Below are 70918 nucleotides of genomic sequence, written 5' to 3'. Positions count from 1 at the left end.
CCCGGGCCCCTGAGTATCACTGGTGCAGAGAATTCTGATAGATGCAACTTGGCATATAGTGGAGGGAAAAGCGACACCTGCTAGTCCCGCCTCTGCAGCCCACCCAATGACACAATAACCGATCGTTTCCTGCATCTGGTCGTCCCATTTCCAGAACCGTAAGCAGACATTTGTGAGGTGAACGGGTGGAAAGAAGAGGACTCAGTACACAACTCAGATACACACCGCCTGATGTATTTTGTGGTATTTTCCAACCTTCTCCAGCTAAGGCCATCAAGTCACAGTTGACTTATAGTGACCTCGTAGGGTTTTCAAGGCAAGATACGTTCTCGGGTGGTTGCCATTGCCTGCCTCTGCAATAGCAACTCTGCTGTTCCTTGGTGGTCTGCCATCCAAATACTAACCAGAGCCAAAAGTGCTTAGCTGAGGAAGTCAAGCTAGCCTGGACAATCCAGGTCAAGGCACCAGCTGCCTAGTGATATTTTATTCCACTGTTTCTGCATTCGCTGGAAAACAGTAGCAAATGTACATATTAACTATAGCAAGGTAGAATACAGATTGCAGCCTTTCCTTTATAATTATGCAAGTGAAGGGACTAGGAACTGTGGTTTAAAATGGAAGCTTAACATTCAGGGAAGGAATCTAGATTACTGGGTGGGGAGGGGGGGCACTCGGCCATAACTATATTGCTACAGACCAGTGATGGCGAACCTTTCCGAGACTGAGTGCCCAAATTGCAACCCAAAACCCACTTATTTATCACAAAGTGCCAACACGGCAATTTAACCTGAATACTGAGGTTTTCGTTTAGAAAAAACGGTTGACTCCGAGGCATGCGTTACTCGAGAGTAAGCTTGGTGGTAGTCGTTGGCTTTGCTTTGAAGCAACCATGCAACTCTTCGAATGGGTCAATCACGACCCTAGGAGGGTTTACTCAGAAGCAAGCCCCATTGCCAGCAACCGAACTTACTCCCAGGTAAAGGATTGTGCTTTAGTTCTTCACATGAAAATCAGTGGGGTTTAACAGCGCTTAACAGGGTTATCTACACTGCTTCCCCAAAACTAGGTCGTAGGTTTAATGCTAATAATTGAGCCCAGTGGCCCAGGCCAGCCTAGATGTGTGTGTGTGTGTGGGGGGGGGGGAGTAACTTTGTTTGCACGTACCCACAGAGAGGGCTCTGAGTGCCGCCTCCGGCACCTGTGCCATAGGTTCGCCACCACTGCTACAGACACTGTTTGAAGATAAGCAAAAACTGTTTTGAGGGTACATTCAGACTGCTACAGGGGAATGACTAAAACTATGGTTTGGGGCCAGTCGTACTAACCTTTATAGTTTCCATTTGCTCTGTGGTGGCTGCAAGCAGAGAATCAGCCAGTGGGAAGTATGTATAGATCGACAAATAATGTAGAATACAAGACTAGGATTTCCTGTTAGAAGCATCTGTTTTTCTTTTTTATGTTGTTGCTATTCCGTTTGCAAAAGCACAAGATATTAGATTGTTACGTTGAGATGATGGTGAAGTGCAAGAATTTTCTGGGCTTCAAGGTTTAACGTGCGCACACAGTTAAGGCGGGGGACACATGTGACATCAACCGCAAGACTAATAGGCTCCCTTCGTCCGTGCGGAATAATGCACTTTCAATCCACTTTCAATGCACTTTGCAGCTGTGTGGAATACCAACTTGCAAACAATGGTGAAAGTGGATTGAAAGTGCATTATTCTGCCTGTGTGGAAGGGGCCTCAGAATCTCACTGAGAATTGGGATGGGGGTGTGTGTTGATTTTTTCCCCCCACCAGGGACTCTCCAATGCCTTGTGTAACCAGTGGAAATCCAACAGGGACAGCTCCGCTCACCAGAGCAGGGGAAGCTTCACCGGGCGGACATTCTGCTTCAGGCAGCTGTTAAAAGCCCCATCAGTGTAAAAAGCTTTGGCCAAAACAAGGAGCAGCTGCCCTTCCAAACACCCTCCACTCCCTTCTTCCTCCCACCCGTGTGAGGCTCTGGTCAGTCGCTGAGCCAGACTCTGGGTGAGGCGGCTTTTCCCAGTAAAGTGAACAAAAGAGCTAATGCTGGATGCTGTGAGGGGGGCATGTGTGTGCGAGAGAGAGCGAGAGACTTCTCAATGCCCCTTTTGTGTGGCCAGGCTGGCTTGCCAAGGAGTAAGACTCACAGGCTCGACAAACAGCACACACACACCGCCCGGCTCCCTTTTCCTTTTCAGTTGAGACTTGGCCCTAAGGACTCAGCTACTGGGATTGGGCAGTGTCAAGAGCCGCCTCGGGAAGGCCTCTTGAGGGGATCCTTCCAGAAGGGACGGCCCAGTGAGGATTGAGGAGAGGGAATCCCACAGTGAACCAGGCCCGAGGTTCTGTGGGGTGGTTTCCAAGGCGATATGGGGAAGGGGGGGGGGGGACATAGATCCAGAAGGAGCTGGCGTCGAGCCTGGAAACGTGTAGGCCCCGAATGGCAGGAAGCCATGAGCAGCAGGCCAGGGCCGGATCTCTTCTGCCCTCTGGCACCCCCCAGGATCAAAGCTGAAGGGGAAAAGCCCCATGATTGCCCCCCACAGAGCCAGCTAGTTGAGCTGACTTGGGATGAAACCGTCCCGGTTCTTAACTCCCGCAGCAGTGGCGTAGGAGATTAAGAGCTCGTGTATCTAATCTGGAGGAACCGGGTTTGATTCCCCACTCTGCCGCCTGAGCTGTGGAGGCTTATCTGGGGAATTCAAATTAGCCTGTACACTCCCACACGTGCCAGCTGGGTGACCTTGGGCTAGTCACAGCTTCTCAGAGCTCTCTCCGCCCCACCCACCTCACAGGGTGTTTGTTGTGAGGGGGGAAGGGCAAGGAGATTGTAAGCCCCTTTGAGTCTCCTGCAGGAGAGAAAGGGGGGATATAAATCCAAACTCCTCCTCCTCCTCCTCCTCCTCCTCCTCCTCTTCTTCTTCTTCTTCTTCTTCTTCTTCTTCTTCTTCTTCTTCTTCTTCTTCTTCTTCTTCTTCTTCTTCTTCTTCTTCTTCTTCTTCTCCTCCTCCTCCTCCTCCTCCTCCTCCTCCTCCTCCTCTCTAGATAGCTCCCTCCTGAGCCTGCAAGCTTCAAAGCATTTGCCAGAGGTGGACACACACACAAAAATCCTCGCTTACTGGAAGCATCCGGTTTTGCTCAAGTGAGGAATTAAGTCCTGCCTGCTGCTGCCACCACCCAATTCTAGGTCATTGAGTCAGCCACTGTTAAGCCAGAGGGCCCAAACTGTCCCTGTTTCATAAGCTCTCCTCTTCCTTCTATCTGTTCCAGCCATACCGCTGCAAACATTCTATCACAGTCTTTTTTTTCCCTTTGTGGCAGCTCAACACATCAAACAGAGCTATTGACACAGGAGGCCAGGATCCCTAAGAGCTGGTAAAGCCAAGATCCAGCTTAGCTTTCGGTTTCACAGGCAAAAGGGAACTCCAGAAGGCATGATTCAACCTCTTTGCTTTGTGGCGCAGGTTGGTTAGAAGTCAAGAGGCATCTATGGTGAATTTCTGACTCTGTTCCACCACAGCAGAGAGGTGAAGGGGCAGCCAGGTTCTTACTTACCCAACCAGCAAAGACACAGCCTCTGCTTAATGGAGAAATCAACTGGGTGTTAAGAAGAAGAAGAAGAAGAAGAAGAGTTGGATTTATATCCCCCCTTTCTCTCCTGTAGGAGACTCAAAGGGGCTTACAATCTCCTTGCCCTTCCCCCCTCAGCCTAAACACCCTGTGAGGTAGGTGGGGCTGAGAGAGCTCTGAGAAGCTGTGACTAGCCCAAGGTCACCCAGCTGGCGTGTGTGGGAGTGTACAGGCTCATCTGAATTCCCCAGATAAGCCTCCACAGCTCAGGCGGCAGAGCTGGGAATCAAACCCGGTTCCTCCAGATTAGATACACGAGCTCTTAACCTCCTACGCCACTGCTGCTCCAAGTTAACTTGCTGGAGAAATGCCCCTTTAACAGGTGTTACCATAATGTAAGATATGGACCAATCCAGAGGGCGCGGTGGCCAGGGACAGTGCCGCTTCTGTGCCGCCGCTGCAAAGGGATTTCAGGCAACATGGGAAAGCCGAAAACCAGAACGAAACAAAAATCCCCAGCCATCTGAGAAACCTCATTGCTCAAAATGGCTTACGCCACACTTTCTGGTGGCATAAGTCTACGGCCAGTGGAAGCTGACTGAAGTTTTCTCCACCCTTGAGAATGACTCCAGCCTGTCCCCCCCTCCCCAATGAGCTGGCATGGCTTTGCATGTCGACTGAGCCGTGGGGCGGTGGGCTCCTCCAGATTTGGTTGCCACGGAGCCACACAGCACCTGGCCACCTGAGTGTTTTCCCTCTTCGATGGTGTGTTTGTCCCTTTTGTTCATGGAGAAGGGACCCACATCGGTGCCAGTCCATACCACTTCCAAGATTCCATCACCCCACCCCCCCACCCCGGATTTGGCTGATAATGTAATGGTTTGAAGGTCACCATCCTCTCCAAGACCAGCAAATCACTCTCAGATGAAGAGGTGGAGTCAAAACTTAGTCCCCTTCACAAACAACCTGGGTGAAAAAAAAAAGGATAAACAGGCAATTAAAAGTCCCCAATAGTGTTAGATGTAAATGGTTGAGCGGATAGCTCTAGGGAAAAAGATCTGAAAGGGATAATGAATTATGAGGTCAGCATTCTACACTGGGGTGGTTGGAGGATCAGAATTAGATCTGGAAGAACTAGGTTGGGATCCCTACGCTGTCTGGGAAGTTCAGATGGTAATTTTGGGACAGCCATTCTCTTTCAGCCTCAGCTGTTTCACTGGGTTGTGGGTGAGGCTGTTTCAAGCCCCTATTGGGGAGAAGAATGGGGTGAAAATAAATATAAATAAAAAGAAAGAAAAGGCACCGATGTGCAGCGATTAGTGGGCTTGCTAGACAATGGGCCGCATGCCCGTTATCATTTTTTAAAATGGTGTATAACTTGCTCTGGCAACCTGCCTGGCTGTGTAGTGATAACATCAGGGTTGTGTACAGTGTAAACAAGCCAAGCGTAGTGTCCCAACATATTAGTCCCCAAACATTTTGCTCAGCTCACCTGCCCATGTGTGAATGCTACTTGCTTTCGGCACATTCATGGCCCCAAAAGAGAATCAATTTACATAGACTTCCTTGCCTGGTAACCTGAAGGCAAAAATTCCCAGTCCCCCTAGATGACTTGGCAAGTGGCTGTGTAGAAGCTTGAATCAGAAGAAAGCAAGTTTGGATTATATCATGCTTTTTCTCAACAGCAAGGTGTCTCAAAGCAGCTTGCAAACCCCTTCCCTTCCTCTCCCCGCAACAAACACCTTATGAGATAGGTGGGGCTGAGAGAGTTCTGAAGAACTGTGACTAGCCCAAGGTCACCCAGCTGGCATGTGTTGGAGTCAAGGTGACCAGACGTCCCGCTTTTGGCGGGACAGTCCCGCCTTAAACCAATTTGTCCCGCGTCCCGCGGGTTTTTTTTTTTTTTCTAAGTCCCGGATCTTTGGAAGGCTTTCGCCGTGACTGCCTTCTTGGGCGCTCCAACACTTTTCAGGGCGTGGGGGGAACAGGGGAGTGCCCCAGAAGGCAGTGCTTGGCAGCCTCCTGTTACATGGCCGCAGGATTAATGCCTTTTAGGCTCCCGTTTCCCACCCTGTCACAAGGCGGGAAACGGGGGAGGCCTCTAAAGCGAAAAGCGCTTCCTGCGGCGTGCGCGCCACCCCGGTCCCGGTTTTAAAAGGTGACAATCTGGTCACCTTAGTTGGAGTGCACAAACTAATCTGGTTCACCAGATAAGCCTCCACAGCTCAAGTGGCAGAGGGGAGGAAAATCAAACCCGATTCTCCGGATTAGCACCTGCTCTTAACCAGCAGGCTTCGTGTGTAGAAGTGGGGAAACAACGCTGGTTCACCAGATTAGAGTCCACTGCGAAAGTGGAGGAGTGGGGAATCAAACCCAGTTCTCCAGATTAGAGTCCACCTCTCTTAACCACCACACCATGCTAACTCTCCAGCCCTACTGGAAGTGAGTCATGCGACATATAAAGTTAAGTTAAAACAGAATGAAATCGGTACCTGTTAACAACTTTAAGAATGGACTTCTTGATACTGGGAATCTCCAAGCAAGACATGAGCAATGCTGTCAACGATAGGACATTTTGGAGGTCATGAATTCATAGGGCTGCCATAAGTCTGGAGCAACCTGATGGCACTTAACAGACTCCCAAGCCGGGACATCATGCCAAGATTTTATCATCGCATTTTTTAAAATGACAGAAGTAAAGTGGGGAGAAGTTTAACGAGGGGTGTAAGAGCTTTGGCATGGGCGACATAGAACAACACCAGCCGTGACAAAACAAAAGGCCTAAAGAAAATTGGGATATTGAGCACAGAGGAAAAGATAACAAAGAAGAGGGACAATGTGTTGGTTTCTAAGTCTCTAAAAGCAGGTTGTCTCACTTTCCATGCCAAGAGAGGGAAAACGACGCGCCAAGAAAAATTAAGCAGGAAAACCACATGCTGCAAATGAAGGCCCAGTCTTACAAGTATAAGCCACTTCCCCTTAACCCTGCATATTTAGGTAGAGCTTTCAAACTAGTCAAAAAGTAAGCTTGCCAACAGAAAAACAGAAAAACACACCCGCCTCCTGGCTGTTGTCGGCTGTGTGGCCGTGGTCTGGTAGTTTTAGCTCCTAATCTGTCACCCACTTCTATGGCTGACATCTTCAGAGTTGGGTGCTGTGTGGTTTCCGGGCTGTATGGCCGTGTTCTAGCAGCATTCTCTCCTGACGTTTCGCCTGCATCTGTGGCTGGCATCTTCAGAGGATCCTCTGAAGATGCCAGCCACAGATGCAGGCGAAACGTCAGGAGAGAATGCTGCTAGAACACGGCCATACAGCCCGGAAACCACGTAACACCCAAGTGATTCCGGCCATGAAAGCCTTCGACAATACATCTTCAGAGTTGTGTCATGCATTGTAAGGTATGTTTCTCTCCTGCTTCCTAATTGAGCTTTCCTGTGCAAAACTGGGTCCATCGAGCTTTTGGCTGGAAGTAAATAGCATCATCTGGTAAATAACAACCCCTTAAGTCTGTGTTTTTTTCTTCAAGCGCAACTCTAGTCATGAGGAGATGTGTGTTTGGAATTAAAGTACAGTATTACTAGTCTCGTCAGCTTTTAAACAGGTCTTTTAAGCTATTCTTTCAGTGTCAGTGTGATTTACTACTTACTTCCATATTATGAAAAACTTCAGCTGCCCATTGCTGTGTAGACACAGCAGAAGGCTTGACAAATTCCAATTCTTTAGCCTGGCAGGATGAGGGTAGGTTAGTTAGTAAGGGTGGGTAGTAACAGAGGCAAAAAACAGTGGGGAAAAAAACCCTACAGCACAGGTGTCAAACTCGCAGCCCTCCAGATGTTATGGACAACAGTTCCCATCATCCCTTGCCAGCATGATGGTTGCAGGGGGTGATGGGAACTGTAGTCCATAATATCTGGAGGGTCGTGAGTTTGACACCTAGAAAGCAGCTGTGTGTGACCGCTACTCTTGAAAGAGGGGGGCAAGGTTTGGGGGGTGGGAGCCCAGGCCAGTCCAACCAAGGAGCGATTGCCAGGAGCCAGCCCCCTCCTTGTGCTTTTCAGAAAAGTGGGGGAGACTCTATGGGGAAGAGGGGACCAGAAATGACGTCTTGCACATCTGCCAGCCCCTGAGCTGGAGCTTCCCAGTGCTCCTGGGAGAGGGGGTCTGACCCCTGTGCAGAGTGGATGCCAACAGCCCGGGACAGCGCCACTCTGACCGCCGCCTTCACACGGGACCTCATGTGCAGGTTGTGGGGGCCCCGCTAACTTTCTAAGGCTCTTTGGCCAAGGGGCTCCTGTACAAAAGGGATGCCAGCAGCCCGGGACGACGCTTCTCAGGGCGCCGCCTTCGCACGAGACCGCAGGTGGAGGTTGTGGGTGACTCTGCTAACGTTCCAAGCCTCTTGGAGCTGGAAGGCCCTTTGGACAATGGAGCCAAGAGCCTAGGGCAGTGATGGCGAACCTTTTCAAGACCGAGTGCCCAAATTGCAACCCAAAACCCACTTATTTATTGCAAAGTGCCAACACAGCAATTTAACCTGAATACTGAGGTTTTAGTTTAGAAAAAACGGTTGGCTTCGAGGCGTGCGTTACTCGGGAGTAAGCTTGATGGTAGTCAGTGGCTTTTCTTTGAAGCAACCATGCAACTCTCCCAACAGGTGAATCATGACCCTAAAAGGGTTTACTCAGACGCAAGCCCCATTGCCAGCAACTGAGCTTACTCCCAGGTAAAGGATCACACTTTAGTTCTTCACATGAAAATTAGTGGGGTTTAATAGCGCTTAACAGGGTTACCTACACTGCTTCCCCAAAACTAGGTCTTAGGTTTAATGCTAATAATCGAGCCCAGCAGCCCAGGTCAGCCTAGATGTGGGGGGTGGGGGAGCGACTCTGTTTGCACGTGCCCACAGAGAGGGCTCTGAGTGCCACTTCTGGCACCCGTGCCATAGGTTCGCCACCACTGGCCTAGGGCAGGGGTGGGCAATTATTTTTTTCTGTGGGGCTGCATAAGAAACAGAAAATATTGTGGAGGGCCGGGCCAAAAGGCAGGGGGGCGAGGCGCTTGTGGTAGCTTTCTCGCAGAAGCCGTTGGCAACCGGGTTTCAGTGCTGCTTTAAAAGGCGCCTCGCTCCCCAGCACGGCAGGGGGGCCAGTCAGGGTCATCCGGCGGGCCGGATGTGGCCCCCAGGCCGTATAATGCCCAGGTCTGGCCTAGGGCGATCTTTCTCACCTACCTCACAGGGTATTTGTTGTGAGGGGGGAAGGGAAAGGAGATTGTAAGCCCCTTTGAGTCTCCTACAGGAGAGAAAGGGGGGATATAAATCCAAACTCCTCCTCCTCCTCCTCCTCCTCCTCCTCCTCCTCTTCTTCTTCTTCTTCTTCTTCTTCTTCTTCTTCTTCTTCTTCTTCTTCTTCTTCTTCTTCTTCTTCTTCTTCTTCTTCTTCTTCTCAGGCGCCGCCGCCTTCGCACGAGGCCGCACGTCTAGGTTGCATAGTGTTGGAGACTCTTTGGAGCAAAAACCCCTTTGCAGAGTGGCGCCCAGAGTCTGAGATGCGCTTGTAGTTCATGCCTTTGGCCACCGGAGGGCAGCAGCAGCGTCCCCAGCGGTTCCTCTGCCCAAAGAGGCTCGGACACTCCGTCGTAACGATAGCAATGACCGTTATAACGTGTACTCCGGTGGCCAAAGTCGTAAACTACAAGCGCTTATCCCCGTGTTTGCAGAGGGGAGATGTGAATGACTCCCGTTTGTGGCTTTTCTGGGCTTCTTCCGCTCAGGACTCGACCTCCCAATTCTCCACACCCCCCCTCCAAATGTGAATGTGTTTATCTCCGTGTTTGCAGAGGGGAGATGTGAATGACCTAATATAACCCATAGTGAATGTTATTGGGGGGGGGGATTTTGCTGACTTCCCGAGCCTCTTTGACCTGGCAGCCCAGTTGGAAAATGGAGCCGAGAGCCTAGGACGGCCTTTCCCAGGCGCCGCCTTCGCACGAGGCCGCACGTCGAGTTTGTGGAGTTTCCGAGCCTCTTTGGGCAGGGGAGCCGCTGGGGACGCTGCTGCTGCCCTCCGGTGGCCAAAGGCATGAACTACAAGCGCATCTCAGACTCTGGGCGTCACTCTGCAAAGGGGCTTTTGCTCCAAAGAGGCTCCGACACTATGCAACCTCGACGTGCGGCCTCGTGCGAAGGCGGCGCCTGAGAAAGGTCGCCCTAGGCTAGGCTCTTGGCTCCATTGTCCAAAGGGCCTTCCAGCTCCAAGAGGCTTGGAACGTTAGCAGAGTCGCCCACAACCTCCACCTGCGGTCTCGTGCTAAGGCGGCGTCCTGAGAAGCGTCGTCCCGGGCTGCTGGCATCTCTTTTGTACAGGAGCCCCTTGGCCAAAGAGCCTCAGAAAGTTAGCGGGCCCCCCACAACCTGTACATGAGGTCCCGTGCGAAGGCGGCGGTCAGAGTGGCGCTGTCCCGGGCTGTTGGCATCCACTCTGCACAGGGGTCGGACCCCCTCTCCCAGGAGCGCTGGGAAGCTGGGGCTGGCAGATGTGCAAGACATCATGTCTGGTCCCCTCTTCCCCATAGTCTCCCCCACTTTTCTGAAAAGCACAAGGGGGGGCTGGCTCCTGGCAACCACTCCTTGGTTGGACTTTCCTGGGCTTCCCCCCCAACCCTGCCCCCCTCTTTCAAGAATGGAGGTCACACACAGCTGCTTTCTAGGTATCAAACTCGTGCCTTCCAGATGTTATGGACTACAGTTCCTATCATCCCCTGCCAGCAGGATGGTTGCAGGGGATGATGGGAACTGTCGTCCATAACATCTGGAGGGCCGCGAGTTTGACACCTGTGCCCTACAGGAATACCTTTCTATAATTCTCAAACATGGACAGGGATTTCAATGTTCTGTGTGTGCCGAGCGCCACCCTGTGGTCACCAACAAAAGGCGCACGCAAGCAATGTATGTTTCTATTAACATTCACCTTTTCGTGGTGATTCGCCCTCTCCCGTTTGTGGTTCTGCCTTACCAAATGCACACATTATATGGATCCGTAGTTGGGACTTGTAAAACAAACATTTCAACATATCAAGGGAATGAATCGGAAAAGCGCCAGAAAGCAAAGCCCTGAAATAGCAAGGGAACATTGATGGGGGGTTGGTAAAGGCAGAGGAATTAGGGGCAGAATTCCAGACTTACTGGAACGGGATGGGAGGAGCCAAAATAATAAATATGGAGAGAGTAATGGTATGGAACATGCGCTACCCGAACCCAATGCCCTCTCATCTTTTTCTGGGAGTTCAGAAGAGTTGTATGTGTATATATACATTTCTGAAGTTCTTTTCGTGGACTGCTCATGTGTTACTTGGTCCACCAGCTGGGCTGGAAAGAAGGCAACGGTACCCCGCTTCACAGTTCTCCATACCTTCAGGTTCACATGCTTGAAGGACTGCTTCCTCTGCATTGTTGCGCTGTTCTTGTGCATCGGATTCATTCTTCCCAGCTGAGTCTGCCAGTATTCTTCCCCCACATCCAGACCAATAGTCAGAGGTCAAACTATTTCAGTGGTCACCCCATGCCTCTCTAAAAGCCTTCTACCCTCCTACCCTTCTGAACCACCTTGGGGGATGAGATGCTTTAGGGAAAAGCAGGCATATATGTGTGTGTGTGTGTGTGTGTTTTGTTCCATGTAGCTGGCCTCCCTCTTCCCCTTTCTTTATTTTTGAGCAGTATACCATAGGGAACTTATCTCTGTTTTAATTGTTAGCGTTTTAATGCCATCTGAATGTATTGTTACAGATATTATAAGTTGTGTTGGTATTTATTGTTATTATTCCATGTTGGCAGCCGCCCTGAGCCCACAAGGGCACGTGTGGCCTGTCTTAGGCCGTTTCTGCACGGCGACGGAAGGGGTCGGGTCGGCATAGATGACGCCGACCCGACCCCTCTGGGACCGTTCGCATGAACGATCCCAGAACCTCCCAGGACGACGGTGCAGAGCTGAGCCGTCAGGTCGACCTACCTGTCCTGCGGCCCTCTGGTTGTTGTTGAGGTTGTAGGGACACGCTTCCGTTCCCTGCTTAATCGCTTCCTGGAGTTGCAGGGCAGAGGGGGCATGTCCCCAGGCCTTGGTGATGCGCCGGAGGGCCGCAGGACAGATAGGTCGTCCGGACATGAGGGGAGGGAAGGCGCCTTGGAGCCGCTGCCGTTCGCACGGCAGCGGCTCCAAGCTGCTGTTTTCCATAAACCTCGCTGGGGAAGCGAGGTTGGAAAGCAGTGGCTTTGCGTCGCTCGTGCCAAGGCGGCTTTTCGTGCTGCACCCCCTGTGTGATTGATTCCCTGGGGACGGCAAGTGCTTGCCGCCCTCAGGGCGCTGTGTATTCCATTCCTATGCGGAAAGGGCCATAGAGTTGGAAGAGACCCCAAGGGCCATCAAGTCCAACCACCTGCAATGCAGGAACACACAATCAAAGCACTTCTGACATATGTTCATCCAGCCTCTATTTCAAAACCTCCAACCTTCTTTAGAAACAAACAGAAATAAACAGAGAAATAAAAAAAAAACAGACGTAAATAAAGAAATAAACAGACTGAATTTTCCTTTTATTTTTCCTTGGGATGAATTTTTTTCCTTTGGTTTGTAGAAGAAACTGCCCATCACACAACGTATTTATTGCTTCCAGCCTCTTAGCAGAAATATAACTCACTTCCGATTTATTCTCCGTATAAAACTAATGCTAAATTTTAATCACCAGAGGGCATATAAAGTGCAGAGTTTGATTACTGAGCCTGCCACATAGCACAAGCTGGGAAAAGACAATTTGGGACCATAAGGCACCTCACGGCTGGGGAAAGAGCTTTCAAGTACAAGATAGTCCAATACACTGGAAGAGAAGACACTCATGCACCAGAATGAAGGACTGGCAAGGAAATCCAGTCAAGTTATCATAGATGCAGCTGGTTACACTTGGGCAGGCTAAGAAAAAGGATCAAAGCACGAATTGCAGTTTTAAGGCACAAGGGATTAGAGAGCTCAGAGACCAAATGTCTGAGGGCTCACGCTGCTGCCCAGCACTGCATTGCCAGTCTTCACACACTCTGCTAGCCGAGACCCTGCAACAGACAGAGAAAGCATTAAGAGTCTTTCACCGCAAGCACAATGAACTCAAACCACATTTTAGCACATCTCCGGGATGAAAAGGGAACTAGATTCCCTTCCAGGTTGAATGTTCTAGTGTGTGTTGGAGATCTTGTTTCTGGACTCTTATTTAAGAATGTGGAGATTTTTTGCTTTAGTACAGGAGAGAGGCAGCAACTCCTTCAGACATTAAAAAAAGGAAAAAAACTAATTAGGATTTCTATGCCGGGAAATTTTTCTCTGAGTGATTCTTGAATTTGATATAGATTCATTTTAGTCTAAGGGAAATTTTTGTGGGCTCCGATGGGGCCTTTAAAAAAAGATAAATTCACAACAAAGCTCTCCTTAGTTGAACCCCCTAAGTTGGGTAAATGGCCTCCATTTTCCCTTCATTTGGGGGTCCGTCAAATTAGACCCCAACCCAGTCTTTACTAAACTTGTGTGTTGTTGCAAGGACAGTCTCCAGCAGCTATGCAGCAAATCTGGTGCCTCTACTTCAAGAAAAGTCCCCCTCCAGAGCTCTACAACCATAGACTAAAGTGGATCTATGCCAGACTTGAGAATCACAGAGAAAAAAATTCTCAGCATAGGAAGCCTACACAGAATATTTTCTGGGTTCTTTGAAGAGGGGAGTGTTTTTCAAGGTAAAGGGACCAAATTTGCAGCATGGCTGCTAGTAACTCCCCTTATGAATCCCTGGCACAACACCTCACCTGCACTTGCTTGAAGCCAGTTGAGTGCTTTCGCTTCCAAGAGCTCCCATTCATCCCTCTGCTCTGCTGCTCTGGAGTGGAGCCACAGGATGGCCAGCACGGTTGCCCATGCACTGGGGGGCACCTGGTGGGGGAGGGGAGAAAGAAGAGAGACACTGAGTTCTGCCCACTCACAGGCTCTGAACCAGCCCTACACTTAACCATGTTCAAGCAACAATTCTGAAGTTAGGTTTTTGGTTGGGGTACAAATAAGCATGTGAAACTGGTTTCCATTAACAATGATTGAATGTTATTGTTTTCACTGAGCAGACCATGGTGAAATCAGTTCACCTCCCTTTCCTCTTTTCTTTTCCTGGAACTGAAATCTGACTTCTCTGTAGGTTTGGAATAAAACTACAGCTCCCAAAGGCACCTGATGGGCCACTGCGAGTAGCAGAGAGCTGGACTAGATGGACTCTGGTCTGATCCAGCTGGCTTGTTCTTATGTTCTTATGTTCTCACAGGCAATAAAAATGGGCTAGGCCAGTGATGGCGAACCTTTTCGAGACCGAGTGCCCAAATTGCAACCCCAAACCCACGTATTGATCGCAAAGTGCCAACATGGCAATTTAACCTGAATACTGAGGTTTTAGTTTAGAAAAAACGGTTGGCTCCAAGGCGTGCGTTACTCAGGAGTAAGCTTGGTAGTAGTCGGTGGCTTTGCTTTGAAGCAACCATGCAACTCTTCCAACGGGTGAATCACAACTCTAGGAGGGTTTACTCAGAAGCAAGCCCCATTGCCAGCATCCGAGCTTACTCCCAGGTAAAGGATCGTGCTTAATTCTTCAAAATGAAAATCAGTGGGGTTTAACAGCGCTTAACAGGGTTACCTACACTGCTTCCACAAAACTAGGTCTTAGGTTTAATGCTAATAATAGAGTCCAGCAATCCAGGTTAACCTAGATGTGTGTGGGGGGGGCACTCTGTTTGCGCGTGCCCACAGAGAGGACTCTGAGTGCCACCTCTGGCACCCGTGCCATAGGTTTGCCACCACTGGGCTAGGCTTAACTTAAATGTCTGCTCATCACTCTCAAGCCAGGCAAATGGATCCTTAAGAGTGCCGTTTCTCACTCAACTGCCTGGTTCTGGCCTTGCCACAGAACTTACCTGCTCAGGTGTTTTGCTCATAATGTCAGCCTCTTTCAAACCCAGCACACTGGCCAGGTTGGAATCGAGGACCCAGGAGCCATCTGCATTCTGCAGGGAGACCAGCTTCAAGAGAGGGGATTCCTCTTCCTCGTCTTCCAATTCTAGGGCTGGAAAGAGCAGTCACAAGAATTATGAAACAATATGCACCCAAATACATCTCTTTGGTTATAGGATTTTGATCTCAGTGTTGCAATGCCTTTTATTCCAGAACAGAAATCCAGATTTCACTGTGTGTTCAGAATCAGAGCTGAAGGCAATAAACTAGGTTAGACTTAACATGATGTCTGTCCTTCAACTCTTATTGCTTGCTTGGGGAGATTTCCTTCTTAATGGAAACAACTCCTATCGGGAAAAGTACTTTCTACGTAACATGAGGCTCCAGCCACAAAGCTCTGGCTGTAACACAATGGCCATTTGCGCCCTTGCATTCTGCCTCACAGCGAGCTTACCTTCCCTTTGCCGTAGACTTTCATTCATGCATTTTTCTTCATCTCTCTAAAAGGCACTGGGCTGCAGATCAGAGAAGCTGTGTGCTTGTCAAATGCTGGCAATACACCACCTTTCCTACAGCTTCTCTTTCCCTGCGAAGCTCATCAGCCAGTAACTCTCCTTCTGGGTTTTGCAACCTCTTAGGAAACAACAGGTAGGCAAAAATGCCAATCAAAGAGGTCGAAACCTCACAGCAGCAGTCTCTTTTTAAAACGAAGAACCATGGGGGAAACTCCACAGTGAAGCACTCAGCCACATTGCAGACTTAAGTGCACAAATGGCCATTGTTAATGCACGGAACGTACTGGTGCAAGTTTTTATAATGGCCACTACAGAAGTTGGCGGCATTGACCAGCTATGGCTACAGTCTTAGTAAACGAAAGTTCTATTCAGTGGTGGGATCCAAAAATTTTAGTAACAGGTTCCCACGGTGGTAGGATTCAAACAGTGGCGTAGTGCCAATGTGGCTGGGCGGGGCACAACAGGGGCGTGGCCGGGCATTCCAGGGGCGGGGCATTAATAATTTCTCTGTTACTGTAAAAAACTCTTTCTGTAAAAAAAGTTCCTAATTTCCAGCTGGTATCAATCTTTCTTCCATAATTTAAACTCATTATAGCAAGTCCTATCGTCTACTGCCAACAGAAACAACTACTTCTCCTCTAATTGACTGCCTGTCAAATACTTAATACTTTCAAATACTTAATTTTGTTTCTAGAAATCAAAAGAAGGAGACTTTCCTTAAACAAGGAACTTTACCATATTTCTAAAACATGTTTTTAAAACAGCCCAGCAGGGAGAATTATCCCATTTTCTACCTTCGCTAACCAGCCACACAGGAAACAACAGGACTTTATGATTTTTGGACCTAATGGAATTTCTAACGGAAAAGCAGACCCAATTAGTAACCCCCTCTCAGCACACACAAATAATTAGTAACCCACTCTCGGGAACTGGTGAGAACCTGCTGGATCCCACCTCTGGTTCTATTCAAACATCCCTCCTCTCCTTGTATAGACATCCTTGTACTTATTATGGTTCTCACTTATGACTCTTGGACTCCCTGATGGATTAAGTTTAATGGCACTGCACAAGTAATATCTGATTTTCTCTTAAACAACTCTAAGTCATAAATAGTGATATGAGATGGCTTTGGTTGTCCAGCAATTCCTCAGTTCTCTCTATCCCCCTCCATGTGTCAGAAATCCTTTTGAGCCCTTCGGGATAAGGCGGCCTATAAGTTTAATAAAATAAAATAATAATAATAATAATACATTACCGGGCTCGTCATCTTCATATCCCAGCGTTGCTGTGAAAATGGAAAGAATAGATTCAAATTTCTAGAATTGTTCTGGCTTTCTCTGAAAGTTCCCTTGAAGCTGATGTCTCTCCTTGCTTTCTGCAACTGGTTTTCTAATTCAAGGAAAGAAGCACCCTGCATTACCTCTACCCTGACTGGGCTTCTTCTTGTATGGGGTCAGCTACCTGAAACAGACCCTAGTTTGTTGCCTGAGAGTGTTTTCAAAGCTCCGTTTTGATGATCAGGCTTCTAGACCTCACAAATCCTAAGATTTATAAAAGAAAACTAAGGAATGCTAAACACGGGCCTTCCCTTGCGTTTGATCCGGAAACTGAAGCTGGTCCAGCATGCGGCGTACTGGCTTGCTCACATAGGGCTTTTCTTACTGTGATCACATCCAACCTGTGCTGTGCAGCCTGCACTGGCTCCCAGTTGAGTTCCGAATCATCTTCAAGGTGTGGGTGTTAACCTTTAAGGCCTTACGCGGCCTGGGACCCTCGTGATCTTCGGGACCAGACAATACCCCATATAAATTTTACTCGGCCTCTGCGTTCAGCAGAGGCCAACTTACTGGTGGTTCCTGGCCCCTCATCGACGCGGGTCATTTCCACTTCGGGCCATTGTGGTTTTTCAGCCTTGGCCCCTGCCTGGTGGAACACTCTCCCTCCAGCTGTCCGGGCCCTGCGGGATCTTGGTGAATTCCGCAGGGCCTGTAAGACTGAGTTGTTCCACCGGGCTTTTGGAGTTCAGCCGCTGATTAATAGGTGCCCCTTCTCATTCTATTCCTCCGCCGGAGTCCTCCTGTCATCTAGGGGACCCACCTCTGTTACTGTCTTGTTCCCTCTTTTTTGGGAGTGGTTCAATCTAGTATTGCTGACGCCATTTTACTGAACCACTGCTGCATTTTAAATATTTAAACTTTTAAACTTACTTTTAATTTAATGGGGTTTTGTTTATATATTGTATGTGGAACCCATGCTGTACACCGCCCAGAGCCCTTTGGGGATTGGGCGGTATAGAAATCCCATAAATAAATAAATAAATAAGTAAGTAAGTAAGTAAGTAAGTAAGTAAGTAAATAAATAAATAAATAATAAAAAAGCTGAGTGGGTGACATCTGCCAGATACTTAGAAAAGAGATGGGGGGGCAGTTCACTCGGCTCTGATTCCAGCCACTCGAGACATTGGATGTGCAAGTCTTTTGGGCACCTTCCAAATGACAGGCTGCATATTAAAGTGAACAGCAGAATTGCACAGAGGAAGAACTGCCCGCTCTGCAGTTCCAGTCACCACAAAGGCTTTCCTGGGAATCCTCCTTCTCTCAGTGTTTCTAACTCCAGGTTCATCTTTGGAGTGTGAAACATGCAGGGCCCAAGACACCAACTTGTCTGGAAGGAAACAGGCCTGTGTTTCTGGCCAAGATGCTTTCCTCCGTGTTCTGACTCAAGTCACAGTCGGTTTGTCAAAAGTGATCAGCAGAGTGAAACCCTGTTATTCAACGGCTGCCTGTAAGGAGTCAAAGGCCGTTTCCGCCTGGCCAAGATATCCCAGGGTGAGTGAGCAAAATACCCCTGTGCAGCTGTGAACTCTGCACGGCTCCCCGAGCTAACGTGAGCCTGCTCCGGTGCTGCTTCGCAATATTTCCCTTATCCCAGGATATTCAAAGATCGCCAAATTGGCGATTCTTTTGAAATATCCCTGGGTGACCCCGTGTGCCATGGAAACACCACTGGAGCAGGCCCGGTATGTTTTTCCCGCCTCCCCACTTCCTCCCACTCCCTCTGACTCCCTGTCACCAATCGGCAACCAAGGACGTTTGACCCACCGGGGTGTGTGTGGTGGTAGAGAAGGCACGTTCTGAACCAGCCACACAAAAGCCTGGAAATGCCTCCTGAACAAAGCAGCCAGCATTGTTCATTGGCACACACCCCCCATACAAAAACACAGGGGACTCTAGTGGACCAACTCTAACCCTAACTCTAACCCTAACCCTAACCTCAAAGCAAGGAAGCAGCAAACCTGCAAGACCACTGTGTGTGGGGGGTGGGGGGAAATGTGAGGGAAAATCAGCAGCACAAGCCAACCTCCATAAGCACCAGGCTACATTAGGAAGAACTTCCTGAATGTCAAGGCTGTTCGACAGTGGAATCCACTGCCTCAGAGAGTTGTGGAGTCTCCTTCTTTGGAGGTTTTTTTAACAGAGGGTGGATGAACATATGGCGGGAGTGCTTTGATTGCATGTTTCTGCATTGCAGGGGGTTGGACTTGATGGCCCTTGGGGTCTCTTCCAACTCTATAATTCTATGATTCCCTAGGTACGCCTCTGTCAGCAACTGATAGAGTCCAAATCCAGTTTGAAATACTTCCTTCTGTACACTATCTGATTAGATCAGGGGTAGGGAACCTGCGGCTCGAGAGCCGCATGCGGCTCTTCTGCCCTTGCACTGCGGCTCCATGAGCTGAGCCGCTGGCCCCATCCTTGCCGCCCTGCAGGCAGCAGGGTGGGTGCACCAACTGCTTGCAGCTGGCTGGGCCGCGCCGCGGGCTTCCCCTCTCTCTCGTCCTGCTGGAGTCGGGTTGGCGCTTTCCTGATCGGACGGCGTAGGTTGAGCCGCTGGTCTCTTATCCTTGTTTCCTGCAGGCAGCAAGGCGGACACATCCATGCGCTTCTCAGAATGAGCGGAGTAAAAGGTAAAAAACCCCCAATATATACAGTGTTATCTTTATTTTAAATGTCAAAAATTATTTGCGGCTCCAAGTGTTTTCTTTTCCCATGGAAAACGGGTCCAAATGGCTCTTTAAGTGTTAAAGGTTCCCTACCCCTGGATTAGATAAAAGGAAGGAGGGGAATCTCGGGAAATCTTGCAGAGAAGGTAAAAGAGAGGAGCTTCCAAGTGTGAGAGAGATGCATTTAGGGGATAGTCTTGGATCTATCAAAGATTTGCGGGACACCAGGCATGCTCAGATCTGCTCGCCGCTGCCACTAAAAAACAACAGCAAATAAAAATGTGGGACACCGGGCATGCTCAAATCCGTCCTGTAGTCATGTGGAACAAAATGGAATATTACCTCCCGGTCCTGCTGCAGCTCCTGGAAAGAAGTGGGGAGCTGTGCGGAGGCAGAAACTGGGATAAAATAGCCCCGATATGTACGATCCCGGTTCTACCCTGATGTAACTGTGCCATGCGGAAACAGCCAACAACTGGGAGCTCAGTGAACTTTGGAGGGGTTGGGGCCATTCTTAAAAGTGTGGAGTGCAGCAAAGCCCTAGTTACTTCAGAATCCTTCTTTGCTCTCTCTAGCCTCCTGTTTTTGAAGTTGCTCTGGTAAGAGTTCCCTCTGCCAGCGACAGTCCTGAAAAATGCTTCCTCCGTATTTTCCTTAGGATCCTGCTATCCAGTCCTCCACAGAGATTTGCATCCCCTCCCCTTTTTATGTGCAAGTTATATGATACAAAATTCTGTTTCTACACATAAAGTTTAAAGTTGATTAAGTATCAGGTTAACTACAGCCTTGCATTTGAACGAAAAAACTATGGAAAGAAAGAAAACAATAAACCTTAAATCTGAAAGCACACAAACAACTGTAAACATCAGTTTCACTCTATTTGTTTTCAAAAGTCAATACAGGTTAATTAAAAAAATAAAGGAGATTGGGGAAGGAGAATAAAGGGATTGTGGTTCTTTTGACACCAACTCTAGTCCTCTGTCTATGAGACACACCATATGAGACACAGGATGGGCAATAGAAGAAGAAGAAGAGTTTGGATTTATATATTTTTGAAGGGACAGCCTTATTTGTCATGAGGTGCAGTAGAAGAAGAAGAAGAGAAGAGTTTGGATTTTTATCCCCCCTTTCTCTCCTGCAGGAGACTCAAAGGGGCTTACAATCTCCTTGGCCTTCCCCCCCTCACAACAAACACCCTGTGAGGTAGGTGGGGCTGAGAGAGCTCTGAGAAGCTGTGACTAGCCCAAGGTCACCCAGCTGGCATGTGTGGGAGTGTACAGGCTAATCTGAATTCCCCAGATAAGTCTCCACAGCTCAGGTGGCAGAGCGGAGAATCAAACCCGGTTCCTCCAGATTAGATACATGAGCTCTTAACCTATGACGCCACTGCTGCTCCTCACTTTACTCCTCACTTCAAACATGTTCTCTCAAAACACCAGATTTTTCCAACCGGTCCATTACAGAAATTCCATCACTGGAGAGACAGTCCAGTTCAAGGTAACCGCTGTCTGTCCTGATATATGTAATTTCTCTTTCACCCCATCACACAGGGATGGTCACACACAATTTTTTAAAGAAAGTTTAGAGCTTTGATGTTTCCAGAATACAAATGGGATAGCTGGAGCTTGCACTGCTTCTGTTACCTGAAACCCGACTCAGTACGGGCTTAGCGGCACGTGAAAAAGCAACTGGGGCTGCACGGGCACATCGCTTCTTCATAACTGGCATTGCAGCATAGCGGCCTAGATTGAGTAAGAAAAGACGAATGGGATCTTCTGTTACCTTCAGCATATTGGTCCATTACGGGCATAGCGGCACATAAACATAAAGCACCTGGGACTCTATAGGCATATTGAGCTGGCATTGAAGCACAGGGGCCTAGATGGAAGAAGAAAAGACAAAATGGATCTCTAGTGGTTGCATTGCTTCTGTTACCTATAGCACATTCCCCCGACACCTATCACGTGCATGGCGGCATATGGAACAAAATCACCCTGGGGCTCAAATTGAACATCACTCTATAACAGTGATGGTGAACCTTTTCGAGACCGAGTGCCCAAATTGCAACCCAAAACCCACATATTTATCTCAAAGGGCCAACACAGCCATTTAACCTGAATAGCGAGATTTTAGTTTAGAAAAAAAACGGTTGGCTCCGAGGCGTGCGTTACTCAGGAGTAAGCTTTGTGGTAGTCGGTGGCTCTGCTTTGAAGCAACTGTGCAACTCTACCAACGGGTGAATCATGACCCTAGGAGGGGTTACTCAGAAGCAAGCCCCATTGCCAGCAACCGAGCTTACTCCCAGGTAAAGGATCGCGCTTTACTTCTTTGCATGAAAATCAGTGGGGTTTAACAGCGCTTATCAGGGTTATCTACACTGCTTCCCCAAAACTAGGTCTTAGGTTGAATGCTAATAATCGAGCCCAGCGGCCCAGTCCAGCCTAGATATGGGGTGGGGGGACTCTGTGCGTGCCCACAGAAAGGGCTCTGTGTGCCACCTCTGGCACCCGTGCCATAGGTTCGCCACCACTGCTCTATAACTTGTTCACATGGCTTCATAAGAGCACAGCAGCCAAAGCTGAGAGGGAAAAGACAGGCTGGGGGCAATCAGGCAATTTTCTTTATTTTTTCACATTATTCCCTGCTGTTTTCCCCCCCACTGAGTTGAAAGCTGAATAGACCCTGGCAGCTGACACAGGTTCAGCAATTCCACTTGTATGCATCTACCATGAGATGTATGCTTCCCCTGTACATGGAGGTTCCATTTAGCTAGCGTGGCTAAACCTCTCCAACCTCTCTACAGATTCCCCTGTGCAAGTGGCCACCTTCTTCCGGTGCTGGCAGGGCAGTCGCTCCCACAGTTTATGTCAAATCCGCGTGGGAACTTGCTTTACATGTTAGAGCATCATACAGCAGCCGCTTGAGCCAGCTTCCCTTTGGTCCTCATGGAGACATTCAAGGCAGCTGACCATTAAAGCTGTAACACACCATCAAAGATGCCATTTCTTGATCATACGCGGCATCACATAAAACAGCACTGGCCAGGTGTCCAATAACATGCTAGAGGGGGAGAAGTACCAGAAAAGGTGTCTGTGTGACTCCCCACCAGCTGCTTAAGGTTGGTCTAATGCAGGGGTCTTCAAACTATGGCCCTCCAGATGTTCACAGACTACAATTCCCATGAGTCCTACCACTTGGCCATGCTGGCAGGGGCTGATGGGAATTGTAGTCCATGAGCATCTGGAGGGCCATAGTTTGAAGACCCCTGGTCTAATGCATATAAACAATATATGAGACAGGCAGAAACACAAGCATGGAACCCACTCCAGATTTTAGGGGGCGTATCCAATTTTAGTAACAGGTTCCCATGGTGGTGGGATTCAAACAATGGCATGGCGCCATTGAGGCTGGGCAGGGCACGACGGGGCGTGGCCGGGCATTCCAGGGGCGGGGAATTAATAATTTCTCTGTTACTGTCAAAAACTGTTACTGTAAAAAAAAGTTCCTAATTTCCAGCTGGTATCTTTCTGTCCATAATTATATGGCAATTATAGCAAGTCCTATCGCCATGGTGGCGAACCTTTGGCACTCCAGATGTTATGGACTACAATTCCCATCAGCCCTTGCCAGAATGGCCAATTGGCCATGCTGGAAGGGGCTGGTGGGAATTGTAGTCCATAACATCTGGAGTGCCAAAGGTTCGCCACCACTGTCCTATCGTCTACTGCCAACAGAAACAACTACTTCTCCTCTAATTGACTGCCTGTTAAATACTTAATACTTTCAAATACTTAATTTTGTTTCTAGAAATCAAAAGAAGGACACTTTCCTTAAACCAGGAACTTTACCATATTTCTAAAGCATGTTTTTAAAACAGCCCAACAGGGAGAATTGTCCCATCTTCTACCTTCGCTAACCAGCCACATACAGGACTTTATGATTTTTGGACTTAATGGAATTTCTAACGGAAAAGCAGACCCAATTAGTAATCCCCTCTTGGCACACACAAATAATTAGTAACCCACTCTCGGGAACTGCTGGATCCCACCTCTGGGCATATCATGTTGACTGGTTGAAGCAGCACCTCTACTGCATGTTCAACATGCAGGGTGAAAGAACTATCAATAAAAACTAGGAGGAGAGGACTGTCCATAAAAACTAGATCTTCCAAACACATTACTAAATAAAAACTGTCCTAAATAAGAAGAGTTTGGATTTATACTACACTGTTCTCAACCATAAAGAGTCTCAAAGCGGCTTACAAGCTTCTTCGCTTCTCCTCTCAACAGCAGACACCTTCTGAGGTTGGTGGGGCAGAGAGAGTTCTGAGAGAACTGGCCAAGGTCACCCAGCAGCCTTCATGTGGAGGAGTGGGGAAACAAACCCAGTTCTCCAGATTAGAATCTGCCACTCTTAACCACTACACCACATTGGATGCAACTGCCTCTTGGCTGAAGGGACAGGTGCACCTCCATTGGGGAGGTTGTTCTATTACTGTGGGACTGCCTCTAAAAAGGATCTTTTTCGTACACTCACAATCATCTTTGATTGGTGGCACAGCCCGGAGGGCCTCTCTCTGCAGTCTTAATTCCTAGGCAGGAACATTCGGTAGAAGACAGTCCTTCAGATATGCTGGTCCCAAGCCAAGAAGGGCTTTAAAGCTCAAAACCAGCACTTCAAATTGGGCTCCTGAGCAGATCGGTAGCCGGTGTAATTGCTGAGGAGCTAGGGACATGTGATCTTGGGTTGTTGGTCATGACCAGCAGCCTAGTCACACCATTCTGCTCTAGCTGAAGCTTCTGAACACTCTTCAAGGGTAATCCTAGGCAGGCTACGATGCGGTAGTCCAGTCTATATGTAACAAAGCCATAGATCACTGCGGTTGGATCTGACTGAAACAGGAGTGAGCTCAGCTGACGCAACAGCCAAAACAGGACAAACATACTTCGAGCATCAGCAGCTGTCTTGCTTTCTCAGGTGACCACAGCAACCCTGGCTTTTCAAGGGAAGTCTAACCTTATCCAGGACAGAAGAGAGGTGAAACCCCTGGCCTGCCATTCTACTGACCCACAAAACCTCTGTCTTCTCAGTGCCAATTCCCTGGGCTCAGTTCATGAGCCCTTCTGCGATGAAGTCCAGTTCTTTAACTTACGTGCGTGCGGGACGCCTCGGAAGACAAGGGGCCCCTGCACTGGCTGACCCAGTTCCTTGTTCACTCCCACGTAGGCCGTCTGGGAACAAACCACCCCGGAGCTCAAGCTCGTCTCCAGAGCCAGGCGCTGTTTTTTTTTATCCTTCTCTCCAGTACCCTCCAGATCCTGTAGGAGGGCTCGGGCCGCCAGTCGATGAACAGGGAGCCTGCAGAGAGAGCAGAAGGCAAATTGAACGTCTGGCACCGTGTATATTAAGTCCACTGATAAGTATAATAAGTATTAAGTATATAAGTATATTAAGAAAATGGGACCCCCTCAGCTACACAAGCATATTTAGCTCATGCTTGGGAAAATCTGGCCTGCGAGTTGGTTGCTGAGACTGAACTGGCAAGGGAATGGAAGCCATCACTCATACCTGGTTGGTTTGTACAGAGACCCACTGGCAAAACTCACGTGGTGTCTGTTCCAAATGCAACTTTCTGAACTCTGTCTTAGACCCGCACACAGTACGCAATTTTAGGTTGTCTCTAGGGAACCTGCTGCACATAAGCAGTTTGGGAAAGTCACCCCAAAGGTTCTCAGAATGAGACCCAGTACCCATCCTGGCCCTATTTTCTCAGCCTCAAAGGACATAAAATGGCAGCACTCTGGTGCAAAACTTAGCATGATGAATATACGGAAGTATCAGATAAAGATTGGTTCAGAAAACAATCGGGGATGTTAACATTGAGGAAACATTTTCCACTCTAGTTTTTACGTCAGAAGCAAATGCGATTTCTCAGTGCACCATGGAGTGCTTGGAAAACACTTTGCTCATCAGAACAGAAAAAATACTTCAGAGGAGGTTTTTGTTTTCAGTGCTTCCTAAAAACTGTGGACATACCCATCAGAACTACTGTTAATTAAAACAAAATAAAATAAGAAGAGGGGTAGTAGTTTGGATTTCTCTCCTGTAAGGAGACTCAAGGTGGTTTACAAGCTCCTTTCCCTCCTCTTCCCACAACAGACACCTTGTGAGGTAGGTGTGGCTGAGAGAGTTCTGAAGAACTGTGACTAGCCCAAGGTCACCCAGCAGGAATGTAGGATTGTGGAAACGCATCTGGTTCACCAGATAAGCCTCCGCCACTCAGGTGGAGGAGTGGGGAATCAAGCCCGGTTCTCCAGATTAAAATCCACCTGCTCTTAACCACTACATCACGCTGGCTCTCTAGAAACTAGAAAAAATCCTGGTGGGGGAAATAGAACACTTTCTCAATTACTGTATTTTCTTCTTCAGGCCTTCACATCTTCAGGCCTGTATTTTCTTCTTCAGGCCTCCACATCTTCAGGCCTTCTTCAGGCCTACCCAATTACACTGGCCAATGGCAAGGAGCATATGCAGGAGAGTATCCTACCTGTCACTTTCCTGAGCTTGGAGAGGGAACTTCACCGTGTCTTTAAAAGACTGGTCTTGGAAGTTGTACTGAAGCACAGCAGACCCCTCCAGGGCACTTGAGGACTGCGGAGGAAAAGAAATTGGCAAAGCTGAAAGAATGGAAAGGAGTAATACTTGCTCGGAATATCAATGAGAACAGAATGAAGGCCTCAAAACGCCCTAGCTCTGTCAGCCAAAAAAGGTGGATAGAGATGGAGGGTGAGTCTTTGGGGTCTTGGTGCTGGCTGCTTGCCTTTTGCTTTCCACGGATCTGGGCAAAGACAAGGCTGTGCTGCCCTTCAAAGATGACCTGAGGGCCGGACCCCACCAGCTCAGCTTTAAAACCGGAAGGCAAGTCCCAACGGAGAGAGATCCCAGTTACCACTGGCTGTAGGGCCTTCTTCAAAGATTGCAGGGCCTGAAAGAAGAAAAAAGGTGAAAAGAGGTGTATGGTAGAGAGCAAGGCTCCGTGGCCAAATAAGAAAGACAAAATTGGTGTTATGCGTGCCTCTTGAAGATAGAACCATGGCTGAACAAGACTTGTGACTTTTACTACATTGGCATGATTTTCACTTAAAAATGGTATGGTACTTTCTTCTAAAGGAAAAGAAAGCATGCAACATCTCCCAGTAGTGTCTGTATTAAATGTCACCTACACAAAAAACATTAGATCTAAATCCTTTGGATGTTATTAGCTGTTGAAGTTAGGAAAAACCAGTCCAGTGGAACAAGAGAAGAAGACGAAGCCACAATATCAATTCAAGGATGCATTTATTCCTTCCTTCCTTCCTTCCTTCCTTCCTTCCTTCCTTCCTTCCTTCCTTCCTTCCTTCCTTCCTTCCTTCCTTCCTTCCTTCCTTCCTTCCTTCCTTCCTTCCTTCCTCTTCCTTCCTTCCTTCCTTCCTTCCTTCCTTCCTTCCTTCCTTCCTTCCTTCCTTCCTTCCTTCCTTCCTTCCTTCCTTCCTTCCTTTCCTCTTCCTTCCTTCCTCTTCCTTCTTCCTTTTCCTTCCTTCCTTCCTTCCTTCCTCTCCCTCCTCCTCCTCCTCCCTCCCTCCTCCTCCTCCTCCCTCCCCACTCCCTCCCTTCCTCCCTCCCTCCTTCCTTCCTTCCTTCCTTCCTTCCTTCACCGCCCGGTCCCCAAAGGGCTCTGGGCGGTGAACAACACAATTCCAACGTCAAGCAGGAGCAGATCATATACAAAATATAAATACATAGGCTCCATCCCATAATCAATAAAATAACCTAAAAACTCATATAAAACAGCGAATAACAGTTAATACATAAATAGACAAGAGGCGTCCAAAACCCCAATTTAAAACCTACCCCCAAAAGGGGGGATGGCGGGCCCCTCAATATGAGGGGACCCTGATGTAAGCACCAAGGCAAGAGCAGTAAGGGGGCACCATATCAGCGGCTGGACACTCCAAAGGCCCGATGGAACAGCACAGTCTTACAGGCCCTGTGGAACTCGCCAAGGTCCCGCAGGGCCCGGACAGCTGGAGGAAGGGTGTTCCACCAGGCCGGGGCCAGTGCTGTAAAGGTCCTGGCAAGTGTGGAGGCCAGCCGCATCATTGAGCGGCCGGGGACCACCAGCAGATTGGCCTCTGCTGAACGCAGAGGCCGAGTAGGGACATATGGGGTAATGCGGTCCCAAAGGTACGAGGGTCCCAGGCCGCGCAATGCCTTGAAGGTCAAAACCCACACCTTGAAGATGATTCGGAATTCAACCGGTAGCATTCAAAGCAGGCTCTGAGGAAAGACTGAAAGACTGAGTGAATCGTATTGTCAAAGGCTTTCATGGCCAGAATCAATTGGCTGTTGTGGGTTTTCCTGTACAGCTGTGGTCTGGTAGCTTTCACTCTTAACATTTTGCCCACATCTGCTGCTGGCATAACTCCTTTGGGCATTTACTAGACATTGCCAGCCACAGATGCAGGCAAAACATTAGGAGCTAAAGCTAGCAGACCACAGCCATACAGCCTGGAAAACCTACAACAGTCAAGCGAGTCTGTGTGTTTTTTTAAAGGACGGTGAGCTGGAAACGCTAGCTTTTCATTGCTGTTTAGCACAGTTTCACAAGCTATCTAGACCTCAGGGGGAAATAAAAGGAGACCGGCCTGTGATGAAGGAGAGAGCCAGTCTCCCAGATACTCACCTTGGCCTGCATGCGCTCCTTGCCTGTGATGAATTCAGCACTGCCTCCGGCTGCCCGAGCGATGCCTTTGATGAGGGCCGTGGAGGCCCCTTCGCCAATGCCAAAGGAGAAGCATCTATAAGGAAGTGTGCAAAAATGGGGTTATAATTTTTTTTGTAATCAGTCACCCAGAACAGTGTGAAAATTCTTGAGTTCCCCAGAACCCTTCAACAAGCTGAATGATAGAAATATATGTGGATATATATGGGTGTGTGTGGCATAGGAGGTTAAGAGCTCGTGTATCTAATCTGGAGGAACCGGGTTTGATTCCCAGCTCTGCCGCCTGAGCTGTGGAGGCTTATCTGGGGAATTCAGACTAGCCTGTGCACTCCCACGCATGCCAGCTGGGTGACCTTGGGCTAGTCACAGCTTCTTGGAGCTCTCTCAGCCCCGTCCACCTCACTGGGTGTTTGTTGTGAGGGGGGAAGGGCAAGGAGATTGTAAGCCCCTTTGAGTCTCCTGCAGGAGAGAAAGGGGGGATATAAATCCAAACTCTTTTTCTTCTTCTTCTTCTGTATATGTATATATATATATATGTGTGTGTTTGTGTATACACATATAAACACACACAAACACATATATATATAGGGAGGAGGAGCTTCCTTCTGTATATATTTATATATACAAGCAATACACACACACACACACACACACACGGCCATAGGGAGGAGGAGCTTCCTTCTGTATATATTTATATATACAAGCAATACACACACACGGCCATGACTCCATCTTCTGTCACAGTGCCTGCCTGCAAATGGCAGAGAACAGCAAAACATTTGCCTATGTCCCTGCAGATGTGTTTCCTGGTTTGTGGAAAATACAAATTGACTTTCTGCCTCAAACCTGATCCCTCCAATTCCACAGCCAGGCTTGCTGTCAACGGAAGCAAGCAAAATGCTTGCCTCTGCAAATGGCAGGTACTGCACCAGATAACGGGTTAGCTCAGCCAACAGGCCTCACTCTTTTACAGAATCCTACTCAAACGACTTCCTTGGGAAGTCAAGGTATTTCCCGAACCAGGCAGATCGTACAAGGACTGACGTTTGACGTGCAGTGTTTTTGCCAAGCAAGACAATCCTTTTCGCTGGGAATTTCCAGTAAATCTTCAGGTTGGAGAGGCCCCTGTCACACAAACCATCTAATCCTCACACGGTGCCTCTATCACTACCGACAGGATTGAAAATAGACAACGAAATGCCGAAACAGACTCACAAATCTGAGGATCCTCAAATATCCCTAACTGTTATTAATGGTAAATTATGCGACAATGAACTATGTGTGCGTGCAAAGTTTTTCAAGGCAAGAGAGTAATGGAGGTGGTTTGTCGTTGGCTTCCTGTGCATAGTGATCCTGGTATTCCTTGGAGGTCGCCCACCCAAAGACTAATCAGGGCTACCCCTGCTTAGCTTCTGAGATTTGATGAAATCAGGCTAGCCTCTGCCATCCAGGACAGTGCAACAGAGAAATATACCCTATATACAGAGGTGGGATCCAGCAGGTTATCACAGGTTCCCGAGAGTAGGTTACTAATTATTCGTGTGTGCCGAGAGGGGGTTACTAATGGGTGATTTTGCCACGTGATTTTTGCCTTACGCCCCTCCTCTCCGCAGTAGCGCGCAGAACTTGAAGCAGTCTAGCAGGAGGTGCACTGGCGTGCGTGGCAGCCTGCGCCTGCGTGCATTCGTTTCCCTGCCAAGGGCGGCCTTGCGGCTCCCGTCCTTGCCACAGCCCTGCTCAGGAATGCCCCGCCCCTGGAATGCGCGGCCACGCCCCCATTGTGTCCCGCCCAGCCCCATTGGCGCTACGCCACAGTTTGAATCCCACCACCATGGGAACCTGTTACTAAAATTTTTGGATCCCACCACTGCCTATATAATGTTAACTTGATCATAGAATAAACATGTTTTGGGGAACATCTAACTACCTATTATATGAGAAATTGGTTAGGGGAGGAGAAATGAGAGTAGGACAGAGAATGTGCTATAAAGAAGGATACAGAGAGATAGGAACGCTTGATATCTTATTCCTAGTAACAACCTACAACAACAACCATCTTTATTAGGCATATAAGCTAGTGACAACCTGTGGGAGCCGCTGTGACGTCGAACTTCTGCAATGACTTCTTCGGTGTTAAATACTTCTCCATCTGTAAACACAAATAGCTGAAAGAGAAAGAGAGGGATGTGAAACTGGAGGCTAAACACTCATCTGTGGAAACACCCCTAGCACAAAGGTGGCTTTATCTATTCTCTCTGGCCTTTTCTGCACATGCAGAATAAAGCACTTTCAATCCACTTTCAGTGCACTTTGCAGCTGTGCGGAATAGCAAAATCCACTTGCAAGCAATTGTGAAAGTGGATTGACGGTGTATTATTCTGCATGTGCGGAAGGTGCCTCTGTGTCAACTTCAGCATCCTAAATAGCAGAGGGTTGCCAGTGCCTGAAGCAATACTTTTCAAATTGGAGAATATGTAAAGATACTCAAGGGGAACAAAAAAGTTCTGTTTTGGCAACATGGCGCCAGAGACCAGCCTGTGGAATGAACATTACTACCACCAGCTCTTTCCTTTAGCAGCACCACAGCAGAGACAGTTCCGACTCCACAGCAGAGTGGTTTTGGGCTCAAAAGACAGTTTGAAGAGCTGTTGGGTATTTGCTTGTATGGTGGTAATGTCAGAGATAATAAGGGTAACGGAGACCTGGTTACTGTCTGGAGATAAATCTTGTCAGATCTTACATGCTAAGCATGATCACCACTGGTCAGCATTTGGATGGTAGACCACCAATTAATATCAGAGCATTGCCGAAGGCTTTGGAATCAATGGCTGTTGTAAGTTTCCTGGGCCGTGTGGCCATGGTCTGGAAGTTTTAGCTCCTAACACTTTGCCTGCATCTATTATATAAAGCAGTGGTGCGACCGCACTTGGAGTACTGTGTTCAGTTCTGGTCGCCACATCTCAAAAAGGATATCGAAGAGATAGAAAAAGTGCAGAGAAGGGCAACGAGGATGATTGAAGGATTGGAGCACCTTCCTTATGAGGAGAGGCTGCAGCGTTTGGGACTCTTTAGTTTGGAGAGGAGACGTCTGAGGGGGGAAATGATTGAAGTCTATAAAATTATGCATGGGGTAGAAAATGTTGACAGAGAGAAATTTTTCTCTCTTTCTCACAATACTAGAACCAGGGGGCATACATTGAAAATGCTGGGGGGAAGAATTAGGACTGATAAAAGGAAACACTTCTTCACGCAACGTGTGATTGGCGTTTGGAATATGCTGCCACAGGAGGTGATGATGGCCACTAACCTGGATAGCTTTAAAAAGGGCTTGGACAGATTTATGGAGGAGAAGTCAATCTATGGCTATCAATCTTGATCCTCCTTGATCTCAGATTGCAAATGCCTTAGCAGACCAGGTGCTCGGGAGCAGCAGCAGCAGCAGGCCATTGCTTTCACCTCCTGCATGTGAGCTCCCAAAGGCACTTGGTGGGCCACTGCGAGTAGCAGAATGCTGGACTAGATGGACTCTGGTCTGATCCAGCAGGCTAGTTCTTATGTTCTTATGTTCTTATGGTTGGCATCTCCAGAGGCATGTCATGGTAAGATGTGTAGAAAAACACATCATACCACGACATGCCTCTGAAGATGCCAGCCATAGACACAGGTGAAACATTAGGAGCTAAAACTACCAGACCATGGCCATATAGCCCAGAAAACCCACAGCAACCAGAATACCAGGGACACCACTCACAGGCTGGCCCTATCACCCTCCAAAAGTCTCATGCCTTGAAAACATTATGGGGTGACAATAACTCAGCTGCAACTTGAAGATAAAAACAATAAAATGATCATCTATAATGCACCTGGTGGAGTTCTCAGTACCTGACGAGGATGTCCTTCTTGGCATGGCTGGCTGTAAATGGCCTTCAGTGGTTGCAGAATCTCTGTGCCCCCTAAGTCAGCACGTAGGTCCTGCACACGCTTCAGAGAGTCCGACATGGTTTTCTGGGTGTACTCCACACTCTTCCTGAAGAGGTTACAATTCCAGAAAGTCAAGAATGTGAATGATTTATTTCTGAAGGCTTTTCAGCACATTATCTATTCCCTGAACAGTCCCAACCTTGTAGAAACTGACTCAAGCTATCCTTTAATTCTCAAGCACTCTAGTCGAGAAAAACCCTCACTTACTCAAATTCAAGCCACTAGTTATTGCCAATAAAAAGGTACTAAGTCTACCGAATGGTGATCAAGAAAGCCATGCTAGAAATGCAAACATGGGAAAAGAAGAAGAAGAAGAAGAAGAGGAAGAAGAAGAGGAGGAAGAAGAGGAGGAAGAAGAGGAGGAAGAAGAAGAGGAGGAAGAAGAAGAGGAGGAAGAAGAAGAAGAGGAAGAAGAAGAGGAAGAAGAAGAAGAAGAAGAAGAAGAAGAAGAAGAAGAAGAAGAAGAAGAAGAAGAAGAAGAAGAAGAAGAAGAAGAAGAAAGGAGAAAGAAGCTTGGATATATACCCACGTTCCTCTCCTGTAAGGAGACTCAAGGCGGCTTACAAATTCCTTTTCCCTTTCTCTCCCCACGGCAGATACGTTGTGAGGTGAGTGGGGTTGAGAGAGTTCAGAACAAATTGTGACTAGCCCTAGGTCACCCAGCAGGAATGTAGGAGTGGGGAAACAAATCTGGTTTACCAAATCCTCTGCTCATGTGGCGGAGTAAGGAAGCAAACCCGGTTCTCCAGAGTCCACCTGCTCTTGACTACTACACCCCCATGAAAGACTAACAGCAGCAGCTAAAGGTCAAGACAGTTTCTGTGGTTCAAGGTATGCCTTCCGGGAGAAGGTGTGAAGACAAGAATGGAAAGTCGTGGTTTGTGCAAAGCCCTGTCTTCTCTTTCATTTCCAACCCATTGGGTGACATTTTGGAGTGGTTTTCAACCTTCCCTTTGCCAAAACCATTATTAATAATTTTATTTATTTAAAACGTTTCTATGCTGCCTTTCCACCTGAGTAGGGTCAGACTCCTAAGGTAGCAAACATCAAAACAGTTCAATGTTACAACATTACAAAGTATTTTAACAGTTCAACAAAACATACATGAACTCACGTAACACAACCAATAACAGTTAGTGGGAAAACACCAACCAATAACAGTTAGTGGGAAAACACCAAACCAATAACAGTTAGTGGGAAAACACCAAACCAATAACAGTTAGTGGGAAAACACCAAACCAATAACAGTTAGTGGGAAAACACCAACCAATAACAGTTAGTGGGAAAACACCAAACCAATAACAGTTAGTGGGAAAACACCAAACCAATAACAGTTAGTGGGAAAACACCAAACCAATAACAGTTAGTGGGAAAACACCAAACCAATAACAGTTAGTGGGAAAACACCAAACCAATAACAGTTAGTGGGAAAACACCAAACCAATAACAGTGAGTGGGAAAACACCAAACCAATAACAGCTAGTGGGAAAACACCAAATTAGAGAAGGAAGTCTTCATCTGCCAATGAAAGACAGCAATAGAGGAAATGCCAACGTTTTGGTGCCCCTACTGAAAAGGCCCTGTCTCAGGTGGCCACACGTCTAGCTTCAAGTGGCAGGGGCACCCAAAGCAAGGACTGCAAAGAAGACTGAAATGGGCAGGTACCACTACTTTGCTTTTTTTGTTCACCTTGGCACATCAAGAGTAGCAGCCAGTGAGCCAGCACCTCCTTTCTACTCCCTTTCCCTTGGACACAGAGAGGCAAGATGGAACAAAGGGAGAGAGGGGTAGGAACAAGGAATGAAGGGGGCTGACAAGCATACAGCGTTCTAACACTCACGGGTAAAACGAGTCATAGGTGGATCCAAAGCCGTAGATGTTGAAGAAGCATCCCAGCGGGAGACTCTTCAGCAGAAGAATCAAGGTCTCCTGAGGTGGGGGGAGAAAAAAGGTAGTGTCGCCCCACACGTCCCTCCTGAATTTGGTTCAGCATTTATGTTCATGCTTCCAGAGCCCTTTCTGACTCTTTGCCTACTTTATTCCCCGCCCCGCCCCGCCCCGCCCCATACAACTAATTTCCAACATTCTTCTTAGTTTGCTTCCCCATCTCTACATGGCCTCCACTTTCCAGACTCTTGCTCATTCCTGACTCTATTTCCTTCCTCGTTTATCAGCCTCCACACCACCTCCTGTCTTTCAGTTGCTTTTGCGTCTGATCGGTTCATATGTACCTTGGCGCTCTGAATACGGAGTGGTGCATTAGGAGTGTTGTAATCAGTGACGCAATCCATGCTGCCAGAGCGATCCAGCAGGAAGAGGAATTCCCCCGTGGCGCTCAGGCCTGGCTTGGAGACACAGCGTAAGCTGGGGTACAGGGTAACCAGAAGCGCCGGGTCCCCCATCAGGGAGCCTGTTTTGCAAAGGAAGAAAGGTGATTTAACAGGCATTTCGATCCCACGCCCCTCATCAAGTGTCATGGCTCCATCCAGTCCAAGCCATTTCCCAGAATCCCTTGCACATGGCTTGCCCACCTGATGCAGCGCCAGGCTTCCCAGCCTCAAAGATTGCACTGGGCTTGTGAACTTCCTCGTAATAAATCAGCAGCTCCACATCCCGGTCAAATTGGTGCCCATCAGCCAAGGAGACCTTTGGGAGAGAAAAGAAAAGCAAGAAACAGAATGAAGCAGTGGAGGCTGGGAAAAATACTGGAACGTCTATCATCCACTTTTGTATGTTTATTTTTTAGAAAATTGCCAGAAGGTAATATTGGATATTCCCATACTCTTTGCCTGGCAAAACAGCTAGTGTACCTCAAGAAATTAACTAAATTAATCATGTTTTGAAGCTGCTATGAGCCCAAAAAGTGCTATTCCAGAGGAGGCTGCCCACTGTGCCTCTGTGTGAGTCACTGCTCTAGCGTTACTCTTTGTAGTAAGCTTTCATTCTATCTCTTTCTCTGGGTTGGGTTGAATTGATAATTGCATGACACCCATTAAAATATATATAACAAAACCATCTGCTGTGAGAGGAGCCCACCTTTGCATTTCTGCACGAGTCACCGTTATGAGTTTCCCTCCTTTCAGTGAGAAGGCATGCCAACATTAGAAACTCCCGCAGAAACCCAGAGGTTAGAACAACTGGAGAATGGATAAGGTTTACACCTATGCCAAGGATGTCAAATAAAAGGACAAGACAAATGACGCATAACACCCCACCACACACAGACAGAGACTACTGACCTACGTGCAGATTTAAGAATCTGTGCTTAGTTATGGCATTATGGCGACTTCTCATTAATGCCTGAACATCAGCTTCTTCCCATTACTATTTAAGTAAGCAGAGGCAATGGGAAACAGCCTTGGAAAATTCTCTTTAACATTATTTTCCACGAATATAAAGGAAAACTAGGAAGATTCAGAGAAGGCTGTTCAAAGTTCTCATTCGCCACTCAATCACATTCTTTTGTTGATGTTTATGTGACGTCACCCAGCTTTGTTATAATACTTCTTGCCTAAGCATATAGCCACCCTAAGCCCTATGCATTTTTGGTGCTTTGTGGCATCGTCATTGGGATATGCTTAAAAAGATGCGCGTGAATTGATGAGGAGTATTTATCCAGGTAGTCACAAAACTGAGCAAGATTATATTCAGGCCATCACACACTGTTTCTTGCAAACTCACTTGTCCCTGGCTGTTGTGGGTTTTCTCTCCAGAGAAACACATCTTACCCAGGGGTGGGATCCAGCAGGCTCTCACAGGTTCCCAAGAGTAGGTTACTAATTATTTGTGTGTGCCGAGAGGGGGTTACTAATTGGTGATTTTGCCATGTGATTTTTGCCTTAGTTACGCCCCTCCTCTCAGCAGTAGCGCGCAGAACTTGAAGCAGTCTAGTAGGAGGTGCACCGGCGTGCATGGCAGCCTGCGCCTGCGTGCATTCGTTTCCCGCCCAAGGACCGGCGCAGCAGCTGCGTCCTTGTCACAGCCCCGCCCAGGAATGCCCCGCCCCTGGAATGCCCGGCCATGCCCCCGTCGTGCCCCGCCCAGCCCCATTGGCGCTACATCACAGTTTGAATCCCACCACCATGGGAACCTGTTACTAAAAGTTTTGGATCCCACTACTGATCTTACCACGACATGTCTCTGAAGATGCCAGTCAGAGGTGCAGGTGAAACGTTAGGAGTAAAAACTACCAGATCACGGGCACACAGCCTGGAAAACCCACAACATCCAGTTGATTCCGGCTGTGAAAACCTTCAACAATACATCCCTTGTTCCTGCTATCAATAGGAATATAAACTTCTTATGATTCACATCTAATCATTAAGCATCTAGACTACAGCTGTTTGTGGCATATCCCTATGAATTGCTGAGCTTAAATCTAAGCCTAAGGTAAAATTTGGGGCAGGGCTTACATACATTTTCTGAAGAGGAAAAAATCCCTCCTTCAGAAACAACCCAAGACACAAATGGTTCAGTTCCTCAGTAGTCCCACCTGGGCAGCGGTATGGTCTTCTGCTGTATAGCGAAGGGGCTCCAGATTGCATTTGGATTCCACCCGGTTGATGCGTTGGGAAGATTCCAGGGTTGCACTGAGGCTGAGTGTATATGGAAGCTTTCCTCTAGGCACTCGTGGTATGCTCTTGGTGACTGTGTCCCCTTCTGACCCTACAGAGAAATACAGGCAAGGCCACTATTATATGTCAGATTGGGAGACCCTTGTCTTGATTCACCTACAATACCCTGCAGTATTAGAGGGAGAAGAAACGGCATAGTCAGACAGAACTGCATAGAATGAGGAATAGCTGGATTCTAGAAGGATTCCCTCAGTCTCGTCAACACATGCAGAATGGTGTCTGCCACTTGAGAAAATGTTTGCCAATTGGCCATGATGCCAATTGGCCATGATGGCAGGGGCTGATAGGAATTGTAGTTCATGAACATCTGGAGAGCTGCAGGTTGCAGACCCCTGGCCTAGACTTTGGACTTCTGTGCTGGACCCTCACCTAGACTACAGACTGGTTTGATTCATTTTGATTACTGTTAATACTTTTTCTAGTACATATTTCCACAAACAAAAATTGCCCTCCAGAATGGCATATTTCCACAAACAAAAATTGCCCTCCAGCAGCAGTGGCGTAGGAGGTTTAAGAGCTCATTCTGGAGGAACCGGGTTTGATTCCCAGCTCTGCCGCCTGAGCTGTGGAGGCTTATCTGGGGAATTCAGATTAGCCTGTACACTCCCACACACACCAGCTGGGTGACCTTGGGCTAGTCACAGCTTCTCGGAGCTCTCTCAGCCCCACCTACCTCACAGGGTGTTTGTTATGAGGGGGGAAGGGCAAGGAGATTGTAAGCCCCTTTGAGTCTCCTACAGGAGAGAAAGGGGGGATATAAATCCAAACTCTTCTTCTTCTTCTCCCACAGAGAACAATGCAGAGAAGGGTAGCTAGGAGCATCTTCTTCAGGAGTTCATAGAATCAGACCTCCCTGAAACTTGGGGCTGGGGGAGTCTTTACTTAGGATGGAGGAAGAGGTTTCCCTGGCAGGACTTTCTGCAAACTTTCCAGATGTTTATTAAAACAATAACCTTCCTATCTTTCCCAGAAAGAATTAAATGGTGTTTTTTTTCGAAGTGCGCACACATACCCTGGGGTACATAGCGTGGATTCAACACGGCGGGCAGGACAAAGCGGACAGCCCCATCGGGTTCTGGAGCCAATGCCTGGACGTAGCGCAGTTTCAGTGTGGCCTCCCCATCAGGAGGAAGGTTACCCAGGGTGCAGGTGAAAATGTCACTGGTGTTTGCCTCCCTCTCCAGCAGGAAGGTTTGCCGTCCTTCGCTCAGGGCGTCCTGGTATTCCTGCTGTGCCTGGGTTGGAACAGGGAGAGCAGAGAGCATTATGGGTGCATGCAGCATACTACGAATGGCTTTCCACAGAAACCAAACAAACTATGCTATTATATTAATATGTTGCTTATAGGAAATGCTTCGAAAGCAGTTTCATTCTCCTTGTGAGAAGATGTTCCATAGGGCTCTTGCAAGGAACGTAGACTTTTACAGCTAAAAGCATAAATTATAGTGCTAGATCAGCACTAGGTTAAATGTCCTAACTTTTTAACTTAACCTTCACAGGTATGCAGTGATGGGATCCAAAACTTTTAGTAACAGGTTCCCATGGTAGTGGGATTCAAACTGTGGCGTAGCGCCAATGGGGCTGGGTGGGGCACGACAGGGGCGTGGCTGGGCATTCCAGGGGCAGGGCATTCCTGGGCACAGCTGTGGCAAGGACGCAGCCGCTGCGCCGGTCCTTGGGTGGGAAACAAACGCACGCAGGCACAGGCTGCCACGCACGCCGGTGCACCTCCTGCTAGACTGCTTCAAGTTCTGCGTGCTACTGCTGAGAGGAGGGGCGTAACTAAGGCAAAAATCACATGGCAAAATCACCAATTAGTAACCCCCTCTCGGCACACACAAATAATTAGTAACCCATTCTCAGGAACCTGTGAGAACCTGCTGGATCCCACCTCTGCAGGTATGGCTACACCATGAGTCATTCACGTTTCACCTTTTCCTCCTTCAGTTGGCACAGTGTCTGGGCTGGGAAATTGAGCTCAGCTAAGAAACGTTTCTGGTTCCCCTCTGAAACTAACCCCCCACAAATTGAAAGACTTCCCACATTTCCCTGAGCCTCCTTCACCTTCTCCTTCTCTCGGATCTGAGCCTCAATCCGGGATCCACCGATCAGGCCCTCAAAAGCATAAACTGCAGCTTCATCGTCCAGGGGGAAAACAAAAGTAACTTCCACCGGGTTCTTTTCTTCGTTCTTGTACCGAAGCTCGGACACCACGTCAGCAACAAAGCCATGGACGACCACATCCACAGAGATGCTTTGCAAGGGCACTGGCACAAGGAAACAATGAAGAAGTCAAGTTAGCAGCATCAATGCAAAACAACTCTGGACCAGGACAGGAAACCCTGAACTCAAAGCTCGAAACTAAGCAGTATGGTTTCCCAGAAGGGGGAAAAGGGTACGGCTGGGCAGAATGAATCATAGAATGGAATGTGGCCAGGGCACTGTTTGGCATTGGGTTGAAATTTTTGTTGGTTCAATTGTGCAGAAGGCCAGAGAAACAGTGGAGGAAATCAGAGTCGGATTTAGGAGTGCACCACTCTCATAAAATGCCATTGAAAGAGTTAAAAGATACGGCAAGCCTCTTAAAAGCAGCTACAGGCTCCCAACCACAATTTGGTGAACCGCTCCCAGCAGCCAACAAAGGCAGCTCTGCTTCCTGCAGTTCTAAGCTTCATAAAATCATCAGTCGTACAAACACAGAGAGCTGAATAACCACATGTGCATGATTTACCTGGCTCCTGAGAGTTCTTGAGAAGGCCACAGACTGTCATGTTTAAGCGAGGATCTCTGAAGGTGAGGATCTCTGAAGATTTTGTTGCAGGCAGCACCAAAGCCTAGCAAAACGAAACAAAATCTGCAAAACAAAACACGATTCTTTATCTTTATTTCTGATGACAGGGGTAGAAAGCGTCTAAAAGCCTGAATCTAATACAAACTTCTTGCAATTCTGCTGAACTGCTAAATCCTAGTACAGCTTTGTGTTTACATTTCACCATGGCTCAAATGGGATCTGCTTCAAATTCTAAAGTCTGCCCCGCCAGTATAATCTGTTAAAAGATTAAACGGATGCTTAAAAGTGCAGATTCATCTGGAATAGCTCTGGCTGCTGATGGTTTTCATTAGTATGGATTAGAAGTCACCCTGTGAGAAACTGAAAAATGGAAACCAAGGATGCTTATGACCCAATCGTGAACTCAGAATTACACCAGGCTGCAACCATTATGTCATGAGATGCTGAAATTGTTTTCCCTAACATTACTGAGGAATCCCAACATACAAAAAACATTGATTGGCTAGGCCATAAGAGGAAGGCTGGAATGAGGCAGGATTTCTAGATTCTTCAGGCAGATGTAACCGATACGCAGTTCTATGATTGCCTCTTCAATTAGCAAAAAGGCTCTTGAACAACAAGATTTCCTGTGCAAGAATACACCAAGCCAACTCACTTTGCCAAATGTTTTCATAGCCAACACAGTACGTCACCCTTTCCATATAGACACAGGCCCTCCCTAGAGGCTTACAATAGACTAGATTAAACACACAGGAGGGGTTGAGGAGAAAAAGGCAAGGAAGGTTTCCTGTGTAAGAACAACAGAATTTCAAACAGGTTTTTGAACAGGCATTTCAAAAGAACTTGGAGGCAGATAGAAGCATGAGGGCAAGGAAGTGGCTGATGCAGAACTCTGGGTTTACTAAAGACAAAGGAGCTGGTGGAGCCAAGAGAGTGAGAAGGGGCATAAAGAGAGAGTGGGCATAGAAAGAATGATGCTATCAAGACTGGATTCTCAAAGAACATAAACAGAACACCCCTAGTTGTTGGCTATTTTGTGGCGGTCTTACATAAACACAGCCTCTAAAGAATGCCGGTGTACAGAAGAATAGCTTCAGCCCACAAAATTGGGCTTCGTAACAGAGGGACACTCATCCCTCCTTAGCCTGCAGGTTAGGAGAAAAATGGGCTAACATAGGGGTAGCCCATTTTGTTTTGTACAAGGAAAGATAGCTGGGCTTCTCAGGAATTTCTCCTGAAGCTATGATTTCTAAGGAACTGCTGTGTTTGTTCAAACGGGGGACTCGGAATCTTGCTGCTTCGAAACTCTCCAAGAGTTCTTTTCCTTCTCAGTTCCAGGGCGTCACCTCTGGTTCTCCTGGGGGCTGATCCATTATCGCATCACGAAATGGAAGAAGCAGCCCCTGAGGAAACATAGACCATATTCAATTGTAGTAAGTCACCCATGTGCAGAGAAGGGCAGCCTATAAGTCCAGTAAGTCAGAAGTCAGTGAATAAATATATATCTTTTGAGCTCTGACTCTCAAAAACTGACACAAGAATATGTGGCGTCAACTTCTAACATGCCCCTGGATTCCTTGTTTCTTTCCCCATCCCCAGGGCTTGGTTTGTTGATCTGTTTTGTTTTGGAGCCCAATTCACTCCTGAAATGTATCTGCCTTAAAGTTCAAGTGGGCCAGCGAGTGTTTGTGCATAAAGCTAAGGACCCTCCCTTCCACACATAAACAGCTGCAGTCAGATTTGCCATTGCAAACAAGTCTTGGCGATCACGTGACTGGAGAGCTGGGAAATCACATGACCTGCCAATCCACAGATCTGCCCCCCTCCCAGTACCTCTGTTTTCCGAAATTAAACAGGGGAGAGGGATGGGGTGGAGAGTATCCGGGCTGAAAGAGGAGAGGGGTATTAACATCTGTTGATCATGCACCGAGCTCCCCCGGAGGGCTCTGCAGAACAGATCATAGAATGGCATTTGCCACGGGGATGAAATTGCTGCTGGTTTAACAGAACAGAAGGCATCAAATTATCCAGAGGGGCAAGGGAGAAAATCAGAGCCGGATGTAGGGGTCTCTAGTCCCCTAAAATGTAACCGGCGTTTAAAAACATGGCATGTCTCTTTAAAAACTGCCACATCCCTCCAAGCCCGCAGCCTGCGGGAGGAGGAGGACCAGCAAAAAGCTCTGGAAGCTGACATTGACAGAGCAATACAAACACCCTCGCATCGGGTCCTAGAGGGCACGTATGTATGGGTGGGTGGAGGGAGGGAGGGGGTCCCCTGGCAAGATGCAAAGGCGTAGCGCCACTTACCTGGACGGTCCCCGCTGAGCTTGGTTGCACCGGTTGACTCTGATCCCTCAGGGCTAATAAATCCAGAGATGCTTACAGCAGTGTCGGCATCAGGCAAAAAAGATCGCCTTACCTTCTTGCGTCTTTCCGCAGCTGCAGGGCTGAACGGAAAGCCCCGAGCAATTCCCGTTAACCCTGCTCCAGTCAGGGAGCGTCGACAAACGGCTCGCTCTCTTGCCGGATCGCCTCTCCGGCGCACTCGTGCGCCTCCGAGCTCGGAAATGTCAGGTGTGCCTTTGCTGCTCCCCCCTCCCCTTCCACTTGTCATTGGGGCTGGGCTGAGCTTGCAAAGGAGGCAGCCCGCTAGCCTTGTGCACAAAAGTAGGAATGTGTCCTGCGTAGGCTTGTGTTGCGGTCTGGGCAGAGCAGGCAGAACTGGCCCCATCAATGTCCTGCTGATAACAACTATCAGTGGCTTCTTTGTAGTGGGCATGAATCATCAGCCAAGGAAGGCAGTTGAGCCAAAATCGGTCATGGGGCTTGTTCACTGATACTTGCCTCTTTGCAATTTTAAGAATTTCCTGGTTGGACTGTCCCCTCCCCATGCGAATCTGGATGGTTAAAATGTAGAAATATTGAAGTAGTGAATTGACTAAGAGAAAGTGAGGCTACCTTGAATTTGCATTTTTAATGTATGGAGATTCTGTGTATTGTTATAACTCCCCTCCCCCCGTGTTTTCTGTACCTTCTCTCTGCATTTCTTAATACTCTGATATTTTATATAAATGAGAAAACAATAAAAAAAATAGGATGACGATGGGGCTTGCTCAATCTACTTTGTAGATTAAGAGTTTAATGGTTGGACTTTCTCCTCGTGTGACTATGCACTGTTAAAATACATGGTTATTAGTGTTGTAGTAGTTAAATGACTAAAGAAAAGAAAGGCTATCCTGAATGGAAATGTTTAAATGCATTGAGATTCTGTTTATTTCTATAGCTTCCCCCACCCCTGTTTTCTGTATCTTTGTATTTTTTTTTAAAAATAATATATGTTTATTAACCATCTCAGTCATTACAATAAACTCATTAAATCCTATGCAATCAAATCAGCATATCATAATGTGCAATATGTAAAGTTAATACTTATATGAACTCTATACCTATGAATCTATAAATTATAAATGCGTTAGCGTGAACAAATTTGAAACGAAGATCAAAAGAAAGAGTTATCTTGCTATTTAAAAAACAAACATATATTCAAATTATTAATTGAATCATGCTTGGGGTCAATGCCTGAAGCTGGCACGCCTCTCCTGCGTTCCTATTTCTTGGATTGATTGCTGAAGTTTGCTGCCACCTAGTGTCCTTAGGTAGGAATGCATATCACGCCAAAATCACTAGGAGGAGGAAACTGGAAGAGAAGAGGAAAATAACGTGTCCAGCATTCAAAGGCAAGATGGTCAGTTACATAATGGCTATATCAAGATGAAGCTGTTCGCTAAACACTTGGCCATGTAAGCCTTGTTCATAAGTTACAGCAAATGCATGTTTGTTTTTGCAATCACAGCCAGGTCTGCAGTCAGAATGTTTTTATGGGGGGGGGGGGGGGGAGGAAATGAGCATATTGGAGGAGGAGTTTGGATTTTGGATATTGGGGGTATCCATCACTATTTACTGTATTTACAGACCCATTTTCTATTTGAGATTCAAGGCAGATTACTTTGAAAGCCGAGGTTCCCCCCCTCCACATGATTTCGTAAAGTAACATTTGACTTGCAGCTATATTAATCTGGGAAATCTCTACCAGATCAGGAACCATATGTTACATTTTTATTATCCAGCATATATAACAGCGATATCGAACCTTTTTGAGACCGAGTGCCCAAATTTAAAACTCAAAACCCACTTATTTATCGCAAAGTGCCAACACGGTAATTTAACCTGAATACTGAGGTTTTCGTTTAGAAAAAAAACGGCTCCAAGGCGTGCGTTACTCAGGAGTAAGCTTGGTGGTAGTCTATGGCTTTGCTTTGAAGCAACTGTGTAACTCTTCCAATGGGTGAATCAACACCCTAGGAGGGTTTACTCAGAAGCAAGCCCCATTGCCAGCAACAGAGCTTACTCCCAGGTAAGGATCACGCTTTAGTTCTTCGCATGAAAATCAGTGGGGCTTAACAGCACTTAACAAGGTTACCTACACTACTTCCCCAAAACTAGGTCTTAGGTTTAATGCTAATAATTGAGCCCAGTGGCCCAGACCAGCCTAGATGTGTGTGTGTGTGGGGCACTCTGTTTGCGTGTGCCCACAGAGAGGGCTCTGAGTGCCACCTCTGGCACCCGTGCCATAGGTTGCCATCACAGATATATAACAATGGATACTTGGGATGGTTTCCATGGCATCAGTCCTACATTTTTCAGAAACTACAGTTCTTATTCTGTTACCCAAAATGGCAGGGTCTGGCCCTTTTAGGATGGGAAATTAGCAAGGGAAGACACTGAGTTGCAAGAGGGGGAAACTGGGGTCTTTGCCACCTGAGTTTACAGAAGTGTTTCTCCATCAGAAAAAAACATAGAAAGTAAAGGTTAACAATTTTATTAGGAAAAGCAAAATAATAAATTTACACACAGATGGCAAAGTACATGCACACAGAGAATTTAGTAGATTCCTAGGATTTAGAAAGACCGTGTTAGATGGGGGTACCGGATTTGATGGACCACTGGTGTGATCCAGCAGTTTTTTTAAAGTTCTTTTGCTCTTGTTTTTTTTAATTTGTAATTTCAAGGAAGTATGCACAAACAAATGTGCATTATTTATTTATTGGTCCTTAGCAGCTGCTTCTTATTGTTCAGTTCAGGCCTCAGCATAATAACATAGCATTTTGGAGAAAATATACACCCCAGCAAACCAGCCCCAGAGGCTAAGATGGAGAAGATTTCCACTGCCACCATGTTTTTTCCTCTAGTGCTCAAGTAAGTTGGAACAAAGGACAGCCAAACACTGCAAAAGACCAGCATGCTGAAGGAGATAAACTTGGCTTCATTGAAGCTGTCAGGCAACTTCCTGGCTTGGAAAGCCACTGTGAAGGTGACAATGGCCAGGAATCCCATATAGCCCAGGACCATGTAAAACATGGTAGCCGAGCCCTCATTACATTGCAGTATGATGTGCCCATAGACTGAGTGCATGTCTTTATCAGGGGTGGGGGGAGAATTATAGCCAACCAAGAAGCAAATACTTGACTGAAGAAAGAACAAAAAAAAGACAATGAGAGCTTGACCATTCTTTTCCCACCCATTTCATCATCCTAGAACTTCACTGGCTTGGTAGCCATGAAGGCCACGACCACAATGATGGTTTAGCCAGCACAGAGGAAAGAGACCACAGAAGATGATGCCAAAGCTGGTTTGTCCGGAGAAGACAGGTCACCTTTCAGGCTTCCCAATAAAGAGCTAAGGAACAGAGGAAACAAAGCAGGAGGAAGTAAGGAGAGATGTAAGTGAGGCTCAGGTTGTTGGCTTTGGCGATGAGAGTGTCCTGGTGCTTTATAAAAGTTGCAACATTTACCAAAAGCTGTGACCAGAGAGAAAGAACTAGCCAATGTAGCTAGGACAATGCCCAGAGGTTCTTTGTAGGAGAGATAGCTGATAATGCTGGGAATGCATTCATTTTGCTTGTTGTTGGGATATTTGCCATCTGGGCATTTGACACAGGCATCCATGTCTGGAAAAAAAAGGAGAAAAAGAATAAATATTTACTTTTTTTCAGGAAGGTTTGCTGAGTATTCTTTTTGACTTCACACTTATTATTTGATACACTTCTGAAATTCTTATTCTACTTGCTTTCCTGTTAGTTTTCATAGTGTAAAAGGATTCTGCAACTTGTTTCTGACATTATGTATTCATCACCATTAAATAACCTGTATACATTTTAAGATCAGGGAAGATAAATATAGTATATATGTAGGAATAAATACAAAATAGCTCTTTCCTGAGAAATCATGTATAAAAGGTCAAAGATGCTGATGTTACTAGCGGTCAGCGTAGAAGCGAGCGAGGCGGAGATAACATCTGGTGGAGATGCGCCAGCAGCGGGAGGCAGTCCGATGTTCCCTAGCGAATCTCCCGTCTGCGGTTCCTAGCACCTTTTATTGTTACTCTGCTCGGTGTAGGAGAGGAGGACTGGGGAGTTCGGGAGGCGGGAAGTGGGAGATCATCAGGTGATGCATGATCTCATCTGGCTACGTCTTGAGGAGAAGGCGTCTTGCAGCGTCTGAGCCTAATCCTCACCTGAGGGCAAGACCATTTGTCCCTGCGCCCGGTGATTGAAGCCAGACAGTTCCATGACCTGTGACTCATGGGGGGGATGAGGTGGGGAGTGCGATGCGACCCGGCAAGGCCACTGCCAGGTCCCGTTAAGCGTCCCAACGTTCTACTCGGCACTGCTGGAGTGGGCAGTGCACTACTACATCTCCTCCTTTTTTACATTTTTTAAGCGGGGGGCGAAAGCGGCTAAGAGGCGATTTAAAGGGCGGCTTGTCTCCTCCGCCCGTTTGGTCAAGTTGGCCAAGCTGCTTGTGCAACATTAGAACTTGGTTGCTTGAGGGGTAAGAAATGCGGGGTTTCTTACACGTTACAGGCAATATTGAACCGCGTTGAGCGAAACAAGATCCGATAACAAGGCACACACAATTAAACCAATGCAGAGCTGTACAATAGCACTCAACCATCCTCCCGGCAGCCAGCTCCAGAGGGCTGACCACCAATGGGGCAAAACATCATACTTCAGATTAGATACAACTTCTTGCAGCTCCGCGCTTTCATGGTGGATCAACTGGGAATTATCAGAAAGATTAAAACAACACATATTATGTACATTCTCACAACCTTGGTGATGTAACAACAACAAATAATCAATAGCGACACGATTGTCTAGAATTAAAGCAGCGAAGTTCCTGCTGCTTTCGGAGGCCAGGGCATCCAGAAGCGGTGGAGGTAGAGTTGATGGACCATGAGGCACAGGCCAGCCCGCCAATAGTCTTAGCATTGTAGGAAGGCGAGTCCGGGGACTCCCACTAGGAAGGATGCGAGGGAGGCGAACTCCGCTTGGAGAAGGCGACAGCGTCGCTCCGACAGGAGGGTCGAGGCAGAGGCGGAGCGGCGGCGGCGGCGTCGGGCTCCCGGGGTGGAGCCTGGGGTAGGACAATGGTGAGGCGACTGAGGCAGCAAAGAAGTTCCGGCAGGGAAGTGGGGCCGGGGATGTAGTTAAGCGTCCCTCTCCCGCAGGTCCAGAACCAGCCTAAGGGAGCAGGATGTTTCGAACAGGGGAATGTCACTCCATGTGTGGTACCCAGTTCCAACTGGCGAGCAGCCGAATGGAGCCGAGGTGGGTTCCCGTTCGCTTTCGCCCGGTGATGCGAGCGCCAGGTGTTGGACTTCGTGGTTAGCGACCGTCTTGGTGACAAGGAAAAGCGCCAGCGAGGGTTTGGGCAGCCGGGTCCCCAGTCGGCTCATAAAATATCTGATGGATGAAGGCATTCATGAAGGGGCTCAGCCCGAACTCCCGCTAGGAAGTCTCGGGTGCTTTACCCAGGCGGGGAGCAGAGCAGGAGCTCAGCTTGAGGCTCCGACTCCTAGGTACTGGCCCAGGCAGAAAGATGAGGCGTTGGCAGCGGCAGCAAACTGCTCCCAGATGTTGGTCTGGTGGCTTTCCAGGGGTGGCGGATCGCCATCGGCAGGAAGCAGCAGAACAGAGCAAAGGATGAGTGGTTGCTGAGTTGGTGGTGATGATGAGCAAAGAGAGGCTGACACAGAGGTTCTCGGGTGTCTCGGGGGTGGTCTTGCTGGCGCAGCAGCGTTGGGAGCCTGGCTGGTGAGTAAACCTTGGCGTCTCCCAGGTCATTCCCGGGTCTTTAGGCGTTGGCGTGCAGCGTTCCTGCTGGGATCGCTGGGGCGGGATCCCTCTAGAGATGCGTTCCATCTCTCGGGGATGGGGTTGGTTTCCTCCTGGCGCCATTCCATGGGTTGGCCTGTCATGGCGGAATCCGGAGTCCCACAGGGAACCTGTAGGAAGAGGGACTGAAACACCCCCTTTCCCAGGTTACGGGGGGGGCGAGATTCCGCCAAGCTCAGTTCTAAGCCGGATGGTGGGGAATTGGGATCGAGTTAGTGTTTAGATTTAATATGGGAAGGAAGGAAACTTTGTTTTGCAGCCTGTGAAGGTTGCTTTAATGCAGCCTTCCCTCCTGGGGGCGCCTACACTCCTCTTTCTTTGGTTGTTTGACAGGAGAGGGCAGGAGGTAGGCGACCCTGAGTGGGAGTGGCTTCAAGCGTCATCAGGGTGCGTCAAGGCGAGGTCCGAGCCTCGAGGAGAACAGGCGAGTCCTGGGGATTGTGGGTATGCATACTTAATCAGCAACACAAAGGGGCTTTGGGAAGCACCTTTTGGGGGATAGGTGCATCGAGGAATGAAGCAATCAGGCAATTAGGAGGCAAAATTCCTTGCACACACAAGGAGAAAGGAAGGGGTTTCTTTACCAAGGGAGTTGTACTTACCGTGACCTTGGTGGCTGATGCAGGAAGCTGGATGGTGCTAAATTTTGTGATCCGAATTATCTTGGGGAATTGCCGCCCGCCGAGACAGCTCCTTAAGGCGGTTTCGGCTGTATTGCTAACATGGTATTGATAAGCTGCCAGGCTGGGCATAACTTAAGCGGGGTTTTGGTATTAGCGGCATAATGGCGGCCTTTTTAAACTGGGGCCTGTCCTGACAGTGCTCGCGGTATCAGGGCGGGCCCAGATTTTAATCCAGGAGGGCCCAGTCAGCCAATTGGCCCTCCGCCTTTACTGGTCGAAAAAACAGAAGGGGAAAGGGAGGGAGGAGGAAACAGATTTCCTGTGTGTGGAATTAGGAGGCAACCGGAAGGCGATTGGAATCAATGATCCGTGGCGGCTTTACCCATCCCAGACCAGAGTCATTTTAACCTGACTCATGAGGTCTCTTCCCCAGAGATTGACATGGATGTCACAAGAGCGATGGGGCGGACTGTGAGCTGCATTCGAGTCCTGGGCTGTTGACCGTGGCCGAGGCGGTCTCCCCGTCACCAGCGGTTTGTCTCCCACCCCCCCCAGATGCGGGCAATGCGGGCAAGCCTCGATGCGGCCACTGGGTCGGAACCCACTTTCGGCTGCTCTGATGGCGGTAACATCAGCGCCCGGTGTCCACCAGGCCACGAACTTACATCCCTTCTATGGCGAGCTCCAGATATGGGCGGGAGGAGCTCCCGATAAGCGTCTCCACGCTGCGGCGGTGGTGTAGGCTGCGCCATGTTGGCTGCTGGGGCTCGTAGCCTTTATTGGAGTTGGCAGCGGGCAGCGCATGGGGCAAGAAGAATCAGCTGGCGCCAGCTGGCTCCAGCGGGCAGCTCCTGTGGGATGTTTGTCCAGACCTGGAGGTGGATGGGTCGCTTGAGTGGCGTGGAGTCGATCACTCCGGGGCGATGAACAGTCCCTGTTCAGCGGCAGAGGCGCTGGCAGCACTAGCCCAATTGTCCCGGTAGGGATGGGCTGCGTCATACTGGGTTGGGGCGACAAGAACCTGCGTGGGGAGCTTAAAGGAGATGGGCTGGAGTGCATGCGACGGCGAGATGCCACCTGCGAAGAGGGGAATTGGTTTTTGGCAGAGGAGCCTTGGCGTTTGAGTCTGCTCAAAGTAGCTCTCCTCCTTGGTCCCTGGGCTGGGGAAGCGCCCGAGGCGGGGAGTTTCCCGGCAGACGGTCGTTTCTCCAGTGGGAAGCCCTTCTGGCTTAGCGTGGGCACCCGGGTTTGCAGGTGGCGCCTTCTCTCCTCCTGGGGGAGGACCCTCTCCCTCCGCTCCCGGGGTTGTAAAGCCCCCCGCCGGGCCTGCCTACCACACTCCCGCCCGGAAGTGTCGGGTCACACTTGCCGCCCAGTTAAAGCAGTCATCCTGAGACTGTCTCCCGCCCGATTGAAAGTACTGCTTGGCCGAGGAGGAGGCTAGCTTGGTGGTAGGAGGAGGATCAATGTCTGGCAAGCCCCTTAAGCATGTCGGCCAGTTCAGGATTTTGCCTAGAGCCCGTGATTGCCCTGCGGCACTCCATGGAAGCGATTCTCCCGCTGCGGCGCGCCGAGGAGCTTCGTTTTGGGCCTCCTGGCTATCTACCACCTGCCTCTTGGCCGCTTCCCTGGAGCCTGTTCTACAAATTCAGCATAGGACTCTTAGAGGGTTTCTGCGGATGGAGGGAGAAAACTCTGGGATTTGGCTAGGCGGCATTAGGGGACTTTGACCAAATGCCTTATAAGAAGCGCACTCAGAGGCGACCGTAAAGGGGTGGCCTCAGGCAGTACAATCTGATGCGTTGGGATTGGCAAAAGCGTCCCGAAGCGATAAAGCTGGCGGTGGTGTAGAAGCGCCCGCCAGAGGTGGCTTCTACTCTGTTGAAGCATTGCTGCGTGAGAACTCACTTTCCCCAGGTGAACCACAAATTGTGCAGGGCTCAGGAACTTTGTCTGAAAGAGTGGTTTTCAGTCATCTGGAAGGAACCATTGAAATTGGTTCCCTTGCGATGGCTTCCAGCATGCCTCTCGCGTGGGGCTAGTGAGCTCCCTCGTCCCGCATTGCTTTGCTTGAATTTCGGTAAGGAATATTATAAAGCTCGAAGGCGTTTTCGACAACCAGCCGAACTATGCCATCCTCCTGCGGTATCTGTGAAGTGGATGGGGCCTGATACAATGCAAGAATATCGGCATAAGTCTTCCCGTCAGGGTTTCTTTCTTCTGCAGATCGTGGCTAATCTACGTTCTCGCGAGGTTTGAAAACCAGCGCCATTCTAAATGGCTGTGGAGGAGGTGCAGTGGCTTCCGGAGAAAATGAAGGCGGAGCAAGGGGAGGAGGCTGAGGCAGCGGAGGAGAGAGTTTGAAATGGGTGAAGGGCGAGGGGGGCAGAAGGAGGACAGACGTCAATTTTAGTGGATAGAGAAAATTCCGGGGTCGAGAAGTGAAGGTGAAAGATCCCGAAAGGAGGCATTACCTACAGCAAAGGGAGCACGTGGAGTCTGCAGGCTGATGGCGACAAAACATTGTCTCCACGTCAGTAGCAGCGACATCCCGGTGGCCTTGTGAGGGCTCTGTCGCGAAGAGTGCCCGATGTTTTTCCCCAGTCCTTAAAGATTCAATGTCCCCCCTCTCTGGGTACCATGGACACTGAGCTTCAATTTCCTCAACCAATTTCGCTCGGCTTTCCCTTCTCTTCTGAGGGGACCCTACGCCGCATTTAGATTCGCGCTTTCCAGTTAAGATCAAGCGTGCTTGTCCATAAGCCCTGCTTTGCAAAAGCTCCTCCATACTCACCGGTGTTCCGTCCCGGACGAGAGAGTGTCCCTAGGGCTGGCGTGTCTCTGGATCGCGCCCGATCAGAGGGACAGCCGATACCAGCTTGTTAGTGAAGTCCCCTGAATCGCCCGATCCAGCCGGGACCGGTATGCCACTGACCCTTCCCCAGGCGACGGTGAAGCAGGGGTGGAGGTTGAGGATTCCGGGTTTCGGCACCAGCTTTCGCTTGTAGTGGATTCGACCGCAGCGGTCAAGCGTGGCTAACGAAGAGCGAGCGAAGAGCGGAGATAACATCTGGTGGAGATGCATAGCCAGCAGGCGGGAACCCGAGGAGGTCCGTGTTCCTAAGCGAATCTCCCGCCTGCGGTTCCTGGCACCTGCTTTATTGTTACTCTATCGAGAGTGTAGGAGGGAGGGACTGGGGGGAGTTCGGAGAAGGCCGGGGAAGTCGGGGAGATCATCAGGTGATGCATGATCTCATCTGGCTACGATGCTTGGAGAAAGAAGCGTCGCAAGCGTCTGAGCCTGAAAATCCTACCTGGGGGCAAGACCATTGTCCCTAAGCCCGGTGATTGAGCCAGACAGTTCCACGACCATTGACTCATGGGGGGATGATGAATTGGGGGGGGTGCGCGTCGACCCGGCAAGGCACTTATGCGAGTCGTTAATGATCTAGCGTTCTCACTGACACTGCTGAATTACGACGGTGCACTACTACACAAAAGCATTTCAACAATTGTGTTCCTCTGTGGTCACAAAATATTATTTGAAAATTGAGAAGGCTTGAAATTTTACTACGTATACTATGTAGGCTTTTAATTTTTAATATGAATATCATGTTGTTTTAACTGATTGTTAATCTATCAGCCCTGATTACCAGCACTTCCTACGTTCTACATGTTAAATAGTTATTGTAGGCAAGTGTTTATTTCCTGTTCAGTTATCAGTCCATTGTACACTGTGCCTTTCACCTTTCTGCTGAGTAACCATCCCTGCTGGGCAAAAGGCACAATCATAGCAGCAAAATTTCTCCCCCTCGATCTTTTTCTTGCTGTATCCTGGATGGCAGTGGTCATTGCACACAGAAACGGGCTGCACCTGTCCACCAATCAAAAATGAGATTAGCATCTGGAATATGTAGAAACTGCTTGTTTCATAAAACAGACAGGGAGACATGACGATCTTTTTCGCATACGATGTGAAGAGCTGTTCTTAATCGCTGAAGCAGATAAAAGTAAGGGTGGCCGTAACTGTTTTAAGGTGGAAAACATGTAAGTATCAAGCTAGATGACAAAGGTGGTCCAGAATGCCCCCTTTCTGTTTATGAATGAATGAAGAAAGTAAGGCCCCTTCTGCACACGCAAAATAATGCGTTTTCAAACCACTTTGACAACTGTTTGCAAGTGGATTTTGCTATTTCGCACAGCTTCAAAGAGCACTGAAAGCAGTTTGAAAATGCATTATTCTGCATGTGCGGAATGAACCTAAGTTTCAGTTTTTGCTGAAATATGCTGAAATATGGCACCATAATTTGTTCCAAAATAGAATACAGATTATCAATGGCAAAAGGTAATCATACAATAAAGAACACAATTATTGGGATTTTTTTCCATTTCAAAAGAGGAACACATGAAGTAAAAAGATTACTAAGATGGTTAGGATATAATTGTAAGAACATAAGAACATAAGAACAAGCCAGCTGGATCAGACCAGAGTCCATCTAGTCCAGCTCTCTGCTACTTGCAGTGGCCCATCAGGTGCCTTTGGGAGCACACATGCAGGATGTGAAAGCAATGGCCTTCTGCGGCTGTTGCTCCCCAAGCACCTGGATTTCGGTAAAAGGCATTTTTTTCAATCTCCAGATCAAGAGGGATCAAGATTGGTAGCCATAAAATCGACTTCTCCCTCCATAAATCTGTCCAAGCCCCCTTTAAAGCTATCCAGGTTAGTGGCCATCACCACTAACCTGAAACGAAAGAAACTAATGAAAGAAGCTGTCATTTGAGAATTCAGAGTCTGATCCAAAGCAGGTCTCATGAGCCTCATTTGGCAGTATGAGGTCCCCACAATGTGTGAAAGATTTGCCTGCTTCTATGCCTTACCTGTGGTTAAGCATTGTGCTTGCCAGACAATTTGATCAGCACAAAGGGTTAACTCTTGGCCTGGAAGAACGGGATCCAGTCTTCCCACCTTGACTCTTGTGAAAGAGCTATTTGGGAAAGTTACCCAGTTGGTTACATCAAAAACAGTAACTAATTCTTTATTTTCATTAAACCGCACCATTTCTCCAGCACCGTTATTGAACTGGATGCTCCTTAGAAAGTGGTGGACCTAAATTAAAAGCGTAAATGAAACAAAGGATTACAATGCATGAAAATCATTAGTGTGAATTTCTCAAGCTCTTGTTTTATTTCGATGTAAGCTTACTTTGAGTTCTCACAATGTTATGATAGTTGCTTGATTGAACAATGTTATTTTCCTCTATTTGACTTCAGATTTCTGGGAATCTAGGGGAAGATACTCTTTTGCTGTTCTGCTACAATTCAGAGGTCTTCAAACTATGGCCCTCCAGATGTTCATGGACTACAATTCCCATCAGCCCTTGCCAGCATGGCCAAGTGGTAGGGCTCATGGGAATTGTAGTCCATGAACTGCCCTGAAACCCTGAACTGAATCTAATACTATGAACATAGAGTATTGGTATTCTGCTACATGACTACATACCGTGTTTCCCCGAAAATAAGACAGTGTCTTATATTAATTTTTGCTCTCAAAGATGCACTATGTCTTATTTTCAGGGGATGTTTTATTTTTCTGTGTTCTATTCATGGGCATGCTTCAAACAAACAAAAACTTTGCTACGTCTTACTTCGAGAAGGGATGCCTTATATTTTAGCTTCAACAAAAACCTCTAATATGCGTCTTATTTTCTGGGGATGTCTTATATTCGGGGAAACAGGGTAGAAAGTGTGGTATTCTGCTACATGCGAGCTACATAGAAGTATTGGATTAACCAGAGAGCTAAGTTCCGTGAGCATAGGATGGCACAGGTGTCTTGAACCACTGATCATGTATGTTTGGGTAGTATGCTGCTCACTTTCAAAACAGTGTGGTACTTTGCATGTAAAATTACCTGCCACGGCTGCACATTCCAGGATTCCATCCTCCATCCTTCCATCTGTTTTCTGGGTTTGGCTCTCAAGATGTATATGGCATGCAAAGCAAGTGCCACAGCATGAACTGCATTGTAGATGTTATAGCTCTGGCCAGACCTGCTGCTCATTTCAAATAGAGGAGTCCCAGGGAAGACTTTCCAAGAGTCTCTTTCCCAGTGCAGGGTTAGGTGCTCATGTTCTTCCAGCATGTTTTAATGTACAGCCAAATGCCTCCTCCCAGAAGCCCTGGATAAAACCATCACCTTTTGCCCAGGAAGGGTTTACCATTCGTAGGAATTTAGTGAAGCCTGGTGGGTTATTGGAGTGAATTGTGAAGGAAATGGCCCCATGAAAGACTTGGGTGTCCCAAATCCTTTGAAGGGACAGTGACTGAAAAATCCATTGAGATGTAGTGATCCACACTTTACCTGGAAAAAGTGATGAATCTCCTTCCGCTTCAAACACCAGCATTCTCAAGGCATGCATGGATGTCGGTGTTCCATACACAACATATACATTGGCTTTACTTTTCACAAGAACTGGGTATTTGTCAAGGAGTTCTGAAATCCTGTCCATCAAATCATTTGTGTAAGTCCGTCTTGGGGTACTTAGTGTGAAGTCACAACATATTCTATTCTGGTAAAGTAGGGGCATCAGTATCTGCAAAAAGTTATCCCCATTCTCATCATCCACAGCGAAGAGACCTATCCATGACCAATTGAAGTGATGAAGTAAGTGGACGATCCCCATGGACTGAAAGATGTCATTTGGGACCATCTTGTACATGTAAGGAAACTGTGTTTTGTCCTTTTGCACAGGAGAAGCGGATCCGTATGGGAACTGAAATAAAATATATAGGGATTTTTCAAGCAAGTTGAAAGGCACTGTGAAACTGTACGCATCAGTTCTGAAACCTCAAGACGCCCATTCCTCTGGCCTACCTGTGGCATCTTATAGCTGGCTAAGATGGTAGCCATATTGGCAGACATTTCAGTGACTCGGTCTCCAATGACAGATATAAGATTTTTCTGGGTATCACATTTAAAATTGGGGATAAATCTGTGGTGCTTGGAGAAGAGATCCAGGGGGACCTTATAGGTCATGCTTCCAAAACTGTAATCGTTGAGGAGTATGCGAAAACCCAAAGTGATATTTGGTAAGATTTGATTATTTTCATTGACCTCTTTTACAGCAAATGCCATGGCCAAAATATCTTGGTAGTGCTTTATAAACGAACTGCAATGAGAATGGTAGGTTAGTTAAGCCAAACAAAATTTCATTTCCCCTTTCTTACCTCAGTGACTTAACCTTTTTTTACATTCTGTGGAAATCTTTCAAAATAATTGTATTGTAATCTTAGAATAAGGAAAAGCAACAAATGCTCGTGAATGACTGGAATCCATGAATGATGAATACAAACACATTGAGAAGTCATTATATGTAACGAAGAGCCAAGGCTGAGGATTAAAATTCTTGCTCGAAATTGCCAACACAAGATCATGTTAAAAAGACATTCAATGATCTCAATGCCATATGACTCTAAATGTTTTCTGAACCTCCAAATGTTAGAAGCAATTCTACAGAATTAGTCTTTTTAATGATTTGGTAAAAACCTTTCCTTTCTTCTTTCTGCATATTAAATGGCCGTTAGTGTCATAAAATTAGGATCAAATACCTAGTGAAGCACTACAGCTATAATCTTCAACTAGATTTTCCTGTGCACAGAAGAGACTACAATGATTGAATAATTTGTTTGAAGCATTGATGGGAGAAAATCAACAATGCATTGGGGCAGAACAACACTACAACTTTACTACTGAAAGAACAATCAAGTGTTGCTGAGGTGATCTAAAGTTATAAAGTCTGTTCTTTGTTATTATAGATCTAAACATATTGCAGAAAGAAGCTTACAGAGGTTTTTGAATCAGCTTCAATGTGGGCTGCTCCATAAATGAGTGAGAGTCTTGAAATAAGAAGATGTGACTGACCATCTCCCCAATGATAAGGTCACCAGGCTGATAAAATACTTGATGAATAGGAAAGAGATCATCAGGGAGAGTGCAGCTAGTGGAAAGTTTCTTGCATAGTGTAGGAAACAGTATTCCAAGTGGTAGCACCACTATTAGTCCCAACCAGTTAATGAACTGTGATCTTAAGATGCGCATCCTCTGGATTCCATCTGTGGGTTCATCTGGGAAGCATATTTTTTTTTTAGCAAAGTTATACAAAACAACCTGTTCACATCTCTGCTCTATTATTTACTCGACTAATTCATTGCAATCCAACATCGTCACATCAAAAAGAAGCAGGTGCACAAAACTGTTGTTTTGTCTTGTCCCTCAAATGCAGTGGAAAGTGTGTTCCCTTCTGAAGTTTGCTTTCTCATCTGAGGATTAACAAAGGATTGTTTTAGACCCTCATATAGATTTCTTCTAAAGTCAAACGAGAACTGAGCAGGTTGAGAGATCCATCAGATTGCCTTCCATACAAAGAAAATGTGAGGATTCTCAAACCATTTTTAAAAACATGGATTAGAAATCTTTCTTGAGAATAAACTGAGAATTCCAGACAATTCATTGAGAGAAGATATAAGACAAGGAGAGAAGAAGAAGAAGAGTTTGGATTTATATCCCCCCTTTCTCTCCTGCAGGAGACTCAAAGGGGCTTACAATCTCCTTGCCCTTCCCCCCTCACAACAAACACCCTGTGAGGTGGGTGGGGCTGAGAGAGCTCCGAGAAGCTGTGACTAGCCCAAGGTCACCCAGCTGGCGTGTGTGGGAGTGCACAGGCGAATCTGAATTCCTCAGATAAGCCTCCACAACTCAAGCGGCAGAGCTGGGAATCAAACCCGGTTCCTCCAGATCAGAGTGCACCTGCTCTTAGCCACTGCTCTTAGCCACTACGCCACTGCTGCTCACAGTAGAGCAGTAGAAGACACAATTTTCTGGCCAATTGGAAGAATGTTGTATATGTACGCACATTTGTGTAAAATGTTTCCTGCTTTATGACAGACAGTTGTTCTCATTATGAAGTCTAGGCTGCTTAATCTTGGAAGAGAGAGGAGACATTTCAACTACATATTTTTTCTTTTATGGAAAAATTAGTGTGAAGAAACGCATCCTAAAATATAAAGGGGAAAAGAAGGAACAACAGATTCACAGTGCCCTGCCTAACCCTACCTTGTGCTGATTTCTCTATTGGAGTTTTATGCCATGTTTCAAACATGGTTATTGTCAGTCTAATTAACAGTCTGTGCAAATCCATTGGGGAATCAAAAGGGAAGCATCAATTTTGGCAAATGACCAGTGGGCTGCCTTCTGCTAAGTTTCACAAGTTCCAGTGGGACTGAAAAGTTTCTTCCCCTGAAATCTCATCAAAAAGCATTTTTTTTCTTATGACAAACATGCAAAAGAAATAGCTCATGGTTGGCTGTTGATGGATTGGTGTTAATGAGCCATTGAATATGCTGAGAAAGTTAGAACATAGTAGGTTGGCCTGTACTAAGGGAAAGAAAACTTAATGAACATGAATAGATTAGGTCAGCATGGCACACTGAAGATCTATTAGATGTGCTCAAACATCGACCCCTTCCACTCAAGCTTTGCAAGTACTTGTGAACCGACATAGTCCACAACAAAATATTTCCAATCACTGTGGTGGATCCTCTTTCCTTCCATCCATCCATCCATCCGTCCGTCCGTCCGTCCGTCCGTCCGATCCGTCAGATCAGATCCGTCCAGTCCGTCGTCGATCCGTCAAGTCAAGTCATTATAGCCCACCTTTTCCTGGGGCTTATCTTTGAAGCCTTCCTCCCGTCTTAGGAATTTTCCTCCAACTTAAGTGGCTTTTCTGCTGGAGGAAAAGCTTCTTAAATTGGAGATAGGCTCCTTAGGTTGAACCAAAGCTCTCTGAAAAATGATTTGATCCATTTCACTTGTGAAAAATGAGTGCACCAACACACATATTGGCTGGGGCATTAATGTGATATACAGTGGAACCTCGGTTTTCATCGTTTCTGGTTTTCATTGATTTTTTCAGTGAATTATTTGTCTCAGTTTTCATTGATTTGCATCGGTTTTCATCGATTTGCAGGGGTTTGTGGAGAAAAATCACCTGGACAAAGCTGCTGCAGGCCATGTCTGTAACTTGTTTAATGACAATGTCTTGCCCCATTTCAGACAAAGAGTCATCAGAAACAGACCTCTTTGGACAGCTTTCTGGTGTGACATTGGTCCACTGGGCCTGAAACTGGTCCTAGTGTTATTGTTTGTTCCTGTTTTCAGCATTAAACACTATGTTTATTCACCAAAAATGTGTTTTTGGTATGTTTTTTGGAGTGCCTAGAATGGATTAATTGGATTTACATTGATTCCTATGGAAAAGTTTGGTTTTTATCGGTTTCGGTTTTCATCGATTCTTTTCAGACGGATTACCAATGAAAACCGAGGTTCCACTGTATTTGTGGAGCTCAAAATCATGTGCAAAACAATCCTTCTTTGCTGTCAGATGGTTCCATTGGGATGTTGATCACTAGGGATGTCCACCATTTTTTCCTGGTATTTCTGCATGCTGGGCTTTAAAAGACCCAGATTTGCTCGAAAAAAGCTTTTTAACCACCACCCCCCTCCAGATATTCTGTGTCTTTTAAAGCTGCACCTGAAAAATTCCAAGCTGAGAGCTGAACGCAGGGATCAGCTGAGCTGGCCCACCACCACTTGGGCTTCCGTGGCAGCAGGGAAATGCTGTGAGCATGGATTGGCTGAGTTGACCCCTACACACAACTCTCCTTGCTGGGCTGTGAGAGAATCTAGAAGCTGAAAAAACCACAATTCTTTTTGGCTTTTTTTCTAATTCAACTACTCAGCATCACCCAGAGTAGTTTTTTATTTGGCTGAAAATAAACCTGATGAAGGAGACATGTTTTTTTTAAAGGGAGGGGGAGGTTGACCCTCTATATCTGGATACGCAGCCTAGTCATTCCATATCTTTGGCCTGCCAGTGTCTGCTTTCTGGACTACTGGATATGGTGGCAGATGGCACTGTTTTGTTGCATAGCTAAGAGATAAATGGCAGGTGTGAAATATATTATTTGTAGGGGGGGAGGGGAGAAAAACAGGAACATACAGCTGCAGTCAAAGCTTTTTTGTTTTCTTCTCCTTACCAATTACTCTCAGGGAACCCTCACTTCAGCCTCTATGTCAGTGGTTCTCAATCTTCCTAATGCCGCGACCCTTTAATACAGTTCCTCATGTTGTGGTGACCCCAACCCTAACATTTATCCATCTTACAGATGGAGAACACTGATGCAGAGAGTCTTAGACAACCCCTGTGAAAGGGTCGTTCGACCCCCAAAGGGGTCCCGACCCCCAGGTTGAGAACCACTGCTCTATGTTCTGTATAATGGCAGAGGAAAACCCTGGCTGAGGTTTTGCCACCGCTGGAAATTTATCGGATGGCCTTTGGAATGGCAGTGGCTTACTGTGAGAGCACTTCACCCCTTTTGGAAGGCCAACACTCTCCCCCTGAGACTCTCTGCTCACCAGGGTACAGGAACATTCTCTTACATAAGAGGTGGTAGAAGAGGATTGTTACCGCGCTGCCTGGTAACTTTTAATAGCTCCAGACCACCCAGGTCTCAGCAGCGCAGGGGAACACAAACGGGACCCGACACAGCAAGTATAGTGAATAAAAGAAGGTTTTATTGAGTTGCTGACCTATGTGTCAGCACCTCCGCACCACAGCAACTCTGCTGCCTAGCAGCTTTTCAACAACTTAAAAGGCCCTTTCTCCCGCCGGGAGTCCTGGGGAGTCCAGGACAGCCCACCACCATTCATTAACAAAATACACAGTAACCAATCATGCATTTGCAATACATGGGAACCAATCAGAGTTCGATGGGCAGCCCCTTCTTGGACTTCGCAGCTGGAGTAAGGCGAGGCGATGACGTGTACACTGGCGGGAAGAACACAAAGAGTCCTTTGGGTGCTTGGTGACCGGAAACGAAACTTGATGACGATGACCCCCTTATCTGCCTGCTGGCAAGATTAGGCAGGGTGAGGCGCTTCTTCCGGGGTCCCCTTTGTCAGCGTCCATCAAGAGTTTTACAAGTGAAAGGGCCAGGCTCAGGTGGAGCAGGGGTGGATTCCTGCCTTGAGCCAAGGAGGTTCCATGCAGACGCAAAGGCAAAAGATAACCATAAACCCTACATCCTATCTAATACAGAAATACAACATTGTTCTATCTTTATTAAAAACAAGTCCAGAAGTGGAATAAATTCACTTCTGGCTCCGCTATCAGGATAATTTATGTTTTAATAACTCCTTTAATGTATGGAGTTACTTATTGGCTGTTTCCGCACGGGCGGAATACAGCAGCCCAGGGATGGCAAAAACACCGTCCCTGGGGAAGCGTTCACGCCGGATCCATGCGGAGCCACCTCTCCGTCTGGGGAGAAAGTTGGGGCTGCTCGCACGCTGCTGTGAGCAGTCCTTGAGCCTCCACCGGCACAATTCATGCTGGTGGAGGGGCGTTTCCGCGCGTGTGCAGAAAGGGCCATTGTTTTAAAGTTGCATTGTCATTTTTTGGATTTTAAAGGTTTTATGATTGTATTATAAATTGTGTTGTGACCTGCCGTGAGCCCTGCATATATAGGGCGGGATAAAAGTCGAATAAAAAAATAAATAAAAATTACATAGAGGAGGGGAGAAAGGGTTCCTTGCTACCTCAGCGGTTCACTTTCCCCAGAGAAGAACCAATCAGCACAAGCTGAGAGACGCCACTCCCCTGGGCAGCATTCTTGTCAATCTTGGAGATATATCTTTACACATTAAAAAGGTAAGGGCAGTCCCCTGGGCAAGCAATGGGTCATTACCGACCCATGGGGTCAGTAATGTCTTGTCACAACAATTACTATGTTTGCAGGGTGGTTTGCCTTTGCTCATCTAAGTCCGATCCCACAGGAAGTTGGTTTTAAGTAGTTGGCTCAAGATTGACTCAGCCAACCATCCTTCCATTTTTCCAGACAGGTTTTTCCACTATCCTTCTGGGAGTTTTAGGAGGTTCCTGCCTTTCTCCCTCCAAAACCCCTACTACCCTGATTGTCTGGTGGTTGCTGATCATTAAACTCCCCTCAGGCTTTTTTCCACGTCAGTATTCCGTTCAGCCTGTGTGAATCTAATTGTTCAATGCTGACTAGGGAGAAGAAGACGGCAGAATCTTCTCCAGTGCATCGCAGAACTCCTGTGATCCTGAGGGGGGCATTATTATTTCCTGCATCTCTACCATATAGAACCTTTCTGAGTGTTGAGGAAGGGAGAGACAATTTTAAAAAGGGATTAAAAGATAAGTCTATCAATAGCTACTATTCCTGTTAAAAAAAAAAAGGGAATCTCCACATTCTGAGGCAGCAAAGCTCTGAGTACTAGTGCCAGCAGGCAACCAAAAGGCAAGATCAAAGTATCTATGCACTGTTTATTGTGCTGCAGAGTAAATGACTGGCCACTGTGTTAGATGGGGTGCTGGATTAGATGGACCACTGGTGTGATCTAGCAGGGCTTTTCATAAGTTCTTATGCTCTTGCTTTATTACTTTGTCATTACAAGGGAGTATGCAAAAACAAATGTGCATTATTTATGTATTGACCCTAAGCAGCTGCTTCTTGTTGTTCAGTTCAGGCCTCAGCACAATAACATAGCATTTTGGAGAAAATATACACCCCAGCAAACCAGCCCCAGAGGCTAAGATGGAGAAGATCTCCACTGCCACCATGTCTTTCCCTCTAGTGCTCAAGTAAGTTGGAACAAAGGACAGCCAAACGCTGCAAAAAACCAGCATGCTGAAGGAGATAAACTTGGCTTCATTGAAGCTGTCAGGCAACTTCCTGGCTGGGAAAGCCACTGTGAAGGTGACGATGGCCAGGAATCCCATATAGCCCAGGACCATGTAAAACATGGTAGCGGAGCCCTCGTTACATTCCAGTATGATTTGCCCGTAGATTGAGTGCATGTCTTTATCAGGGAATGGAGGGGAGGTACTTAGCCAAAGACCACAAATACTTGACTGAAGAAAGGAACAAAAAAAGACAATGAAACTGGCCATTCTTTTCCCCACCCATTTCCTCATCCTTGATGTTGGCTTGGTAGCCATGAAGGCCACGACCACAACAATGGTTTTGGCCAGCACAGAGGAAAGGGCCACAGAGAAGATGATGCCAAAAGCGGTTTGTCGGAGAAGACAGGTCACCTTTCCAGGCTTCCCAATAAAGGTTAAGGAGCAGAGGAAACAAAGCAGGAGAGAGGTAAGGAGAATATAAGTGAGGCTCAGGTTGTTGGCTTTGACGATGGGGGTGTCCTGGTACTTCATAAAAGTTGCAAGCACCAAAGCTGTGACCAGAGAGAAAGAAATAGCCAATGTAGCTAGGACAATGCCCAGTGGTTCTTTGTAGGAGAGATAGCTTATAATGCTGGGAATGCATTCATTTTGCTTGTTGTTGGGATGATTGCCATCTGGGCATTTGACACAGGCATCCATGTCTGAAAAGAAAAGGGACAAAATGCATAAATATTTCAAGAACTACTTTTAGGGAAAGTTTTCTGAGTATTCTTTTTGACTTCACTCTTATCCTTTGATACACTTCTCCAATTCTTATTCCTGTTAGTTTTCACAGTGTAAAAAGACTCTGCAACCTATTCCTGACATTATGTTTTCATCACTATCATGTAACATTTATACATTTCAAAAGCAGGGCTGATAAATATGGTATATAGGTAGGAATAAATACAAAATATCCCTTTCCTTAGAAATCATGAATAAAAGATCAAAAGCATTTCAATAATTGTTTTCCTCAGTGGTCACAGAATATTATTTAAAAATTGAGAAGGCTTTAAATTTTACTATGCATACTATGTGGATTTTTAATGTTTACTGTGAGTATTATGTAGTTTTAACTGATAGTATCTTTTTAAATGTTAGCCACCCTGAGTCTTACAATAACCTACCTTAGGTGGGATATACATCTGATTAAAAATGAAATAAAATATAAGAAATGGGGATGAACTGTCATAAAAAGCTGGCAAAGGCAAACCACCTTTGAAGATTTCTTGCATGGAAAACTTCATGAGGAGCCACCATAGGTCAACTGAAATGTGACGGCACTCTCCACCGTCCACCATCTTAACCTATAGGGATTCTGTAAGAGAGTTTATTCTTCCTATGTTTTTCAGGGTACTGGACTTTGTGCCTTCTTTGACATATAGAGGAACATGGGCCTGGTATCTTTTACCAGTTCTTTCTGTCGAGCTTGTATTGATCCCTGCTTCCGTCCTGATATTGAAATGCCCGTGAAAATATACTTTTATTATCACACACTGGAACACTTCCCTCTGGTTTTAGAGGCTTCTGGAATTTTACACAAATAAACAATGAGATGTATCTTTTGACACATAAAAAGCAGAAAGGGAAGTTGTTCAGGGCATGGATCACAATCTACTCTTAGGTTAAGACTAGATGGGAGAACACCTAAAAAAGCTAGTTGAAATGGCAACTATTGATTTGGAGGCCTGAAGAGTTCACTATAAAACCAACTAAACCCATGGATCTACAAGGCAACCAACGGACTATTATGTGCAATGTAGACTTTATTCCTGTTGCCAGCATTCCATCTATTATCCTCCATTCGGCTGACAATGCCAATAAATCCTTGCGAGAAGAACAGCCATCTATCACCCCAGAACCTGCTCCCCAATGTTCAGACTTAGACCTGGCTGGAAACAATATTAAAGATCTTATTTGTGGAACTACTAGGGAAGCAGTAAATGGATGCGTGAAAATTTTTGAAATGAGTATTGAAACAATGCCGGTAGAGGACTGACATAATTCCCCCACCCGTGCAAAGATGATTTCTTGGAATATTGCTGGGTGGGATAAGAAATTGAAAATTGCCAGTTTTAAAGACTATTTGAAAGGATTTGCAGTTATTTTAATTCAGGAGTCTTGGTGTTCACAGATGATTCATTTTCCAGGGTACAAGGCCTTTTGCCTTCCAGCCACAAGGGATAAAAACTTTGGCCGTTTTTCAGGAGGCTTACTTACCCTGGTCTCCCAATCCGTTAAATCTAAAGCTCTTAATAGCTGTCCCCCATTAGCTCAGGCAACTTGGGTTAAATTGGGCCTCCATCCTTATGTGATAGTGAATATATATCTATCTTCCTACCAACAAAAAACAACCTTGGACAAAAACTGGGGTAGATTGATTGACTATTTACAGAATCTTGAAATAAATTTCCCAGATACTGATATGATTATTGCAGGGGACGCAAATGCAAGAGTGGGCATCAATTTTCCCCAACAGTTATTAATGGAAGGATTTGATCAAGAACTTATCCAAACGTTACTTACTCCCCATCTGAGAAATCTGAGGGATAAGATTACAAACTTAGCGGGTCTCCATCTAGCAAAAATGGCCCTTGTAACAAATAAAATATGGTTAAATGGACTAAACAAATTTAAAAATGCCACGGACTTTACATTTGTTTCTAAACAAGGGTGCAGTGTAATTGATTATTTTTTGATCCCCCCAGGTTTACTCCAGAATATTGAGGATTTTGAAGTTGGGAATTATTTCTTAAGTGACCATCTCCCTATTATCCTTACTCTTAACTATTCTCCCTTGCCGGAGACAAATTTGAACACAAGTCAAGGATTTCATAGGAAAATAACTTGGTCAAGTATTATTGATCATGAAATGACAATTTTTCTGCACTCCCCTACAATACAAGCAAATAAACGGATGATTATGAATGCTAAATCACCCTCTGAGGGGGTAAACTTATATAACCAAATACAACAGGAAATTACTAATCATTTTGCACATTTATCAGTAGTAGTAAAATCTCCTCAAAACAGACCAAGAACCTGGTTTGATAAAGAATCTATAGAAATAAATAAACAAATAAGGCTACTTTATAACCTATTCCGTCAGAATAGGGACCCCAGGTTATACAATCACTTAACATCCTTGAAAAATAATCTAAATAACTTGATAAAGATAAAATCTCAACAAAATCTAGAGTATGAATGGGAATGTCTATTTTAAGTGAATTCCAAAGACCTAACAGTTTTTTTTTTTTTTTTGGAGATGTGTTAATAAATCCTCTTGTTGAAACAGGCCCCTCAACATTGTATCTCTCGGAAACATGGTTTGCCCTACTTTAACCAAGTATTTAATGATATCAGCATACCAGTGCAGACATCAATCTAGAAAACATCCCACACTGGCCGCCTGTATCTCCCCAAGAGATAAATCTTCTAATCAAAGAGCTGAAATATGGCAAATCTCCAGGCCCTGACTTAATTACTTCTGAGCTGATTAAATCCAACATAAGCAGGTGGTCACAACTCCTTTCTTCTGTTTTTACCCAGGTAAATTCAACAGGAAAAATACCAAAAACATGGCTCGAAGCTATAATAGTTCCAATCTTTAAACAAGGTGATTATCAGGACCCTGTTGACTATCGCCCCATCAGCCTGCTGTCCATAGTGGGCAAATTATATGGCAGGTTCCTCCACCTTAAACTAAATCGATGGATTCAAGAGCAAGAGGTCATAGGACACGAATAGGTTTCTCTACTTATGACCATGCAATAGTCCTGGCCCACCTTGCCCAAAAACAGTTAAAACAACGATCAGGCAAGCTCTATGTTGCTTTTTTAGACTTCAAAAAAGCCTTTGATTCACTATCTAGAGACCTGTTATGGAAGAAAATAGAGGATTTGAACATCGACCCCAGACTGCTTTTCTTAATCAGGCAATTACACACTAACACCTCTTGCTGGGTAAAATGCACTCAGGAGGGAAATATAGTATCTTAAGCAACAAGGAATTGAAACAGGGGGTGTATAATTGCTCCGACCTTGTTTAACATATACTTAAGGGACTTACCACTGGAACTTAAGGATATTGATGGACACAGCCCCAAACTGGGAAATACACATTTACCAGCACTTCTTTATGCAGATGATACTATTATAATGTCATACACTAGGGTAGGCCTGTTACGTTCAATGAACAGATGCTACAGCTACTGCAAATTAAACAAGTTGGAACTTAACTTTGATAAATCAAAAGTTATGGTGTTTGCTAGATCATGGAAAAAACAACCCTGGAAAGTAGCGACAAAAGAAATGGAACAAGTCAAGAAATACAAATACTTAGGTATTTTGTTCACTTATAATCTTTCTTGGACAGCCCATGTTAAAAAGCAGGCATCCAGTAAAAAGCTACTCAATTGTAAGCGGCTTTAGTGAATTTCTTTTATACCAAAAAGGGACACCAATATATTCCAGCAGTAATCAAGGCATTCAATGCAAAAGTAGTTTCGCAGCTACTCTATGGCTCCCCAGTCCTTTTCTTAGCCCAAAACACCAGTCCACAAACACTCCTACACTCTAGAATTTTTTTGCATGGGATTGTATGGGTTTCCTCCAATAGCGTGTCTTCTTACGCAGCCTTACGTATTGAACTAGGCCTGTGTTCCTTAATCACCTTGGCTTGGATTAGAGCAACTATATACTGGTTAAAAATCCACCATTATTCCAAGCCAGGCAGTTTTACATGCTTACTGCTCTCTGAACTTAACACTTCAAACTGGCATGATAAAATAGTTGATAAGATTACAGAAATTGGCATATCCATGAATGAAATATCAGTGTTATCTTATCTAGAGGCAAAAAAATTGTTAAAAGAAAAATTCCTTGAATGGGATTATCAAAGATCTTTAATAGCAGCAAATTCAACTTGCTCACCTCTAAATCAATCACTAGTTGAAGCAAAGGGTTGTATGTCTCATTATTTACTCTATATGATTAATTTTAGATTAAGACGTGCATTCTCTAGCAAGATTCAATAATATTTTGCCATCTGCCTTACTTTCGAAGGGTCGATTCCCAAAAAAAATACCAAAAGACTGAAAAGATTATGCCCTTGCAACAGCACACAAGTAGAAACACTAGAGCATATCATGTTTCACTGTCCAAATAGGGGGGAATACTTAAAAGGTACATAAAGTATCGAGCCATTGTTTACATCTTTTTACAATGTAGATATGAACGAATGATCAAAGGATACAAAGTATTTCCCTGGATGGATCAAATCAGGGAGTTTTCTGAATTAGATTTATGCCAAAGTTTCTGTTGGATATAATTGAGAATGCGTCTGCTAAGGGAGATTTTTATATTAAATGATGGTTATTGGAGCTGTAACTATATGTTATTCTGGTTGTAAAATGTTTCTGGTTACAAAATGTTTTACTGTATGATGCCAATAAAGACTTCGTGTGTGTGTGTGACTGCTTTTCAAAACTATTGATTTGGTCTGCCACAATGAGCAGAGATTGAAGTACTGAGTAGTGGCATGAATAAGCCATGGATACCAAAACGTACTATTTTGTGCGTACGAAATTGCTGTTATTGGCAAGTGGTTTTTTTTTCTGTTCAGTTTCAGTCTACTGTACTCTGTACCTTTTACCTTTCTGCTCAGCAATCATCCCTGCTGGGCACAGGTCACAATCATAGCAGCAAAATTTCTCCCCCTCGATCTTTTTCTTGCTGTTTCCTGGATGGCAGTGGTCATTGCACACAGAAATGGGCTGCACCTGTCCACCAACCAAAAATGAGATTAGCATCAGGAATATGTAGAGAGGAAATGGCTTGTTTCATAAAATACAGATCACATATAATGTGAAGAGCTGTTCTCAAGCACTGAAGTAGAGATCAGTAAGGGTGGCCTTTGCTGTTTTCATGTGGAAAACACGTTAAGTACCAAGCTAGATAACAAAGATGGTCAAGAATAGCCCCCATCTATTTATGAATGAATAAGAGAGCACGTTTTAGTTTTTGCAGAAATTTGGGACTAAGATTTGTTTTGAAAGAATATACAGGTTTTTAATGGCAAAAGGTAGTCATATAATAAGGAACAAAATTATTGGGATTTTTTTCATTTCAAAATGTGAAGACATGAAGGAAAAAGATTACTATGAGTTTCCACAATATGGTTAGGAATAGAAACAAATGAAAGAACCTGTTATTCAAGAATTCAAAGTCTGATCCAAAGCAAGTCTTGTAAGCCTCATTTGTCACTATGAAGTCCTCCAATGTGTGAAAGATGTGCCTTACCTGGTTAAAGGTGTGCCTTACCTGGTTAAAGCTTGTGTGCCATACAATTTGATCAGCACAAAGGGTTAACTCTTGGCCTGGAGGAGCCCAGGGATCCAGTCTTCCCACCTTGACTCTTGTGAAAGAGCTATTTGGAAAAGTTACCCAGTTGGTTACATCAAAAACAGTAACTAATTCTTTATATTCATTAAACCGCACCATTTCTCCGGCACTGTTATTGAACTGGATGCTCCTTAGAAAGTGGTGGACCTAAATTTTAAAAGAAAATAAAACAAAGAATTGCAATGTACAGGAATCACTAGTATGAACTTCTCAAGCTCTGTTTTATCTTGATCTAAGATTATTTTGAATTCTCACCATGTTATAATAGTTGCTTGATCAAACTCTGTTATTTTCCTCTATTTGACTTTAGATTTCTGGAAACTTAGGGGAAGAAGCTCTTTGCTTTTCTGTTGCATGACTTATTTTATTTATTTATTTATAATCAATTTTATATACCGCCCCTCCCCCGAAGGGCTCTGGGCGGTGAACATCATAAAACCAAACAATCACATTAAAACTCAGTTAAAACAGTGAATGAAACAAATTTACAGCGGCGTCCAGCATAAAACTTCATACAATATAATAAACACACCCTGGAAAAAACAAACCCCATAAATTAAGGGCCCAGAATGTAAAAAGGGGGGGAAAGGGGGGATAAGCATTGGTTAATTGGAAGCTAGTCCCCATGACATGGATGGCACAGGTGTCCTGGGCAACTGATCATGTATGTTTGGGTAGTATGCTGCTCACTTTCAAAACATTGTGGTACTTTGCATGTAAGATTACCTGCCATGGCTGCACATTCCAGGATTCCATCCTCCATCCTTCCATCTGTTTTCTGGGTTTAGCTCTCAAGATGTACATGGCATGCACGGCACGTGCCACAGCATGAACCGCATTGTAGATGTTATAGCTCTGGCCAGACATGCTCATTTCAAATAGAGTCCCAGGAAGACTTTCCAGATTCTCTTTCCCAGTGCAGGGTTCGTGCTCATGTTCATCAGCATGTTCTAATGTACAGTCAAATGCCTCCTCCCAGAAGTCCTGAATAAAACCATCACCTTTTGCCCAGGAAGGGTTTATTGTTTGGAGGAATTTCGTGAATCTTGGTGGGTTATTGGAGTGAATTGTGAAGGAAACGGCCCCATGAAAGACTTGGGTATCCCAAATCCTTTCTGGGAACACTGACTGAAAAATCCATTGAAATGTAGTAATCCACACTTTACCTGGAAAAAGCGATGACGCTCTTTCCGCTTCAAATACCAGCATTCTCAAGGAATGCATGCTTGTAGGAGTTCCATACGCAACATATACATTGGCTTTGCTATTCACAAGAACTGGATATTTGTCAAGGAATTCTGACATCCTTTCTAACAAATCATCTGTATCCGTCTGCTTTGGGATTCTTACTGTGAAGTCAAAACAGATTATATTCTGGTAAAGTAGGGGCATCAGTAACTGCAAAAACCTATCCCCATTCTCATCATCCACAGCAAAGAGGCCTATCCATGTCCAATTAAAGTGATGAAGTAACCAGGCGACCCCCATGTACTGAAAGATGTCATCTGGGACCATTTTATACATGTAAGGAAACAGCGTTTTGTCCTTTTGCACAGGAGAAGCGGATCCGTAGGTGAACTGAAAAAAATATATGGGGATTTTTCAAGCAAGCTGAAAGGCACTGTGAAACTGTATGCATCAGTTCTGAAACCTCAACAAGCCCATGCCCCTGGCCTACCTGTGGCATCTTATAGCTGGCTAAGATGGTAGCCATATTGGCAGAAGTTTCGGTGACCCGAGCTCCAATGACAGATATAAGATTTTTCTGAATATCACATTGAAAATTGGGGATATATCTGTGGTGCTTGGAGAAGAGATCCAGGGTGGCCTTATAGGTCATGCTTCCAAGATGGTAACCATTGAGGAGTATGCGAAAACCCAAAGTGATATTTGGTAAGATTTGGTTATTTTCATTGAGCTCTTTTACAGCAAATGCCAAGGCCAAAATATCCTGGTAGTGCTTTATTAACGAACTGCAATGAGAACGATAGGTTAGTTAAACTAAACAAAAATTCATTTTCCCCTTTCTTAGATGAGCAGTGAATTAATCTTTTTCACATTCTCTGGAAATCTTTTAAAATAATTTCATTATAATTTTCTAATAAAGAAAGAACAACAAATGTTGGTGAATAACTGGAATCCACGAATGATAAATACAAACACATCGAGAAGACAGAATAAATAATGAAGTGCCAAGATATATAGCCTCTTCTCTAACATCATTAATTTTCACTGATAAGTTCCACTTAAGCTGGCAGAGGAAAATAGAAGAAGGGTTGATTCCCCTTGGTCTCTCCAGCCAGATCTATTTGAACTTGAACTTCAACAGGCCAGAGCAATAATCAAAGAAAAACTGTGTGATATCTCACTACAAATAGATAGAGCACACTTCATCCTACTTTTGTGGCAGGAAATTTACACAGAAACTCTGCTCCAGCAATCTATATCTATAAATGCAAAATACCACTGACTGACTGACTCACTGATTCATCAAAAGAACTCACAAACCTCCGAACCTACGAAGTTGAAATTTGGCACACTGGTTCATTATGTAGTTTA

The 70918-nt window shown here is 46.3% G+C and overlaps 2 protein-coding genes across 7 annotated transcripts; both read right to left on the bottom strand.

Moving 5' to 3' along the window:
• Positions 1-12154: 12154 nt before the first annotated feature.
• VWA5A (von Willebrand factor A domain containing 5A) lies at positions 12155-41923 on the bottom strand. Of its 6 annotated transcripts, none has more exons than XM_048518016.1 (20): positions 41719-41923; positions 39240-39342; positions 38573-38775; positions 37521-37743; positions 36367-36539; positions 34406-34520; positions 34106-34284; positions 33715-33803; positions 31776-31920; positions 29979-30058; positions 27855-27969; positions 25953-26117; positions 25680-25783; positions 24285-24490; positions 20966-21010; positions 20776-20874; positions 16385-16414; positions 14578-14726; positions 13432-13555; positions 12155-12693 (listed from the first exon to the last, which is right to left on the bottom strand). In XM_048518016.1, exons 1-20 carry the CDS (start codon positions 41911-41913, stop codon positions 12614-12616), a joined length of 2622 nt encoding a protein of 873 aa, XP_048373973.1. In that variant the 5' UTR covers positions 41914-41923; the 3' UTR covers positions 12155-12613. The 6 variants fall into 6 exon arrangements, with proteins under 6 accessions (XP_048373973.1, XP_048373976.1, XP_048373977.1 ...); XM_048518019.1 differs by having other exon boundaries at positions 39240-39362; positions 41607-41848; XM_048518020.1 differs by having other exon boundaries at positions 41607-41848.
• Positions 41924-61718: 19795 nt separating this feature from the next.
• Positions 61719-69874, bottom strand: LOC125444046 (vomeronasal type-2 receptor 26-like). Its single transcript, XM_048516486.1, has 4 exons — positions 69086-69874; positions 68279-68506; positions 67611-67737; positions 61719-62620 (listed from the first exon to the last, which is right to left on the bottom strand). The coding sequence occupies exons 1-4, from the start codon at positions 69872-69874 to the stop codon at positions 61719-61721; spliced, it is 2046 nt and encodes a 681-aa protein (XP_048372443.1).
• Between the last annotated feature and the right edge of the window lie 1044 nt (positions 69875-70918).

This window comes from Sphaerodactylus townsendi, linkage group LG15 (assembly GCF_021028975.2).
Source record: "Sphaerodactylus townsendi isolate TG3544 linkage group LG15, MPM_Stown_v2.3, whole genome shotgun sequence".
Taxonomy (NCBI): Eukaryota; Metazoa; Chordata; class Lepidosauria; order Squamata; family Sphaerodactylidae; genus Sphaerodactylus; species Sphaerodactylus townsendi.
Note: the sequence above shows the minus strand (reverse complement) of the source record. Positions and strands in the feature narration are given on the sequence as shown.

Excerpts from the sequence above, each read along its gene's own strand:
- VWA5A (XM_048518016.1), bottom strand. The coding sequence starts at position 41,913 with ATGACAAGTGGAAGGGGAGGGGGGAGCAGCAAAGGCACACCTGACATT. Across the intron at positions 21,011-24,284 it reads CCGAGGCGTCCCGCACGCAC|GCCCCTGTGCTTCAATGCCA; the intron begins GTAAGTTAAAGA and ends TCTTCCATCTAG. Across the intron at positions 12,694-13,431 it reads CTGGCTTCAAGCAAGTGCAG|GGTCTCGGCTAGCAGAGTGT; the intron begins GTGAGGTGTTGT and ends TGTCTGTTGCAG.
- LOC125444046 (XM_048516486.1), bottom strand. The coding sequence starts at position 69,874 with ATGGTCCCAGATGACATCTTTCAGTACATGGGGGTCGCCTGGTTACTT. Across the intron at positions 68,507-69,085 it reads GGAATGTGCAGCCATGGCAG|GTCCACCACTTTCTAAGGAG; the intron begins GTAATCTTACAT and ends TTTAAAATTTAG. Across the intron at positions 62,621-67,610 it reads GATGATTGCTGAGCAGAAAG|ACATGGATGCCTGTGTCAAA; the intron begins GTAAAAGGTACA and ends TTTTCTTTTCAG.